Source organism: Gouania willdenowi, chromosome 5, assembly GCF_900634775.1.
Source record: "Gouania willdenowi chromosome 5, fGouWil2.1, whole genome shotgun sequence".
Lineage (NCBI taxonomy): Eukaryota > Metazoa > Chordata > Actinopteri > Blenniiformes > Gobiesocidae > Gouania > Gouania willdenowi.
This window is the reverse complement of record NC_041048.1, coordinates 25,985,055-26,040,662: the sequence shown is the minus strand read 5'-3', so window position 1 is coordinate 26,040,662 and position 55,608 is coordinate 25,985,055. Positions and strand designations below refer to the sequence as shown.

The 55,608-nt window shown below is 38.3% G+C and overlaps 3 protein-coding genes across 4 annotated transcripts; 1 reads left to right on the top strand and 2 right to left on the bottom strand.

Annotated features, from left to right (window-relative positions):
• Positions 1-21,347: 21,347 nt before the first annotated feature.
• On the bottom strand, positions 21,348-28,619 carry LOC114463774 (uncharacterized). Its single transcript, XM_028447560.1, has 4 exons — positions 28,527-28,619; positions 23,766-24,053; positions 22,348-22,453; positions 21,348-22,248 (listed from the first exon to the last, which is right to left on the bottom strand). Exons 2-4 carry the CDS (start codon positions 24,031-24,033, stop codon positions 21,945-21,947), a joined length of 678 nt encoding a protein of 225 aa, XP_028303361.1. The 5' UTR covers positions 24,034-24,053; positions 28,527-28,619; the 3' UTR covers positions 21,348-21,944.
• Positions 28,614-49,311, top strand: stx18 (syntaxin 18). Its single transcript, XM_028447559.1, has 11 exons — positions 28,614-28,799; positions 43,844-43,911; positions 45,902-46,017; positions 47,197-47,274; positions 47,409-47,475; positions 47,568-47,671; positions 47,910-48,001; positions 48,224-48,282; positions 48,475-48,544; positions 48,618-48,698; positions 48,792-49,311. Exons 1-11 carry the CDS (start codon positions 28,647-28,649, stop codon positions 48,885-48,887), a joined length of 984 nt encoding a protein of 327 aa, XP_028303360.1. The 5' UTR covers positions 28,614-28,646; the 3' UTR covers positions 48,888-49,311.
• Positions 49,312-51,097: 1,786 nt separating this feature from the next.
• On the bottom strand, positions 51,098-54,997 carry LOC114464064 (neuronal vesicle trafficking-associated protein 1-like). 2 transcript variants are annotated; one of them, XM_028448113.1, is made up of 5 exons: positions 54,820-54,997; positions 54,396-54,549; positions 54,091-54,207; positions 52,642-52,752; positions 51,098-52,416 (listed from the first exon to the last, which is right to left on the bottom strand). In XM_028448113.1, exons 2-5 carry the CDS (start codon positions 54,522-54,524, stop codon positions 52,216-52,218), a joined length of 558 nt encoding a protein of 185 aa, XP_028303914.1. In that variant the 5' UTR covers positions 54,525-54,549; positions 54,820-54,997; the 3' UTR covers positions 51,098-52,215. The 2 variants fall into 2 exon arrangements, with proteins under 2 accessions (XP_028303914.1, XP_028303913.1); XM_028448112.1 differs by having other exon boundaries at positions 54,691-54,832.
• Positions 54,998-55,608: the final 611 nt, after the last annotated feature.

Sequence of the window (55,608 nt, the reverse complement as noted above, 5' to 3'; positions counted from 1 at the left end):
CTGCCACCTGCTGCCCCTCAAACCTCTGGACTCTAAATGATGACTTCATCCTAAACATGAACAGAACTCTGCTTTGACCACCTCTTAATTTCACAGTATTTTACTCCACTGTTTACCAGTCCAAAGGAGGAGCTGATATACCAGGGTTCCAGTATCCTTTTTATCAATGTCTGAATGCCATCCTCACAAAGGTCCTCTTGACAGGGGATGAGCTGTTATAATCCAGTGGCTGTCCCTCATTCCTAATTACTCTCAGAGATGGTAGATAATGGAGATGCTTTGAAGTGAAAATGGCCAGTAATGAGCGAGGTGAGAGGCAGGGGGAGAGACACAGGGAGGGTGGCAGATAGCATTGGTTTGTATGCATGTGGATTGGGTGTTTATGTTACTGATATGAGGGAGAAAGAGAAAAGTGTGTCGAGGAATGAGAAAGATTGTGTTTGGGTCCCTGTCTTCTCTTTCCCACTGTGCTCACAGGAGCAAAGAGAAGCCAGAGACGGGAGACTGAGACGAACACTCAGCAGGGGTTCATGACATCCATCTTGCTGCCTCCGAACCCCACCGCCCCACCCCACTTTCTCAAGCACAGCCTCCAGGAACCTGTCTCCCCCTGACGGCCTGTTGCACAGCTCCAATCTCTTATCTCTCATGCCTTACATTATAGCTCTCCTTCATCGTTTCATCTTTTAATGTTATCTAGCCATTTTAACTTCAGTACTGTAGTGTGGACTCTCTCCTTCTCTCTTTGTCTGGTAGACAAATTGACAGTGGCACCACTGATGGGTCTGGCCTCCAGCCATTCCCATAGAAGCAAAATTCCTGGGATTCTTTGCACTGTCTTGCATGCTTTCACTTGACGCCAAGGAGACTCAAGTGATTTACATACAAAGCGTTTCCCTTTTTACTGCACGCTCCTTTTGTCATGCACTTTGACACATTGCTTTGTTACTGTGGTAAAACTCAGTCATCTACCTTGTGCTGGGTCGACGGACCGTAAAGCTTCACACTCTAAGTTTCAAATAAAAGCAATAGATTCATGGAGGATTTTTAATATGGGTATGTTAAAAAATACACACAAATGTATGATTTTGGAAAGTGGCAAATATACAATTCCATCTGTCCATCTATTCTCACTAATATTCTACAAGGTCATGCATACCTGAGCCTATTCCAGCTTCTTTGAGCTGAAAAGAAGGGTACCTTACACCCTAAATAAGTCACCAGTCAGCCGCAGGTTAACAATGACGGACAATTGTAGGACAATACGATCAATTTAGAAACACCAATGAGCTTTTTGCATTATTTACATGTTTTATGTTCATGCAAAAGTTCATACACTCTAACTATTTCAGACTATGGGGCGGGTTCACTAAAGGTTTAGGGGTAATGAAACGTGTGCAAATGTCACTCCACGCGCTAAGGGATCCAAACCCCAGGGAATCAGGACTGCGTGTGTTCAGCGTGTCACAATGTACCCACAATCCAATTAGTGCTTTTCCCGAGTCTGATGAATATGTAAAGTAGGCGGATCTCATAAGGGGCACAAAAAATGGGAGGAGGAAATGCAAGTAAATGAATGCAGTGGGTGCAATGCAATTTATAAAATCTGGAACTGTTTGCGTTGATTATTTCTGCACTGAAAATAGTACGACCCACATTCAGGTGCAAACACACACACAGAGATCATTGCTGCACTGAATGTTGACACAAAACACAGCGGAGATGAAAAAAGGCTCCAGTTAACCTTTCTAGTATAAGAAAATAATTTAAATAAAACAACTGTCACCATTAAAGGAGCATATAGGGCAGGATTATATTCTTTTTTTTTTAATGCTAATGGATGATAAAGCTCTCTAAACAAAAGAGAATGAGTCCACACATATTTCTAGCTATTGCCTTGAAAAGATTCTGTAATACATTTTGTACCGCTGCTACAGGTCTGAACAGCAGTACAGTTAATTCTGCTCATGGTGACGTCAAATGACGCTGGTACGCGTTTTCAACGGTTTGGAGAGGCGACCCAATAATCGGGAAATAAAAAAGAATGAGAAGAAGACGGCTTGGAGACTGAAAAAAGACAAGCACAGTGGACTAAACTATTGTTTGGTTCCACAGATGCATGCAGAAGCATGTGCACAGGTCTTCCAGTAAACAGTCACATGAACGGGAGTGAATAAATAACCGTGTCACAGTTAGAGTGTGGATTGAGCCGCATTTTCTTGTCCGAGTCCAACTCGTTAGTGAAAACCTCATTTTTTTTCCTCAAAGAAATGACATATGTACGTTTGTAAGTACATTTTATTTATACAACAATTTTCATAGATAGAAATCACAAAGTGCTTTACAAAACAGAATAAACAGTGATTTGCAAAGATACAATACAAGACGGTTCTTCAAAATAAGGAAAAAGAAAATACTACGTTAAAAACAAGTTAATAAAAGAGGTTAATTAAAAGCTTGTCTGTATAAGAGTGTGTTTAGCTGCATTTTAAAGAAGTCAGTTGTTAATGCAGTGTAGAGCCAGCGGCAGAGAGTTGTTTAATTTTACCTGCTGTGCTAGCGCTATTACTGCTAAGTGCGTCAAAGACACGGCATTGCTTAGTATGCTGAGTATAGTACCCAACCATCAGTTCATATCTATCAGAACTCCACCCATCAGGTGCCGTCGGGTCCCGTTAGGGTTCGGATCGGGTGTCCATCCTCTATCCATAGTATCAGCTGTGCTCCAGTGATAAACAAGCATTTGATGTGCGTTCCCGCGTTAGCTTGGTTGATGGCTGCAGTTACACTAACCACTGTGGTGTTACTATAGAGTCTGATTTCTAGATCCTGCCTATGCTCCTTTAACAGCCAGTGAAAGAAAATGCAGAGTACAGTGTGTGAGGGAGAAAAACAGCTTGATTGTGGCTCCATGCACATCGTCTCTGCTGTGCTGAGAGTCGCTGTGTGCGGAGAAATGGGTCTTTAAAAATGCCAGTCGCCGCAATACTTGGATGCCACTATGCTATGTGAATGATTCACCTTCTTGGGTTATCACTACGTCAGTAGCTGCATTTTCATTACCCTTGGACATGCACGGTACGTGTAAACAGAAGAGAATACCAGGACATTTCTTAGCATTATACTTTAAAATAATTACTGCCACATTAGACATGAAACAACAAAGGAATACAGAGTATTATAAGGAAGTTTGGAAGTTTTTGGTCTTTCTGCAGCGAAATCTCGTGGGATGAGATTTAACTTGAGTTACGAGGCTCCAGCCCAAAACAACGTTCAATAGAAACACGTTCAAAGCACAATTATACTTTGTCGACATTTCAAAATATTGCTTTTATTTTGCAAAAATCTATAATGGGAACCCAGCTACAGTTTGTCAAACATGGCAACCTTCACAGGCATGTCTTTAAAGTGCCTTTTTATAACATATGTCAACACTTCTCATTCCTACTAGGTTACAGATAAAAGTCTTTCAGTTGGCGCTGTCTTTGTCATTTTGGTTGAATATCCCTTTAAAATAACAACTTTTCTACTGAATTTAATCTAACTCATATAAATCTGAAAGAACCATGGCACAGCCTTGTCTTTTATCCCGTTGCAGCCCTGAGTTTGAACTCAGCACACTGTACACTTTATCAGCCAGTGACACGAACTGTCCTTGGTCCACAAAAGCCCCACAAAAACCACTCGACTGATGAAACAGCTTGTTAACTGTAAGCTAGCTTTATCAGGCCCCATCAGCCATTGTGGCACTCCCGTTAGCTTTTGTCTTGGTCCCAAACTCTCAGTGCTTCAGCTATTGCCTGCCTTTTCAAAGGGAGGGCCTCTCTTCTTGACAAAGACCAGAACCAGTGGGGCCCTTCTGAATGACAATACTTTGAAGAATCAGTTGGTATTTACTGCTGGAGCAGTAGAGTATATTAGACGAAGTGACTAGTTGTATTTGCTAATTGGATGGAAAGCAGTGAGCTGTTTATACAATGCAGGGGAATCAGTGGTCAGAGGATAAATAGGATAAAAAAGGGAAAATGGTGAATAGTCTTGATTTATACAGGGGAAATAAGGGATAAAATAAATTCATGGTTTGTTGGATAATGTACTAACTTATAGATGCTTGAATTCCTATGTGCTGGATGATCTTCTAATCTTTATTAATGATCAATTCAATAGTGCAACAACAATATTTACATTTCAAAATGAGCACTACAATAGTGCATGATCAAAAGCAAGCTTATTAAAAGACAAATTCATGGTAGAGTAGCGTTCCTCAGGGGTTTGGGCAGACTTGTTGCTCATTAATAATAATTGCATTTTATAAAATCTTATGTCATGGAATGGTAGGAAGTCAAATCTTTTGGAGTCAATTGGCTCAAGTCCGAGTTAAGTCATGAGTGATCAGAGGATAAATAAGATTAAAAAAAAGTGAAAAGCTAAATAGTCTTGATTTATACAGGGGGAAAAGGGGATTAAATAAATACTAAATTGCAGATATTTGCATCTCTATGTGCTGAATGATCTTTTAATCTTTATCAATGATTAATTCAAAAGTGCAACAACTATATTTACTTTTCAAAATGACCTCCACAGTAGTGAATGATCAAAAGAAGGCTTATTAATAAAGAAATTCATTATATTGTGAGGTTCTGTTTGGAGAATATCTGAACCACTGGTTCTCTAATTGTGGGCATGTGTCTACGGTTTGTACAAACAGCAAGACATGTCCAAAATATTAAATCACAATGTTCTCCTTACTAGTAGAAGAAGAGAAGCAGTAGGAGTAAGATAACTGAAGTGGAAACAGTGAGTCAAAGGTTTATTTTGCCAGAGGGGCAGGGCACTTGTCATACCTGTTGCGTGGTGTTAGCAACTATGGCAAGCATATGTATGTTTGTGTCATGAAGCATGGATGGCCATGTTTTGCTGATATAGGAACCCTGAAACAAACAGGCGTCATCAACCTTTGTCCTGGAGAAAGCAACAAATTTCTGACATACAACCGAGAAGGAAAGTGAAGGACAGAGAGAGAAAAAGCCTGTTCTCTTGAGTGGTCATGGTGGAAACCAGTATTCACAGTAAATTTCCGGCCTCTATGCCATGCCTAAGTCGCCTTGATTATTTTCTGGTTCAGGGGTTGCCGCATTTCAAAGCCTCCTCTCTGCTCATGTCTGTGATTCAGTCTTGTGGAGCTTATTTTTCAGAAAAGAATTGCGCTGAAATTAAAAGTGACTATCTGCCACAGAGAGCCCTCAGTCTTCCCTGTGAGGTGTGGTCGTGTGGAGCAGCCATTTGGCTGTTTAAGCCTGCAGCACTGAGTAGACTGATGTTTCTGTAATGTAGGTTACTTTTCTATGAAGTCTGACACCAACAAGCTGCTCAGGTCACTTGCTGCAGAAGTAAAGACTTTGTGCACCATGAAGTTGCTTCACTAGAAATATAAAAATGGCATAGGCTCAGAAACATTTACTTTAGTTATGGCACAATTCATAAATTAAAATTATGAATCACATTATTGAAATACATGTAAGAGTAATGAATTTAGCTTCATTTAACACTGGTATTGCTCATATTGGTGTTTTTATGTTTATGATAAACTTGCAATGTCTTCTGATGGTGGAGTAAAATACTTAAAATACACTTAAAAAGTGTTAGAATCAATGTTTTTCGGTTTTCACTGAGGTTGTAGCTTTATAGCGCCACTTTACCATTTCTTTATGGAACCGATTCAACTCTCCTCTATAATTCAGTGCTCTTGTCATAATTAACATTGCCGTCAGAGGTCACAAAATCTAAGCTACAACTCAATGTTATTCAGAACTTTGAAAATCCTCATTCCTGTGAAAAAGAAGAAAATGGGAGCATTTAAACTATGGTCCAAGTATTTGGTTCCTTGCTATTGCTGAAGATGTCCCTTTTACCTTCTCTCCCCAAATAAAACTTTAAAGAGTTGATCAAATCCAAGGCTGAATCATTGTAATTACATGTAATTAAGTGTTTGGCGCATACATCCATTTCCACATCAGACACTGCGTGTACTTTTCACATCCCTTTGTTCTTGTCCTTAGTCACTGACTGACCTTCTCCGATTGCAGTCTTTCGTGAATGGCCATGACATGAGACAGAGGGAGGTTGGCGAGGTGGGTGCTGCGTGCTACGTTGTCACAAGATGAGTTGCTCTCCATCACTTCCATATGGTTCCAGTGGTCTGTTTGGCTCCTTTCTTCTTTATCCCCTTGTCTGTTTTTGCCTATTTTCAAAGTCCTTACGCATATCCTAGGCTGGGAGGGAGCCCAGGGTTATGAACGGGTAAAACCACTGAAACACAAATTAGTTCATGTTTCATTTCAGTGTCTCTGAGGACTTTGGTTTGTGGGAATCTGTGTAGTAGACGTTCCTGCTTCTATTGTTGTTGGGTTTGTACTTCAAGAACAAAAACAACCCCTATACTGCCTTACTGTTGACGTTTACATGGGAGCTTTAATTCCTCTTTAACCTGACCTGGTAAACCCTTAACTTCTAATGCTAATTTAATTCCGAATTATACTTAAATCTGAATTAGGTGGCTGGTTTATTCCGATTTTAATTATGAATTAGATCATTCCTCTATCTTGATTCCCCTTTAAGTTAATTTCGGTCATTCTGCGCATGCGCAATGACGCGTTAGTGACGACATGCTGATGGCCGTCCGGACTCGAGCTGAGATTATTTATTTAATAAGAGCCTTAGAACATATGGATATAATGGAAAGATTGGATGGACGGAAGCATCAACATGCGGACTTTCACACGGACACACACGGACCTCGGTCCTTGGTAAATGGAACAAGCTTCCCCAGCTGGCACTAGGACCAGTGTTTGGGAGTAACAGATTCCATATAACGGCGTTACGTAATCACATTACAAAATATGAATAACTGTAATCCGTTACAGTTACAGTTTAAATGGTTCGTAATCGGATTACAGGTACATTGTTAAAATCAATGGATTACACAAAGTTACTTCTCAGTTTTGCGGGTTTATTCTCTCCCAACATGTCAATGTGATGCTTTTCCCAGAAGCCCCAATGTAAATATGAAAAAAAAAACTATTTGCGTTGGTCATGGGCAGTGGGAGGAGGAGCTGGAGCCAGAACCAGCGTCATGTACTGAGTGCGCATCGTACTGAGATTGTATAAGTGCATACATGCAAATGCGCATATTTTTACAATTTTTGCTAAAAAAAAAAAAATAATTAATTTTTGTTTATTTTTGTTTTCAAAGTGAAAAGACACTTGTTTTATTTGTTTATTGGATTATGTTAGGGTTAGGGTTATAATCTCAGTACGGAGGTAAACTCAGTACGTGACAATGGTAAGAAAGCGTTTATTGTGTTATCTTTGCGGATATTTCAACAGGGCAACCGTCAGCACACAGCTAGCATGTTAACGTTAGTTTATCTACTATGTTTGGTCATGATGTTATGATGTCAGAGCAGAGAACAATTTATCTATGGAGGAAATAACTCAGCTAACTAAATAGATGGCAGTGTGTGTGTGTGTGAGACACTGTGTGTGTTCGCCCTCTCATGTGCGCGGGTGAAAAGGTGTATTTAATTGCAGGTGTTTTTAACATGATGTTTTACAACCTGCTATTGATTCCATGGCTGCTCCATTTGTATGATGACATAATCAAAGCTTTATTTTGTATTTAGTAACAAATCACACACTTTTCTTATTCTACATTTCACTGTTCAATTAAAATGTGTTGCCTGAACATGTTATTATTGAGAGCTGAACAGTAATTCTGATCACTGATTCATTCATTGTTGTTTTTTTTTTCTATAGTTGCCATTTTAATGCAGTTGTTGATCACACTGATTATTGATCAATATAATTTCTTCTGCCTGTTGGACTGTTTATTGTCCAAATATTTGTAAGTTTTAAACTAAAGAAATGCTTGAAAATGGCACACATTGATTCCAGAGCTCATTAGTTTATTTTTTGTTTGATTTGCTTCCTTTGATTCATCCTGAGGACACACTTTGATGTTCAGTTGATGTTGGGTTCAGCTGCTCGTCTCTCACAGTGTGAACATCCCACTAATAATTAAACTAATAACTAGTTATACAGAGAATGTTTTCAGATAAATATGAAATACATATTAATTTTTAAAGATGATGTTTTGACCTTGTAGATTATTTTAGTTTAAATTGAACTGTGGTAGAAAAACCTTGTGTAATAGACTAGTCACTAGTCGATACAGAAACATCAGTGTAGTCGACAAGGATTATAGTCAGATAGCAACATTCATAATCTCTGTCTGTTTATTAATGTGCAGTTACAGATACAGCAGTCTACTGTCTACAGTTAGCGATAGTCTACTGTCTACAGTTAGCGATAGTCTACTGTCTACAGTTAGCGATAGTCTACAGTCTACAGTTAGCGCTAGTCTACTGTCTACAGTTAGCGCTAGGCTACTGTCTTTTTCCTTTACATACAAAGTCCACCATGATGTGGTAACATAGTTTGCTGAATAGACGAGTAGATTTCACACATTACATTTAAAACAGATGATTAAGGCGGTAACAACGAATCAATAAAAATGAACTATTAACTCATGCAGTGCCATTGACGTAATATTGCGTCATTTACGGTTTTTCACTAAGATTACTAAAAGACAACCTGGCGGAGGTCCCTCATCAATGTCTAAGATGTAATGTGATGTAGAAACCAACTGTGCCCTGAAGGTGGCATGTGAGATTAGCCACTGATGCTACCATTAGCTAAGGAGGAAGAAGCAGGGACGAGGTAGATAATGGCGCTACGGAGTGATATTGTGAAGTATCCAGCAGCTCACAGCATCACATACTAACACAGAACATGTGTGGACCTGAAAATACGGTAAGCAAAACTGTGAGCCAGATAGCAAAATAATATGTGACACGTAGGTGGCAGCAGCGCACCTTTAGATGAGAGATCACCCGTGATGGGCAGAGCTCAGAGGAAAAGGAAAGAAGTTTACAAGACAGAAAATGGCGCTACGAGAGTTGATGCTGAAGTTCCCACTTGCTCACAGCAGCGCACACTCGACCAGAGCATGTGTGGAACTAAGTGGACTATTGAGACTGTGGCGATGGTGAGAGAAAAGATCAAGCATTGAGAATCGGCATGTCCGGGAGGAGGAAGAAGTTTCGTGTGGGGAGACTGACGGGGGGAGAGACTTGGAGGACGTCCAAAATACAGTAAGCAAACCATACAACTCTGACTCAGATAGCAAAATAATAATAATTTTGCCATCAAAAGCTTGGTCTCAGTGTCGTTTTTGTAGTTCTATAGAAGTAAACTAATGTTGCGGTGTCCCTAAAGCAAAAAAGAAATTGCTTCAAAGTCACAAACACATTTTTTCAGAAAAAGCCGTTTTTCTCGGCTTTTTTTCACAAACTGGCGATTTGTGTGAATCTTGCCTCAATTGAACTGCCGATTACAGAAAACAGAAACAAGCTCGAAACAAAAAAAAAATTTCTCTTGAAATTAGAATTTTGTCTTTCAGAATCTGGTGTCAGATTTCAGATTGTCATAGTACAAAATATTCTGTGGGACTTTAAAATCAGCCAAAATGCTCAAAAACGGCTGGCACTGAGGGGGGTAGAAATTCTGAAACTGGCTGGCACTGAAAGAGTTAAAAGCGTTGGCAACAAATTTCATCATTGATTCTTTGCTGTTTGCTTCACCTGCAGAGATTTGTGTGTGCTCTCACAAGTGTTTGTGTGCGCGCTTGCGTGAGAGACACTTATTTCAGTTTAATCAGCTTAAGCAGGGTTGAAATGTGCTTCATAGATAAACTGTATGTTTAAAAAAATAACTCTGATTAATTCATTCATTCACTGACCGGTTAATTGATTAGGAAAATATTTGTTATTTGCAGCTCTACATATGATTATTCTGAGTATGTGTTATTATTACTGTGAAGTGTAATATCACCATCAGCACCTATATAGAAGATGTATTTACAAAAGTTTTTTTTTTTTTCATTGACGGCTGCATTCCTACACTTAAAAAATCTAATTTAATGTGGAAGTAATCCAAGTATTCAGATTACGGTACTTAGATTGAGTAGTGTAAGGGATTACGTTACAAATGACATTTTTGGGCATGTAATCTGTAATCTGTAACTGATTACATTTTGAAAGTAACGTTCCCAACACTGACTAGCAGTGTTGGGAACATTACTATAAAAAAGTTATTTGTTATAGTTACTGACTACTTGTTCCAAAAAGTAACTGAGTTAATATTTGAATTACTTTATAATAAAAGTAACTCATTACCAAGGAAAGTAACTATTTGCGTTACTGTTAAAAAAAAAAGTTGCCATATGTCAAAGAATTCAGATTTTTTAGATGCATGTGTCATTATGAGGTGCTTCATTAAATTTGAGTTGCTTACAACGGATGTCGACAAAGTCTTCACTCCTCGATATAATCTACACTTCACATGTACGTTCTTAACTTTGACCACAATTAATTTAAAGTAGTGTTTGTATCGTCACCTTAAAAATGACAACTTTTCATCGAACTGCTCCACACTCACCATCTCTGCTGCTTCATCAAATCTGTAGTGTGTGTGTGTGTGTGTGTGTGTGCTGGCACGTCGCTTTAGCCAATCATACCTTGTTTTTAACCCGCCTCCTCTTGCTGGCACATGTGTAAAAACACTGGCTCTGATTGGCTACCATGAAACATGATGCCGCCTTGGCCAATCATAATCGCTCACCTAGTTTTTAACCCACCTCCTCACTACAAATGAGTAAGAAGCTGGGGATGCTTTCGGATCACAGTTTATTTAATCAATACATGTAACACACAGCATTTAACGTTCAGTAACGATAACGGCGTAAAAATTAATTAGTTTGATTACCCCGTTACTGAAAAACAAACGCCGTTACCTAACGCCGCTATTTTAAACGCCGTTATTCCAAACACTGCTGACTAGGAACTGGAGACGGAGTAAATACGTCTCTGTATTGCATTCACAGGCTGTAATATTACCAAATTTATCATTGCAAGGGTTGTTAGAGCTACTATCTTTAACAGGGAGCAATTATTTATTCCTGGTTATTGTTTTCCGGAGTTTAACTGGGTTTTATTTACCTGTGATTAGTTCTTATCTCCCTTCCGCTCCGTGGACCAAAGTGTGTTATTGTCGAGCTGTTGCTTCAAAACTAGAATCAAAATAAAGGTGAAAACAGTTCACGTGTGGTATTCTGTGTTACAGCCGACAATAAAAAGTCTGTTGTGTGTTTCTCCCGAGAGACGTTGTGCGTCACGGTCGGTGTCCAATCAGAGATTTCCCAACCCCCAGACCTAAAGCGGAATTGAATAAAGCCGAATAAACCGGTTTTCCATGTAAACCTCAATTCGACTATTTCCATGTTAAACACGAAGCAGAACACTTTAATTCAGAATGGTTTAATTCTAATTAAAAAAAAAAAAAAAAAACATTTTGTCACCAGGGCAAGACACACTGGAAGACCTTTGCAGCAGGTAAACAGCTATAAACAGCAAAGGCCTTCGAACTTCAGAGCACATTACCTTTATGCTGACAATGTTAAACACTTCCATAATATTACACATTTTGGTGGAGCACTCGCTGACCTGTGCTAACACCCATAATTCCATGAGTCAAACTTCACATTATAGCAGCTGTCCAGTGAGGTAAGGCAATGGGTCGAGTGTTACACTCCTGTAAATGCATCTATTGAGTTACTTTGCTTCTCGTGTATCATTGTGTCAGTGTGAATGTGAGTATCTGTGTCAGCTTTAAAGAGAGCAGAAAATGTGCAAGTCCCTTTTGAGTGAATGAGCTCAGCAATCAACAGAGTACGACTGTCCATCACAATAACAACAAACTGCCTTAATCTATTCTGATATGTTCCACTTGCTGATGTAAGCTTTATTTTTTCAATATTCATGACGTATTAGCTGACCAAAGTATTAACAAATAAAGCGAGCTGATTTGGTCTGCTTCAGGTAGAAATTCCGAAATATGCTCATTAATCTTATATTAAACAGATGCTACGTGTTTTATGTGGTTCAAAAGCTTAATTCAAGGTAATACACATTTTCCCCAGAGCAAACCTTGAAGCAACCAGACACATGTAGGAACATAACTACTTTGAAAAGGACTTAAAATGTCTGTTACTTTCATTGAGACAGCCTGGCGTTCAAATTGAAATGAGTAGCATTACTCAGGGTTCACTGAAGAGGTAATTATTTGAGCCAATAAGAAGTAAAGAGATAATTGCATACACGCAACTTTTCGGTGAATGAGGTAAAAGCTTTATTTTGATCCTAAGACATTGTGACTGCAGTCTAGTCCCTCCCCTCTTGATTACATGGACTCCGACTGAAAAGCAAGTTAAGATTGGAAACGTCAGGTTGCCATTTTCCTATGATTGGCTGATGAAAGATATCATTTGGGCCTGCCAAAACAGCAACTTCAAAAGCTCCCAATGCCATATTAGGCTGGAATGTGAAAGCTGTCCAGGCAAAAAATGATCCAATTTTCTACTGGCTTTAATTACAAAGAGGATCGCCTTTCACTGGTGGGGCACTTTCTGTCCATCTCTGAAGACCTTTGTGGAAACTGATCGAGTCAGGCATAACCAGAAAGTCTAAACGTAGAGTGTCTTTGTGTGGGTGTACGCCGATTATCTCATGTTTGAAACTCCTTTAACTGGCTCCTTTGTGCCAAACAAAAACCAAACTCAATTGTTGCCAATAGCCACTCCAGTTGCTTCCTCACATGAGTACAGATTTATCAATAAACATTTTGGCTTGTGCTAGAGTTTACTAGTAAAACTAAAGACTACAAGTGGATTAAATGCTAACTACAGATATTTACAGAGCTCCTTTTCCTTTCCCTCATCATGTCACAAAATAAAGCGTTTTGTCAATAACTGCTGCCCTTTCTTTTAAAAATCATTGTTACAGGGAATATTTTGTTGTTTGTACTATGTCCAACGTAAAGTCACAGTTTGATCCACTACAGAGTGAAACATGCTGTCATATGCGGAAGAGGATGGACCAGAAACTGTTCCCACACATATTTTAATGAGGCTCAGCTCAGGTCGCTTTTAACAATTTACATTTAAAACTGCGTATTATAAAAGCCAATAGTTCTGTTTCACTGCAAACATCCCTCTGTATTAAAGCAGGACGCTCTGCGGCAGGGTTATTTCCTCATATCTGCAGCGCATCAAACTATCATCAAATGATGATGATCAAGTAGAGAGATTTTAACTGTGACTCGGACAGAATGCGGCCAATCCTCAGTCACACTGCAATAATCTGATCAAATCAACCTGTTATTTTGTTTATCAATGAAGGCGTTTCAAATTAAAAGTAAACTTTATAATTTTCATGGATTTCAATGACATTTACAAGCGTTGGGAAAGCTCCAGGTTTCGTGATTTCTAGACAGCCCAAAAAAAAAATGACATCACCGCCTCCTTTCCTTCAGTCCGCCTTCATTCACACATACGTGCTTTTGGTCTACCTTACTGAATACGCGTAGAAGAGAAGCGCGTAACTGCAGGCTGGCAAAAAAAGAGCTTAAGTCCAGATGGGAGAATAAACCTGTGTAGTGTGATAGTATGCAAAAACATTGCATAATATATTCAAAATGACATACATAGAGTAAATAAATATATGATATTATCAAAACAATGTACAATATAGAAGGTGTAGCTGCAGATGTTTTTAAGGTTGAAATGGATTTCAACCATAAAAATGAGACATGCACACTTTTCTCCAGAGACATGAATTCAAAAAGGCTGCTTGATCAACCTTTCTTAAAACAATAACCCCGAATGTCCGCTGGATTTGTCTCTACTGAGTTACAGCTCCGATCCGGTTTTGCTCCGCTGTCATCTGGCCATCCGCTGCGGTTGCATTTTGAGTGCGACACGCCGCAGTCCGGTCTCGCCGACTGATGTCATGAGATCGAGTTCTTGCAACATTTACATAATCGAGCGAGAATGCGGTATGTGTTATAAACGCAACAACAAACAGATAAACAGGTAGTGTTCTTAACGAAGGAGTACAAGAAGGTTTGACTCTCTGTATTTGTCTTTTCACAATGGGTAAGTAGCCTGTTTATGTGTAAATGCTCTTAATTTATGGTTTCTGTTAGATTTTCTATCGGTTTACAGAGTGCTTTGTTGATAAAGTTTATCTTTTGTGATTGTTGTTAGGGTTTTGCTGACATTTTGCTGATGTAATTACAGGAAATATGATCTGAAGTGTTTTATTTTAAAAAGTAACCGGATGTTTTAATGTTGAGTATGTGCTTAACTTCCTGTTTTGCTATAATTGCTCTGTACTGAGCGTCGTGCTCCGGCATCCGCCAGAAATAGAAGTAGTGCGTATCTCTGCCAAAGGGCTCCGGACTGTCGGAGCTGGGAAGGAGCAGATACGCAGCGCACCGGACCCTGTGGAAATGAACACATAAACTAAAGTGAAACCTATCAGCTCCGCTGGCGTGGTGGAGACATAACGCAGTGGACGCGTTTCCAGTGAAAATTGGGCGTAACACACACACCCAAACAGTTACATAAATAAAACTACTGTTCATGTAATGACAACAGGAAATATGTCACTTGGGTGGTATTTTGATTGACATGCCATTATTAGGTAGAAGGGGACAATGAAGTATTCAGTACATTAAAAATTGTGCTTCTGTGAAACATTTATTTTCACTTATTTAACATCAGCTTGTTTAAAAACAAAAGGAATAAACCTATTTCCTCATTGCTATAACAGAAAGCACCTTCAAAAGTTTGATTAGCTTCATCGTATCCTCATATCTATCGTTTTGTTTCATAAACTAAGTAATATCTTAATTTGTTGCCAATACATATCATCCACTCCTGCCCTGCCTATCACACAAATAAATTAGACAATAAAGAAGAAACGCCACTCTAGCATTTTTTGGAAGATATCCAGAGGATTATTTGTAGGCCTGTCGGGTGTGGCAGTTAGGCTTCCACCTCAAAAGGCAAAAATCCCTCCCATGTAATTGCTTCTCGTCAGATCAAGCTGCCTGACATTCCTGTGTTGTCTTTCAAGTAAACGCCACCCAAAAAAAAAAAAAAGTTAGATATCAGCAAAGCGGTGGTATCTCTGAACGGGTTTGGGGATCGCGGTGTGTCGTTAGCTCTGGTTTTAGATCTCACTCTGCTTAAAAAAATACACTGATGGACCCTTTAGGCAAAACACAACAGGAGATCACAAGCCTTGTTATCCTTTGACATGCATTAAGGAAGCAAGGTGTTACACAAAACAGTGTTACTCACCTCCAATAAGTAATAGTCTTATCAGAGCTATGACCAGAGGAAGGACGCAGCTGCAAGCAGGCCACAGATAAGAGTCTTTAGAATAATTAAGCCAACGTCAAACAGCCGGTAGGTGAGTCTGGTGAAGATAAACTAGCCAGGACTGACAGGTCTGACAGGTCCAAACAAAGGGAAAGTGGTGATTAAGGGTTCGCTTTTCATGTTGTTAAGTGGAGTGGCCCGAGGACGCTCACAAACATGGCTCATCTGTCAGGGGCAGGAGGAATGGATACCATCACTTGTCCCATCCTGGGCAGGACAGTGTCCATGAGGGGATACAAGGAACCCATCAGCTGATAAAGTTTGAGTTTGATAGTGTTGTTTTGGTGTTTACACAATCTACTTTAAGTTTAAAAAATACTATTGTATTGACAACTTAGTCTTATTCTGTATTTGACTGAACTGAAGAGTAAAGATAAAAAGAAAGAAAATGAAGATCAAAAAGTGACGCTCACATCCATCACCCACAGAGGGCTCTTTGGTTTTTTTTAAACTCACATTCATCCACTAACACTATTCAATGAGCTTTTTTCTCAGTTACCTCCAGCAGTGCCAAGGCAAACATTTGGCTTTGAAAAAAGTCAAGCTGCAGAACATCAAACATTTAACGTTGCACTATTGTGTTTCCTGCTGCCACCTACTGGCATGGAGGAGCATTTCATCACTCTGCAGGACCTGAGCCAAATAATTGCTCATTTAAGAGTAATCACACATCTTTTGATTGACTTCCTAAAATTCTTCAGTTTTACACACCACATCCCATAATCTCTGCCATTGCACAGTGGTTAAGATAATCACTGTTTTGGGGTATTTGTTTGTGTGTTTTTGATGCTAGAAGGAATGTTGATCATGAGTGAGTGAATTTTCAAACCACTGTTCATGTCATTGAACACAAACAACAGGAGGCAGATTCCCTGCACTTGGTTGATGCTCATTTCAGTATTTGAAGGACTACAATTCCCCTTGACCTTTCTTTTTTATTGGATTATGGTAAGACAGTGATTGGATTTGTTGTTTATAACGCTAAACTTCATATTTTCAGATTGTTGGTAATGTTGTTCACCGTTAATTTTTGATCGTAACAAAGGGAAAAAGATCAAATGAGTTAAGACTTCTTGGCATCGGTTTAAAATTCAGCACAATAGAGAACCAAATCATTAAAAGCATCCAAGCTGATGTATGCTCTACCAAAAAAAAAAAAAAAATCGATTAAAAAGCAATTATAAAGATCAACAATGTGTGTTTGTATTTTTATCCTGTGGTAAATCAAAAGTCTGTGAATTTGAATGCTTGGTTAGGTTGTTATGGAATGAGGGAATTAGTGCCAAAATTTCTGCCTAAAACCTTGAAATCTAAACAGCTTTCTTTCCGCAGCCGAATCCTAAAAAATGCACAAGACGCTTGTTAATGCTGAGGTGGCTGAAAAGTAGAGACAGTCCCAGCGCTGAGCTGTAATGCCGTCTGGCACAACACTGACAAAGGAAATGAGCAAACCATGCAGCAAATAACAGACTTTTACTCAACACCATTGGCTCCACTACTTACATCTGGGTGCCAAACCCTGTCACTTATAAATAAACAGATTTATGAGAAATAATTTGCACAAATTGCTTCATTTCTCTACACAGCATCTCACTTTAGCAGTACTTACATTGGCAAGATTCAGTTCACTTTCTATTAATTTATACACCCATGTGGACGTCAAACATAATTCAGCTTCCAAATTTGCTCTTTAGAGCAAATAAAACAACAAACGGTCTGTAATTTGGCTGAAATAAATGGAAAGTGGAAAAAGAAAGAAATACTTCAATTAAGCATCCTACGTAGAGAAAAACACTTAAGAAGTGCAGACATTTGGCTACTGACAATCCACAAGAATGTCATTTTCAACACCTCCTTCATACAGGCGGCTGTGCCCACCTGCTTTCTTCAAGCATCGGGCTTCACCTCAATATAACACAGGGTAGGGGTTTATATCTGCAGATATAAACTGGGAATACAAACAAAATGTTTTAAACTCACAATTAAATTAATGAAACAAATCCTCCAGGTGAAACTATATAAATAATCAAACATTTAAGCTAAACTAGAATTTCTAATACTTTTACTAAGAACATACATGCTGCAACTTCCTCTCCCCCAGTGGCTCCATGGAGTGGTTGATCCCACTTTTGGTTCGCCCTCTATAAAGGTGCCATCTTGTGCAGTGGGAGAGTTACAAGCCACGGTGAGTTTCAACTTCAACAGCGCAAACGTTATCAAACTGCTAATCAAATTGGTTGCCCTCTACTTCATTAACTGTCAATAAATGTTTATAAAGCAAAAATGAGTGTGTGTAATGTTTATAAAAATGAATAAACTCAACCAAAGTGGAGAAATCAAATGGATCCACCACAATCTCTTTCCCCAAAGCTCCACAGTGACAACCTGAACAACCATCGGCCAGTGGCCCTCACCCTAATGGAAACTGGTCATGATTCAAATCAAGGACACCGTCAATGTCCCTGCTGACCCACATCAGTATGAGCACTATGGAGGATCCTCTGTGGTCCATGTTAACTCACACATCTTTAGAGCAAACACTGCTAAGTTGCCTATCCTCTTTGTGGACTCATCATTCTGTATTTAAGACCATAATACTGCGGACAATGGTCCACAAACTCTCCACACAGTCTACGATCCCCCCTCTGAAACTGGGTCCTGGATTTTCTGTCAGACAGTCCATTAGCCCGCTTCTGTTCATCCTGCTCACCCCAACAGCCAGGCTGTCATATTGTGAAGTTTTTGGATGACACCTCAGTAGTCGGATCACCAATAATAGTGGGTCTGGCTGCAGGAAGGAGGAGGAACACCTGGAGGGTTGGTGTAGAGCCCTAAACCACCCTGCGTATGAAGTCTTTATGCCCCTCCCGTCAGAAAAACATCTGCAGAGCATCATCATCATTGTTTGGTACCATACATAGATTTGTTTCTTTTTTTCTAGTTTATTTCTACATTTATTTATGTCCTTAAAGCTGATATCCGGATTTTCTGAGAAATCTAGTTTATGTATGATTCTTTTGAAATGCGAAAAAATAGTCTTTTACTATGGTCTACTGCCAGTGGTCATTCATATACATTAATGTATATAAGTCCCTCCTCCGTCCTATAGACCCCTATGCAAATGGTAATGATCGCCGAGTGCGCCCAGCCAATAGGCTTTGACTTTCTGTTTTTGAGACCTCAGAAGTCTGTTTTGTATACAGTATGTATATGTGCGAAAATGCATTTTAAACATTTTTAGATTATTTATATTGGAATGAAAAGGACTCTATGTGAAAATGAATGGGTTGTTAATCACAGCTTTGCACTATTATTCATGCTGCATCATTGCCCTAGCTACCACCCCTTTAAAACAGCGTAAATGCTTCTGCAGCTGTGGCAGGTAGTCTGAACTGTGGATATGACGTGGAGAGGAGACAGACAGCAGCATCATTCCTCAAGAAAGGAAAACCAGGCCAAAAACTCAAAGAAAGGGAGAGAAGGTGAAACGAGGAAAAGCAACTGCTTACTCAATTCTTCAGAGGTGAGCTTTAAAACACTCACATCTTTTTTACGCAATATTATATTTCAAAATGAAGTTTTTTTAAAAAATGATTTTGAAAACTAAATTTTGCAGCCACCAACTCTTAAGTAGGTGGCCCGAGTGTCCCTATGATTCTAATCATTCTATCTTTATCTTTTAACAACCTTTGTACACGTTTGCTTTGTGTGTGTTATAGTTATCATACCCAAAATATTTAATGTGGCGCACTTGTCACTTTTTTCACTAATCGTGGTTCCTCTGATTTGTAACACACACATGATCAAAAACTGATCCTACAAGAAGAAAAAAAATGTCTCTGGGGTCACCAGACATTTGTGATGCTTTTATTTTCATATGTAATCACCTTGTCTGTACCTCTATACAGTGCATACGGAAAGTATTCACAGCGCTTTGCTTTTCCCACATTTCATCATGTTACAGCTTTATTCCAAAAGGGATTCAATTCATTTTTTTCCTCAAAATTCTACACACAATACCCCATAATGACAACATGAAAAACATTTTTTTTGAATGTTTGCAAATTTATTAGAAATAAAGAATGAAAATACAACATGTACATAAGTATTCACAGCCTTTGCTCAGTACTTTGTTGTGGCACCTTTGGCAGCAATTACAGCCTCAAGTCTTTTGGAATATGAAGCCACAAGCTTGGCACATCTATCTGTGGCCACTTTGGCCCATTCTTCTTTACAGATCCTCTCAAGCTCCATCAAGTTGGATAGGGAGCATCGGTGCACAGCCATTTTCACATCCCTCCAGAGATGTTCAATGGGATTCAAGTCTAGGCTCTGGCTGGGCCACTCTAGGACATTCACAGAGTTGTCCTGAAGTCACTCCTTCGATATCTTGGCTGTGTGCTTAGGGTCATTGTCCTGTTGAAAGATAGATAGTCTGAGGTCAAGAGTGCTCTGTACCAGGTTTTCTTCCAGGATGTTTCTATACATTACTGCATTAATTTTTTCCCTCAATCTTGACTAGTCTACTGGTTCCTGCTGCTGAAAAACATCCCCACAGCATGATGCTGCCACCACCATGCTTCACTCTAGGGATGGTATTGGCCAGGTGATGAGCGGTGCCTGATGTCCTCCAAACATAACGCTTGGCATTCACGCCAAAGAGTTCAATCTTTTTCTCATCAGACCAGAGAATTTTGTTTCTCATCGTCTGAGAGTCTTTCAGGTGCCTTTTGGCAAACTCCAGACGGGCTGTCATGTGCCTTTTACTAAGGAGTGGCTTCCGTCTGGCCACTCTACCATACAGGCCTGATTGGTGGAATGCTGCAGTGATGGTCGTCCTGCTGGAAGGTTCTCCTCTCTCCACAGAGGAACCCTGGAGCTCTGTCAGAGTGACCACCGGGTTGTTAGTCACCTCCCTCACTAAAGCCCTTTTTCCCCGATCACTCAGTTTAGAGGGACGGCCAGCTAGGAAGAGTCCTGGTGGTTCCAAACTTCTTCCATTTACGGATGATGGAGGCTACTGTGCTCATTGGGACCTTTAAAGCAGCAGACATTTTTCTGTACCCTTCCCCAGACCTGTGCCTTGAGACAATCCCGTCTCGGAGGTCTACAGACAACAATGCTTGTTTTGTTATCTGACATACACTGTTAACTGTGGGACCTTATATAGACACGTGGGTGCCTTTCCAAATCATGTCCAATCAACTGACTTTACCACAGGTGGACTCCAATTAGGCTGTAGAAACATCTCAAGGATGAGCAGTGGAAACAGAATGCACCTCAGCTCAATTTTGAGCTTGATCTCAAAGGCTGTGAATACTTATGTACAAGTGATTTCTTCATTTTTAATTTTTAATAAATTTGCCAAAAATCTCAAACAAACGTTTTTAAGTCTTCATTATGGGGTATTATGTGTAGAATTTTGAGGGAAAAAAGTGAATTTAATCCCTTTTGGAATAAGGCTGTAACATGAATGTGAATACTTTCCGTATGCACTGTACATATCAAGTGATTTTACAAAGAATATGATTAGTCAAAGATTGTTTGTGTGTTTTTCTGTAGTTCAAATAACATATGATCAACAATTACAGTACTCGATACAATATAAACATGACAAAGTATTTGTTTGCAGGTGAGCCCTGAGTAAGCTGGATTGAGTCATGCATCCTGGGAGTACTGTAAACTTATTTATCAATAGATGTTTACAGAAGCTGATCAACTGTGCATGTGCATTGTATTTATATATTCATTTTAGTTTGTGTTAGTCTGAATTTGTCCTGGTTAACGTGTTAAGAGAAATAACTATAATAACTAGCTTGTGTCTGTAATAAAGCATTAAATATTTTTGATTGATTGCAGATAAAAAAAAAAGATAGTTCTGCGTAGTGAGCTATCTATACTAACCCACCAAAAAAATACAGCTCAAATATTTGTCTTCATTATATAAGAGGTTTCTTTTAATGAAAAGGCAAGAACTTCAAACAATCGCAGCTTCCTTTTTCCAAGGAAATATGACAAAGACTAAGCTAACAGAACATACGTAAATGATTGTAGAAGAAAAAACCTTTTCATCAAAACATCTAAAATAAGTACCTTTTTTTTTTTAGTTACTGCTGAGGAACAGCCATCTTTTTTCACAGCAGGGGGCTAAAACACTCATCATACAGAGTAAAATAAGATCTTTGAAAAACCTGACAACTTGAAATAAACATTGAAAACATGTCCTCCATTATTGGTCTACACAGCTCTGTGGTATGCCAGAGATGGAGATCCTGCTGTCGCTCTGCCTCGGCCTTGAAGACAGAATTGGCTGAGTCACTGAATAACAGGCTTTCAAAAAAGCACTGGAAACCATCCAACACTTCAATAAATCCACAGTCCAACATCAGGGTGAGTAGAATTCACAATGAGGGTATGGCAGTGCAGTAAAAACTGAGATAGTAATCAGTGACATCATAGATATTAAAAATATCACAGCTACAATATAGAGAAATCACATAAAGTATTTGGCCGACACTTGTTTAAGAACTGCAGTCTCGACTCAGGCCTTTTCACCCGACTCCTCCATTTGCTTTTTCATCATTTTTATCTTCAGTGTGTAATATTCCTCTTGGAGCTTGAGGACTGCCTCTTGTCTTCTAAGCACAGACATTTCTAAATCAACTCGCTCCTGCAGAGTTTTGAACTGAGCTGGCTGCTGAGGCGTGGTACACGAAGGGTCTAGATTTTCTTCGGATTCGTTGAACATCATAGGATGAGAAGAACCGAATAACACTGTGAGAGAAGTGGCTCGTTGTGCTTGAGGAACCACAGAGTGTATCGTGCTGTTTTCGTCTCCACCGTCCCTGGAAGAAAAAAACAAACAAAAAAAAGACAGTGTCACTATGTTCGATTGACTTCATATAATTTCAGAAACCATTGAATAACCTTGTTGTTGAACTTACTCTGATTTATTACACCAGGTGTCGTTCTGCAGCATGTCTGAGAGGTTCATCACTGAGATCACAATCTGTGTCACTGGACTAAACTTTTCAAGAGAAGGGGTTTCATCTGTGAGACAAAAGATAATAATAATAATAATAATAATAATAATAATAATAATAATAATAATAAACAGCAGTGATGCGGTCGCTGTATCGGACTGCTGTGGTGAAGAGGGAGCTGAGCCGGGGGGGAAAGCTCTCAATTTACCGATCAATCTACGTTCCTACCCTCACCTATGGTCATGAGATTTGGGTAATGACTGAAAGGACAAGATCACGGATACAGGCGGCCAAATGAGTTTCCTTCGCAGGGTGGCTGGGCGCACCCTTCGAGATAGGGTGAGAAGCTCAGTCACTCAGGAGGAGCTCGGAGTAGAGTCGCTGCTCCTTCACGTCGAAAGGAGCCAGCTGAGGTGGCTCGGGCATCTGTTTCGGATGCCTCCTGGTCGCCTCCCTCGGGAGGTGTTTCAGGCATGTCCTATTAGAAAGAGGCCTCGTGGAAGGCCCAGGACACCCTGGAGGGACTATGTCTTTGAGCTGGCCTGGTGTCGCCTCGGGGTCCCCCCAGAACGGCTGGAGGAGGTGTGCGTGGATCGGGAGGTCTGGGGATCTCTGCTGAGATTGCTGCCTCCGCGACCCGGCCCCGGATAAAGGTGGGAGATGATGGATGGATGGATAATAATAATAATTATTATTATTATTTTTAATTTAAATGCAAAATATAAAAAATGAAACTTATCAAACTATTTTTTTCAGTGTTTTCTTCAACAATTCATACCTACAATTAAGTGCGTCCCGATACGATATTGATATCGGTCCAATATCAGCCTGAAAACTAATATCGGTATCGGATTCAAATTTCCGATTTTTATTTATTTTATTCAATTGTAGAATACTGTAGATATTATGTTGAAGTTTAAAATGTATGTAACCAATTGGTTAATAACAAATGGGTCGTTTTTCTTATACTGTTGCTGACTATTGTTCTCTTTTTGGGTAACATCACTTGATCAAGTCAAAATCGCCCAGCCCTAGATGACAGATAATATTTTTTAGTGTATTTTACAGCTGATTTAAGACATGGGTCAAACTGACCTGTTATTATAAGAGATGCTAACAGAAAGCTAGCACAAGAGGAAGCTCATGTTTAACGGGGTTATTTAATAAAGGCTCAGTAATTGTGATTAATTAAATTTGAACTTCAGTAATTGAGAACTTCATTGCAATTGACTTTCAGTGGAAAAATAATCATTGTAATTTTAATTGTAATTGAAAAAAACGCTAGTCACTCATAATTGAATTGTAATTGAACACGAATAATTGAAGATGTAATTGTAACCCTGATGTGAACATATATTCACAAAATGTCTTATCATTACCTGATTCAAATTTCTGACGTTTGATCTCCTCCCTGGCTTTCGCCAGCAGGTTTTCCCACTTTTTGTTACAGTCGTAAACTGTGCGCTGTGTCTCCGGGAAGGTTTCATTCACAGTTTGGACAATCTCTTCCCAGGCTTGTTTCTTGCTGTACAACGACACGCCTGTGCTGCTCTTCCCTCGGATCACATCTTTCCTCTCTTTGAATAACGTGGCGAGAAGAAGGCACTCCTCATCCGTCCAGTTTGGCCTTCGCTTCCTGCTCGTCATCTCTGCAACAAGATCTTTGTCTATGAGGGCGAGACATATACAGGTTCATTATTTGATGTCAATCTAAGCTTCAACAAAACCTCCAAAGCTTTTCTTTTCCTTTACGTAAAGATCTTTGTAGCTTTGAACTTTAAAAGTTTGAACTTATGTCAACAGTGGGATTGGCCCGTGTGCAGGAAGTGGACATGGAGATTTTTTATAGACTGTAAGTCCATAAAAAATATATATTTGACATTGAATCAGAGTAGATAGGAGCAGTCAGTTTGCTTTTACCAGGTTATTATAGATTCAATGAGTTACATTCTAAACCCGAATGTTCAAAGTAATTAAACAAATTAAGTAGTTGATACTAAAAGTTATATAAAAAAAGTTCAACTAACTCAATTATGTCAAGTTGATGTAACATGTTCTTCCTTTGGAACTATATTTGTTTATAAGTAAGCATCACTTAAAAACACAACTTAAGTACAACCTAATAGAATTAAGTAATTACATGCTAAGTATGATAAAGTACTATTGTTTCAAATAGGGATTATTTAAACATAATTCATATAGCACTTTAATTTAACTGTTATCAAATAGTACAAGTAGCCAGTCATCCAACCTTGTAAGTTCTGGAAAATTTTAACTTTTAAGTTCATCAACTTAAAAAAAATTGAGGCAATCAACTGCCTCAATTTTTTTAAGTTCTGGCAACTTATTCGGGTTTACAGTGTAGGAATTATGATCTAAGAAAAAAAGATGTACTTGTCAAAGTAACATTCACATAGTTACACAATCATTATATTAAATTCACTCAAACTGTAAAGCGCTTTTTACTACATGAGTAATTAAATGCTTGATACTGATCACTTCATTTAACTATTTATGCTAACACCATGATGACTAGAGGTCGACCGATATGGGATTTTCAAAAGCCGATACCGATTTAAAAAAAAAAAAATCATGGCCGATATCTAAAGCCAATTTTGGAAGCCTTTTTTTTTTTTAAAAAAGCACATTGATTATGAAAGATAATTGAAACACTCATATAATATAAATGTATATATCATAAATTTAATTAAATACACCAATAGAACTCATAACATTTGTTGAAATTTAAATATACTCGTACTAAGTAAAACAAAAAGTACAGGACAGGTAAGTAGCAGTAAAGCATGACAACAATATATAATGTGAAAGAAGTGGGTTTAAACTAAATACCTGTTTTAGGGATGACCATTCACTCCTTCCCTCTGTTCACAGCCACCACCATTATATCTAAGCTTCACATTTGTCACCATATGCACAACTACAACATCACATCTCACTCTCACTTTAAAATAATATACTCTTCCCCACCCTTTTCATTTCCTACCTTGAGTCTCTCCTCCCTGTTCCCTTCCCCCTCACTTAGGTGTAACACTGCCCTCTCTGTTTATATCCTCCCTATATAAAGTGTTTGTTAAACTTCCTTAGAAATGGCTGGTGATGGTCAAACAAAAAAACAAAACAAAAAAATATATATATATATGTAGTATTTTTTTTTTCTTTCTTTTGCCGATGGCTGATCTTGAAAAAAGTCCATATATCGGCCATATGTCGACATCTAATGATGAGAGCAGCTGTGTTAGGTGCCGGCCCTCCATCCAAAGAAGGTTGGGAACTGGAGAGTCGCTGGTTCAAGTCCCGGTGCAGACCAAAAACACGGAAGTTGTTCTGGTAGCCAGGGCACTTCTCTAGCACTGCAGAGGTGCCGTTGCATGAGCAAGGCACTGAACCCCAACACTGCTCTGGTGCGCTCCCTTCATAGTAAAAGCAGCCCCACTCTGACGTCTCTCCATTAATGCATGTCCACAGGTCCTGTTTGTGCATGTGTGTGATTCAGGCCAATAAGCATGTCCTTAAAATAACAGTAAGTGTAAAAACCCAAATTTCCCCCAGGGGATTAGTGAAGTATTTCAAATTCAAAATAAAAAAGACACTTAGGCTGGTTCAAACTGACTGAGCCAATTACATGACAACCTCCTCCAATTCCTGATAATAACAACAGAATATGTTTGTTAACTTTTTTATATGACAAATACGAGATGATGACAATGTCAAACTAGGGTGAGAACAATAACATCACCTAAAAATATTTTTGCTTTCGTTCACATGAGAAGTAAATGGTTGCACCCTTTATTTCCAGGTTAGACCAGGAAATAACAGCTGCTGAGCTGTGAGCCAAACCCGCGGGCTGCAACCCGGAAGAGGGACAATGGATACTTGGTATGGGCCAAAGAAAACAGATTAATAATAATGAAAAAAGAAACAGTTCATACTGAGATATCCATTTTCACAGAATTCCTAGCTGCAGTTATAACTTTGAAATAATTAACACAGAAACAAGTTTAATGTTTTGATGTTGATAGCGTGTGTGCATTGTTTTTGTTCATGATCTTAAACTCAAAATAAAATGTTTTACAAAAAATCATTTTATGTAGACAACGCTATATCTTAATATGTACTGAGGGGTATTCCATAAAGCGTGTTGTGTTCAAACTCTGAGTATGTTCAGGCTCAAATGAGGGAAACTCTGAGTATCCCATTCCAAAAAGCGAGGTATGTTCTTCTCTGAGCATGTTACCATGGCAACATTGTCCGTGAACTAAACCTGGTCGCTGGCAGGTTTTATCAAAGAAACCCTGGGTTTCTACCTGGCTCCGCCCACCTGAACACCGTTTCTTAACACTTTAATAAACTTTAACACTTTTCTCTGAAAAACATTAGTAACATCACACACCACAGATGTGTTCACATCATTACTAATGTTGTGTTGCTTTACGTTTTTTTTTTTTTTTTTTTTGTGATAACGGTAGTTTTCTTTCTAACACTGTAGATGTAGATCATTAAGTGAAAGTCACTGAGAGGTTGATCTGCATTAAAACATTTACTGACGTTTGTAGTAAAGTTCTCTGGATAAAAACCTGTGGATAATATAAAGGAGGAGATGATCATTTAAATAAATCAACTTTTAAGGCTCGATTGTCGTTTTATATTATTATATAGTTAAGTCTGTAGATCACACATCTTTGAAGGTATGATGGCGCAGTGAAGTGTGACGCTGCTCTTGAAAGCGATGGGTTGTGGGTTTGCGTCCCGCTTCAGTGTTTTTTTTATGACATTTTTTAGGATGTTAAGATGACTCTGGCGACAATATTACATTAAGAATCAATATAAATGATGTGATATGAAGCAGCAGCCACTGTCTTTATATCCAGTGTAACAGGAGGGCTCTCTATGTAGCCATCCTATGCTGCTGACACGTCTCCTCAGACACACTTTATTCATATTATTCACCGCTCGTCACGTCACTGAAGCAATAAAGTGATGAAGTGATCAAAAAGTGTGACTAACTACGGGTGATTTAAGCCACTATAGTCACTGAAGACTGAACGCACCTTTAGAACAGGCTCATATGCATCAAACAACGGCTTATTTCACCCATCAGGGTGAATATATCACTATCTTCCGTTTGGTTGTCATGGCAGTTTGAGTATTCTTTGATCCATTGATGATGGCTTTTTATCGCGCGCGTGCACGTAAGTAACCCAAGGTTTACATACTCAGGGTTGATTAACCCACTTCATACCAGCTTTAATGGAATCCGATACCCAGAGTTTCCTATCGCGGGGTATGTTGACCCAGAGTTTATGGATAGACTCAGAGTTTGTTAACCCGCCTTTATGGAATACCCCTCTGATACTAATCTGTGATATTAGATCATAATGACTTACTTTGAGCAAAGAAAAACACAAGGACTGCAGTTTTAGAGAGGCCCTGGGGCAAGCTTCCATGGTCCAAGGTGGTCCATGATCCCTGTGCAACTGGTTTAAATCCATAATAGTGCCTTAATTCTATTCCTGCTTTTTATATAGATAAAAATTAGAGGACAACACACACTCCTTAATACACCTCACCCAGTGAAAGAAGAGGACAAAACAATTCAACAAATGTAACATATGTCTGTATACTGCTTGTGGTGTTTTGTTTTAAATGTTAGAATACTACAAATAACAAATATAGAGCATCATGATGGGATTAATTAGTGATAACACACATTTTAAAGAATCGATCATTTTGTAAATAAATGGAATGAAACAGTATTTAATGTCTCATGAACTGATTTATTTCTGTGGTTTTTATCATTTCTGGTCATCATCATATCTCTCTCTCTCTCTCTCAATACATACACAAAGCTCCATATTATGCACACACAGTCACCTCATGACTAGATGTAAAACATAGTTAGTATTCATGCATATTATTACAAAGCAGATTAATATCCGTTTCCTAGGATCGTCCGACTTAAAGATTCCCTTTGGACATTTTACACAACATTTAAGAGATTTCTTGTCGTCATTTAGCTTTTGGCATGAATTATGTAAACGTACGCTGCAGCCACACTGATTTGTCGTGGTAACTGGTGGTATTAAGCACACAGAAGTGTCTTGTAAATCGTGAATACTTACCAAGAATGCTATAAGTGAAATGTTAAGGCTTTCTTCTCCGTCTCAGGGAAACTCTGTAGCGTCGCATGTGGGTGACGTAGGCAGCTGGTGACGTGTCGGTTTGTTTACAGCTGCGCAGACATGGCGGCGGACATCACCCTACTTTTTAAAGCCAGCGTCAAGACCGTGAAGACCAGGAACAAGGCTATAGGAATCGGCTTTGACTCGACTAAGGAGGATATCTTAAAGAGGGGCAGAAAGAAGAGCGGCTTCTCTCAGAAGGCGAAAGAAGTGGTGAGTGTTTGCCCAAAGCTAACTACTGCTAACAGCGCTAGCACTGTGATAACAAGCTAACCACACTATGATACAAGGTAATATTGAACTTTATTTTATTTTAGTCGCACGTCACAGCAACTAAAGGTCCAAACTGAAACTAGGGTCGTGTTTATGCGCTTATCTGCCTCAGAACGGACCACGAATAGACATTTTAATTTAGGATGCATAGTGTTAGTAGTTACTGCCTTTATCTGTATCATTATACCGTGTCTAGGCAGTAACTGCATTTTTTTTTTTTTTTTTTTAAATCACCAGAAATGTGCTTTTACCTGTGTGAAACTCCCAGTCTGCTCCTTTTATGCAGAGTTGTTTCCGAGCATGTGTGTGTCCTTCGTTCTGCTTGTTGCGAGTGTCTGTGACTCTCTGTTTGTTTTATATTTGCTCAGGATTCAGAAAAGTACTCACAGAAATAAGACAAAAAAAAAACACACAGGTTTTAAATATTTATTGTATTACTAGTTTCTAAAATTTCATCCGGAAACGATGAAAGATCTTGGATTATAGGGTTCAAGGATTTATTATTTTTCATTTGAAAATGTATAGAATATGTTAAGGTTTTGTTTATTCAGAGAAATTTTACCTCCTGACATGTTTTGACTGTCAGCTGCCAGTCTTCCTCAGAGAAACATGTCAGAAGATAACATTTCCTGAAAAACCTTGTCTCAATAAACAAAACCTTAACATATATTTAAAAAAAAAAAAAAAAAGAAGACAAAATTAACTTACTGGAATTATGTACAGAATTAGATTTTTTACCTCAGTCCCCTGTTAAGCTCTTCATAGTAAATAAATAAAATTGGAAAACACATGAAAAGGATTCCCATGTTGAGAGTTTGAAAATTATATTGCAAATATTTAAAGCTGAATAAACTTTAGGGATACACAATATTGGATTTTTGGCCGAAATCCAATATGCCGATATTTCACAACTCTTTTGGCCGATACTGATAATTAAAAAAAAATAAACTGATAAAGTAACCCGGCTGCACAAAAGAGGACCAGAGGTAACACGTGACCACACAGCACGCACTGTGTTGACGGAAGTAAAAATGGAGGCATCTCGTCTCTGCATATATTTATTAATTGTAACCTCACTCTCTTTCCACTGTCTACTTTTTATTTCATCCACAGCCAGCATTTTGCTTTTTTCCCCCCTCTGCTCTTCCTGGGATGCAGAATTGTGACATTTATTGCATTTTCATAATGTAAAGGTCGGATAAATGTGACATGGTCATTCAGACAGCAGGTGCAAATCAAAATATCAGAGGTATCGGATTAAGGACCATAAATGAAAGTGGCCTGGGTTGGATTTGAAATAAATTAGAATTGTGCTGTTCGAATTGTCTTTAACAAATCATATACTGTGGGCAAAAAAATATTGCATTTGGGCCGCATTTGGCTACAGCCTGAATCATGCGTGCGTAATAAGTCATTCTTAATAATAACCTACTTACAGTATATAATTTACAGTGTTTTTTAATATGCTTTCACATATTTTAAAAGTCCAGAGACTAAAAAGAAAAATGACAACAACAAAAATAGACCTAATAAAACCTAAGAATGAACATTATTGACATATGGTAGGACGACGAGTGCCTCAATTAAATAAATAAATACACCCTTCATTAATTAATCAAATGTGTCAATAATTAATTAAATCCCTTTTACATTTGATTTTCCTTCCGAAAAGTTTTAAGTATGAATATTTCACTATTTAATTATTTATTTCATAGTCTGGTGTTGCAGCATTTCATAAATTAATTTTATCCTTCAAACTCACTCGTCAAAGTCTGTGGGGGCGGGGTTAACATCAATCCAGCCAAATCTATTGCTTTGATCTTCACTCTTTCCAACCATGGTGGCTGCGACAATGGAGGATGTGCATGAACTTTCCAGCGAGTTGGTGAGAGAGATTTTTAGGCCTCGCTGAGAATGTAGAAACAGGAATATAGTACAAAACCAACGTACAGATTGTATAGCGCTACTCAGTGTATCAGAATAATGTTTACTAGCTCTGCCTCAATCCATTGTCAGGGATCGATTTAGCTTGACTTGATGTGCAGGTAACCAATCAAATGTTGGGAAACCTTCCCCATAGACTTTGACAAGCTAGTTTGACAGATAAAATTAATTCATGAAGTGCTTCAACACCAGACTATGAAATCAATAAATAAATAGTGTCTGGGTGTACCGTGGGATTTTGTGACAACCATACATTATTATTTAGGGCCCTATAAAATCCACGTTAACGGAATCATGGAATTCACTGTTGAACGTGGAAATGGACAGAATCGGCATGAGATGCCGTCACCGTGAAGCAAGGAACGGTTTTTTATGGGAAAATGTTTTTGGGGACCGCTCATTAGGTGCACCGCCTGCCCCCTCCCATCCTGGCCACATTAAACACCGCTTACAGCGTCTAAACTGCCAAAAAACTGCGCAAATCATCACTGACTCTTAAAATACAGAGCCACCAGTGCCCGTTTAACTTTTCTGTTTCTGTGAAACTCAGAGAGTTTGAACAACATCTCATCAGAGCTACAGAAGATCTGTGGATTAAGTTCTGTTGTTGTGGACTAGACCACAGATACCAGTGATTGTAGAATCTGAAACATCGTAGGTTAACGATAACTTCTGATACTGTAAAATATTCTGACCCCTAGTGGTGAAATAACTGATGCATCCTTTGTTTTTGTTTAATCATTATGGTCTGGAATGATGTCATCAGGATCATTTAAATTAGGTTAATTAAAATGAAGTTCATCACAACTTAATTTAATCAGTAAGCCTGATCAGTTTCAGTAAACCATTGATCCTTGAGGGGAATTTGCAGTTGGGTGACGTTAATGGTGTTCTCATACATCTTTATATGACATAAATAATTATAAATGAGCAGTCAGAATAATCCATGTCACTACAACTTACTGTATATCTACCTTTTAATTGTATCTTACTTTATTTTATTTTTTTACATACATTTTTGTTTAATTATGGGTTTTTCATTTATTAATATTTATTTTTGTTTCCTCACAGGAGTTAAAAACTCACATTTTATGAAAAAATTGATTAATATTCCTAAATAAACAGAATTTAAAAAATTTAATGCGAAAAACGTTGAATTTGGGAATTTTTTAAAATTAATTACTAATTTCATAATAGAGGCAAACTCTATACCTATTTTGTTTTATATATATATTTTGTTCATAAATATTTCATGAGTAATATAGTTGTCTTTGTCACATTTTATTTGGCATTAGTAAATGCATATTTACAGATATTGTACATGATATGAGTGATAACATAAAATAGCCTTTATAACACTGTTATAACACTGTTATAAAGGCTATTTTACACAATAGATGTGCCTTCAGATTTTTACTTGTCCTTTGGTGTGCCTTGGGCGTAAAAGGTTTGGGAACCACTGTTCTAATGGTTTGGAGTTGTAGTCGTATTGATGACAAGAAATATTGACTGATCTTTTATTGTCATGGTGATGAAGTGAATTCAGCTTTTCATTGACCTGATGCTTAAAAGCTGGCACAAAAGATAAAGTACGTCATTTTATATGTTGTTAAAGACCTTGCAAAAATGAACTGGTTTTATTCTGTCATTCAAGAGTTTGCCTGTGTCCCATCAAATGCATTAGAATAAAGATCATTGGTGGCTTACAGCCTTCACTCCTCATCACAATGATTGCTTTTACAGCCAGACGTCCTTGGCCTGACGTTAACATTTGACACACTAATTCTTCAAAAGCACCTTGAAGAGGCACTTTACATTTCCCTGGAGGAGTACACTTTAAGTTGTACCTGATAACATGGAGCAGTTCTCCACTACCAGGTTTTTGTTATGCTCTGCTACATTGACTTTAGAAGAGGTGGTTTAATAAAACTGCTGATGCTGATTTAAGAGAAACCCAAACCTGCCCTGTGGAGCCTGCCCTCTGCTCTCTCTCCCCTGCACTGCCGATATGATCTCCGACCATCCCGAGGAAGCAGCTTTTGTTGGTTTTGAAAGTGTGGGTTTGGAATGTCCTGACCGCTTACAGTTATGTTGTGGTTTTCATCCCACTTCTACCTCACTTCTGCTCTCCATTTTCCTCTCTACACAGCCTCACAGAGGCGTTTTTTATTTGCACGGGTCGCCTTTTCAAATGTTTGATTCTATCTTCGTGCAGCAATAACATTTTCTTTCAGCTTTCAAATAATTTCTGAAGAAAGCTGATCCTCCCAAGAGACAGTGATAAAAGGTGGAAGATCAAAACATAGAAAATATTAAATTAGGTCCCCAGTAACAATGTTGACGGCCGGCACCTAATGCACAACAGATGTGTGTGCGCTTCAAGACGTGCATAACTCTCCCACTGTCTCCCCCCTCCAGGTTCCCATTGAAACTTTACAAAAATAGAACGCACACATCAAAGTTGACAAATACACTGTGGTCCAGTAAGATTTGATTCAGTCTGAAAAAAGTCCTGTGAGAAAGGAAACGTAGCTTCTTTCAAGGCGACGCAAGAAAAAAGAAAAAAAAAAGACAGGGTTAGGTTGCTTTATAAGAGTTCTAGTGTTTGGTCAGGGGAGTCTTTTACCTCATGGGTTTGGTTTAGTCCGCTGTGATCTCCATTTCACTGCTCACCTCGTCACTCTCCGCAGCATGTTGCCCTTCTCCAGTTTAAATGGAGGAGGTCATTCCAAAATTGTTAAATTGGGTGAAGAAAATAGTGCTCGGCTCCCCACTGCGCATTTGGTACTGCTATTCCAAAATTGGCTTCTTCCCACAGTGTTTCCTTCAAAAGGAACCAAAGTACTGCCATTAGCCAGCTCTTAAAAACTATGTGGTGTGTTTGAAGCGTCTCTTACCTGTGGGAAAAAATCTCCCACTGGAAGAGTAGCCTCATGTGTCTCCCAAAACATTCAGTTTACATTTAACCTAATAAGTTATTTCATTTATTAAACATCTGAATGTGTTATTAAAGTTCTGTTTAAGATACTCTAGTCCAGTGGTTCCCAAACTTTTCACAGTTCCGTACCCCTTCAGATTTTTAACCTGAAGCCATGTACCCCCTACTCCTACACACTTAAATGTCATATACAATGTAGCCCTACATTGCAATTTGTCCCTGAATTTTACCTATCCTGTTGATGAATAATATAAATAAAAAATAATAATATTTAAACAATATTCAGAATTATCCTTTGTTTGCTTTATTAATTTAATTAATTAATTTTCATTAGCCGTGGACGATGGAATGAGTGACAGTCAGTCACAGGTGTAAATCAATCAATGACATTCACTTTAGTCTATGTGAGAGCTGTTTTTAATTTCTATTCATGTACCCCTGATTACACTTTATGTACCACTGGGTGTTCCCATACCTCACTTTGCGAACCTAGACTCTAGCCTAAACCAAATCAATTTAAACAAAATTCAACTGTGGACATGGAAATGAAGAACTTTAAAACACAACCCATATTTAAAAGTTTGAAACCAACTTAATAATCAATTTGTTGTTGGGTTTTTTGTGTGACTTTATTGGTATGGGAAAACATGCAACTTATTAGGATTTAATTATATTGCTGATAGCTCTCAATCACATTTTTTTCTCCCTTTGTTGGGCCCCAACTCTCCCAACCGAGATGAACTGCTATTATACCGTACACTTTACCAGCTCAGTGATCTAAACTCTTGACAACCTCTCATTAAAATTGGACATCTTAACTTAAAGTGGATCTCTATGTATGACTCAGCTTTTGGGCCCCTGTTGCTCATGGGGCTGTATGAATTTACATAGTCTGCATATAGGCAGACACAGCACTAAATTGGTGGAAAAAGTAATTTCCACTAATTATAAATATGGCTACTGTCTGATACATTTCTGAACCTGTAATTCTCTGTTTTTAAGTATTTATTTGTGTAGAGTAGATGTGTTTCTGGTTCCATAATGTCACTACATGTAGTGTACAGTCCAGCATGCCTGTGAAGCTGTCTAAGCCATTTCGATACCAAGTGTTTTGCAGGGATCACTTCAGGCTGAATGGGGATGTTAAATAGACTCTTTACCAGTTGTCCTAATCTGTGCAGTGTTTTCCCATGAAAGCTAGGGAAATTGAATTTAGTGGCATCTGCAGACATGCTGCAGCACAACCCTGATTTTGTTTCCCTGTTGCCCAACCAAAAGCTTTTGGATGCCTCATGAAAGTGATCATTAAAGTCAACATTGAATCAAGAGCTGTACTTCAGATACTCTGAGGCGTCATTTGTTCAAGCGAAACAAGAACCGTTTCCAGCCCAATTGATGATGGCTCTATAATACAGCAGCTGCAGACCATTTAATTAATACGTCATAAGACATTATTATTAAATGTATATTTCGTTTTTGAAACTTAGTCATTGAAATCTCGAAAAATACATGTGACAGCAGGCTGCATATTTTGCCAATAACACTCAATATATTCTGAAGCAACAAACTGCTGATGATTTGATCTCCTTTAAAAACAAATGGGTGCACATAAAAAGTGATTTGAGCCTTTTGTAATTTATTATAGTGATGTAACACATGGTGCATTCATTTGGGATTGTTTTTTTCTGTTGATAAAATGTCAGAATGAAAAGGAAGTTGTTGGTGCTGAAACACATTATTTTGGCCTCTCAGCTGTGGTTTTCTTTCACTCACGGAATGCAAAAGGTTTGTCTGACATTGCGGTATACAGCTAATAAGGAGTTGTTTTGTCTTGACTTTTCCCTGCTTCTACAAGCCTCTCAGCTTCTGAATATAAAGTGTTTCTGATCAAGATTGATCTTCTTAGATCAGTGATTCCCAAACTTTTTCCGTTGCGCCCATTTCCCCACCCCCATTGCAAAAAATATTGAAAGCTGTACAAATTGTGATTATTCTGCTTCAAACCTGTGCAGTCACATAATTTAGAATGGTAATAATAAAGTTTTATTTTTTAATTAATTAATTTATTTTTATTTTTTGTTTTTACTTCATGCTCATTGTTAAACAAAGCTGTGCTCACGCCCCCCCCCACCCCCACCCCAAGATCTTTTTTTGTATTATTATTTGTATTAATTTGATTACTGTGAGTAGGTCTTCTTTTTCAAAGGCACAAAACAATTTGTCATATTTATTTGAAAAGCAAAATAAAGAATCATATTTAATCCTGGCTCTCGTCACAGTAAATACCTTAATTTGATCAGTCTTTATATTTTCCACATCCCCCTAAAAATCACTGTAAATGTAATTTCACTCATAACATTGATTTTACAAAAATGCAGTGATGCATTCAAATGTTTTTGTGATTTTCATATTTTAATTTTACATAAAGGTACAGTAGATACATTGACTAATATGTATAAATGTAATGAATATGTTGAACACATTATCTTACATTTTATTTTTATGAAAGTATTGAACACGTTTCCTCTATTTTTATAAAAAGAACAAAATAACTAAAAACTTGCCTTTTGGATTGAAACTAGTTGAGGATTGAATTATTGTCTTTTTCTCTCAACAGTCAAGTATCTGCTTTTGATGGGAGTTGTAAGTGTCTTCAAGATGATCATGTTCAGAAATATTATATGAACATAAAATCAAAGAAATAATAGCTAAATATTTTGAATACCAAGTACATTTTTCTGTTGAGTTCCATGACTCTAGATATTCAGCATGACCTTTATTTTGTAACTACTTCCTTAATTGACTCAGTTAGTGTCAATGAGGATGTTTGCTGATCAATTCATATGTAATACATAATTTATCCCTACAATTTCACTCTCAGTAATCAAATACTATGAAGATTATGATGAGGAATTCCTGCACATAATTGATATTTAGACATTGCGGTAAAAGGCTGCAAAACAATTTTTCTTCATCCAACTGTTCAGTGTTATCTAACGTGCTGTCCTGTTTACCTTCTCGTCTAGTGGCTCAGCATCTTCAGCAGGTGGTGTTAGCTTTGGTCTCGGAAAAAGGCCTGCAGCTCCTTAGCAATCAACGTTAGCATTTCAACATTAAAAACAAAGGCTTAGTTAACATGTTGTTTCCAGTTGTAACTGTTTTCTCTCTTAAAAGTTCATGCTTCACACACATCATGTTTTTATTGCAGCTCTGTTTTACCGCTACACACATTGGAGTGTATCGTCTTATTTACACTTTGAAGAGCCTGCTAATAAATGTATTTAGCATGTCCTGTAATAACAGTATTCTATAGTTATGGATGGGCTGTCCCTCAAAGCTAAAATGACTCCATGCCAGTAAAGTAAACACTTAAGAAAGGACAGTTGTTAACTTGATGTTCTTGTTCTTCAGACTTTGAAAACAATGAGTTTAAAAGATGTTTTCCAAGTAGTAGTGCAAGAACATTCTCAAAGTGTCATTGCCAGATTAATTCCAATCTGTGTTTAGGTTTAACTGTCGACGTGGTTGGTTGTTGTTGTGTTTCTGCTTTGTTTATGGTTTTGTTGAGCTGTCTCCTTATTTTCCTGCTCGTCTTCCACGCACATTTCTTTTGTTTTCATTCATGTTTTTTGTTTGTTCAATTGGTGGTTGAGCTGTGTTGTCTGTTAAATGCGATGAACCCAGTCTTTGCATCTGTTTTGTATGAAAGTGATTGTATGTGACTGTCTTAAAACGTATAAGGAAGGAGTTTCCACAAAGTGAACTGGGTAAATGTCAGCCAGTTCAGTGTTTTTCTTTGCACTCTTTGTTTCTTAAAGTAACTTTTGTAGATGTTCCTCTGTAATGTTATTTTGATTCTGGTTTTCCTTATACAAAGACTTCAAATACCCATCTTCAGTTGATGTTCCCTAATCATGCTTGATTAAACTTCATGATCAAACCTGAGCAAACACCCGCAGGATATCGGAGAGCTGCTTCCCAAATCTTCGAAACCAAACAAACAATCAAGTCCAATATGCAACTTCTTGATACGACTTTAACACATAACAAAAAGCTCAAAGGCAGCGTTCATGAATAGCCCTAAAAGGTTTGTTTGATTGCTTTGTGTTTGTTTACAGAGCTGACTGAAGCATTCAAACTGTGAATAGGCAGGAGAAGACTAACGTGAGCCAATTAAAGAAGCAGACATAAACATGATAATAAAGTCAAGATGTGGTGCAGTCTTCTCAACTACAGCATCCTCTCTGCATCATGCTCTCCTTTCAAACACAGCATTGCATGGCGTCAGTGCAGATAGCCCACGGTCAGGACACGTACCCACTTAAACCAAAGCAGGGCAGTCTTCATTAAATTCTGCCAGGTAACTGAATTTAACAAAACAATGGGCCGTCCAAGCTCTGTACAAAATCTGCTAGCTAAGCCTTTTCTCTTTTCTTCCTCATAATAATCCCTCCTGATGGTTTGTTTGGGCTCAGTCAGAGCTGGAGGGAAGCTGGGGGAAGGAGAAAGTGAGGAGGTAATGTGGGGGTCTTTGATGATGACGAGATTAGGCACAGCCCGGCAGACTGTCTCCTTCTGCCTTCACTGTGAGCCCTCACGTGCGTACACCAATAGCTGTGCGTGCACACACACACACACACACACACACACATCCACTCACATTTTTATACACACATATTTGCCCCACCACCCCCTTCATTGTTGAGGAATTACTTGCTCTTTAAGGTCTTAAGTTACAAGAGCAATTGATCCTTCTGACCCCCTGCAAACCCTTAAGGTTGTGCTGGGAATCTGAGCCCCAATGTATACACAGGAGACAGCTCAACCCCCCCAAGCAGCCGTCCTGACACTCGCAACACACGTAAACACACACTCACATGCCACAAAATCAGCACATTTAAACTCTGTGGTTTTAGCACTGCCTGCTGGCCAAAAGGGTTCTGTACCACTAGCACATGTTGCTATACAAATACTCTACACTGAGTAGTCCACACAAAGCTTAAAGCCAATAGCTAATTGTAAACAGAAAAACAGTTTATTGCAAAGAATAAATTAGTCATGTCATGTACAAGTTAGTATTTTCCAGCATGTCGGGGGCCAAGAAGAGCTTGACTGAAACTTTTCTCCTCTGTGGCTTTTCTTGCTCGTAAATAACCATTTCACTACTGGAGCTGGTTTGCTTGAATAAATCAATGGTAGCATGTTTATTCACAACAATGTAACCACCTAAAGATGTGACTTCTGCAGAACAAGAATGATTTGGTTGAAGTGAGAAAAAACAGCAGTCAACAGGAGCACACAGTATTACAATAAACACAACACCATATACTTGTACTGTAAAAGACAAACCAGTATTACTGAAATGACTTCTCTAATCAGAAACAATAACATCTCTATATTTACACCAATCCACTTACATCACCTTTATGAAAGACCAAAATCACACATTTTACCCTATCAATCAAAATACACTCTTCTCGTGCTTTTAACTGTTGTTTTTAATTGCTGTGTTCTCGTCTTAACAATTTTTTTCATTAACAATTTTTTCAACAAAATCTATTTTATACCAATAGCTTTTAACTGTAATTCTATTCTATCTACGTTCAATGAAATAAACATAAAGCATTTTACCACTTTCTCTGGTGCTTAATGAAAACAACCATCTTTAACCTACAATACATGTGCAAAATCGAGACTTCCTGTACTGATATAGCACCATTTTTATGCTGTTAAACTGACACTTAGCTTAGCATTTCAATTTACACACAAACACCTACTCTGGCCACAAACTCATGCTCTAACAGAAGGTATAATCATCTCTCAGTAGTTAATTTATATGAATGTGAACTTTAACAGAGATTAAAACGTTTTCTGGTTCATTACCGCGAACGCCATGGATTGTGACGTGGCGAGTTACCTCTAAACACTCGTAAACATATACATTCACTCCTTAGCTTGACATTTTTTACACTTATGGTCTCTTACTATTGTTGGTTATTACTTATATATTGGTTTAGAAACAGCTTACCTGTAAAAACAGAAACAATCAGCAGTCAACAGGAGCGCACTCTGTAACCTCTTAAGCCTGATATATGGTTCCGCATCAAATCTACGCCGTAGACGCACGTAGCACTCTATGTAGACGTAGACCCCCTCCACGTAACCCGACTTGCACCTCCCAAAAATCCTGACTACATGTTGAGGCGATGTGAAAGATGAGCGCTGTGGTTGGTCCTTTCCAAACCTCATCCCCGGTCACTGCCTTTTCCAGTCAACACCGCCATGTTTCAACTTTTTGTGTAGGGATACGAGCGTTGTTTCTACAGTGGATTGAGTCAAAGAGAGAACTGAGATGGACTAAAAGTGCCAGAGTTTTATTATTTCCTTTCATGGCTGCAGCACGTGAAGCAGCACCAAACGGAGTCAGTCACATACAAAAGGTGTGGGTTTACTGTTATTATCACTACGCTGCCTCGTCTCTGTACCTACAGTGTTTGTGTGTGTGTTTCATTAACAGTAAACAATGATGACAGACATGCTGTGAATGAGCCAAAGGAGCAGACATGACATTATGTTTTACAGAGTTTTACACCGCTGCCCCACTCCCAACTCGCCGCTTCCCGGAGCGCTGGACCAGGTTGCGTCGCTGCTCTCTTTCCGCTCTACGGTGGGGTTGAGGCCCCCTCACCCCCAGCGTGACTGTCGACTGGAGCAGTCGACAGTGTGCTCGATACACTTTTATACTTTTTTTACGTGTGTGCATATGTTTATATTGAAAAATAAAGTACATGTTTTAAAATCGTTGCTTTAAAGGTCCAGTATGATGCTTTATTTCACCCATCTACAGTTGTTCTAAGAACCCCAACAACATAGTATTTGAGGTTTTTTTTCCCAAACTCGCCTGTTTTCTGGAGTCTTAGCCTCTGAAAAGCCACTTTGAGAGCAATTCTTAAAACGGGCTGAGTTGCGGCCTACTTATGCATATTCATGAATAGGCGTGTCTATCGACTCTGACTCCACACACAACAGCAATCACTAGCGATTATCTTTTGCTATGCACACACTCTTGTTACTGTTTTCAGCCAAAAAACTGCACATTACAGTAAAACACATGACTATTTAAGCAGCTATTGTGATTTTGAGTCAGAAAAGTGTGTGCGCATTGCTGCAGCAGCAGCAGCTCCAGCTCCTCCTTTCTACACACAAACACAGCCAGACTCATCTTTCCGCTTACCGCTCTCCGGCGTCCGTCGCCGTGTAAAAGTTGAAAGCTGGCCAATTCCACATCCGAGTCTGTTGTTAGCGCTATGAGCCACGAATCTGTAAACGTCCCTATAATTTCCTCCTCAGTTCACAAGCAATGTCGGGTCTCTGCATAGGCTGGTGTAGCATTAGCACGGAGTGCTAACAGCTAATGTGTGTGAACAATGACCGTGGCTCCAAGCAGTGACTCCAACACCATTTTTTACATATATGGCAATAAAGTATATTCTATATTAAACCGCAGTGTTTGTTTTAGCTGTTGGATAGTTGGAGAGGGAGGAGCTCACATTCTAGGAGCTATGTTTTATGTCCATGGTAGGAGGAGAGAGGATTGTCAGGTAACGTCACCTGCCGTCGCCTGCCAGGTAAAATCCAACTCGCCCGTTTTAAGCTAACTTTTTACAAAATGTGGAATAACAACGGAGGGAGGAAACAAAACTTTTTCAACTTTGGCCCTCTGAATGAGGCTAAAGGGATGTATATCACTGTAACAAAACCATAATAAAGGGATTTTTTTTCATCATACCACCCCTTTAATGTTTGTGTCCTATGAAACATACATGGTTAGGTACAGTAGGTAATCCATCAATAAATTACATTTTAAAATGCTTAAAAAACATAAAATATTGTTTTCTGTGACCCGAAGATAAACAAGGGCTTTTTAATGCTCATTTGTAACAAAGCCACAACCCCCTAGTGGAATGGCGGCCAATTGCATGGCGATGCGTTTCCTCAACGCAGAACTACAGTTGGCCAACCTCTGCGTCACGTTGACTGTGTAGGTTCTGACACAGAATCATATATCAGGCTTTACTCTGCCGCATCATGTTCTGACTTCTTTTGCGGTCGTCAGCTACTGATGTGCCCTGAGTGCCCTCTTCTGGCGAAACCTATATTTCCTTTTATTATAGCAGATTAGACCACAACACTATGCTTACTGCTAGAAAGTGTCCTTAGGCATAAAAATAAAATGGGGGGTGACTATGTTCACTTGTTAAACTTAACCATAATTCCACATACAGCTCATTGTTTGTCATGCAGATTGATTTTGTTCATATCTATTCTAAATTTTAATTCTGCTACTTTTACACTCTTACCATAACAGGACCTTTTTTTCTTACAGAGCACTGATCAATATGCAGATATTAAGCATAAAGTGTTTGTAAAACATCTGGAAAAATATAGCCCACAACTTAGATGTTGAAGTTGTGTCTTTGTATAAAGCCTTTCTTACAACTAATTCAAATTTTTAAGATGAGTATCAAAAAGTATATATATATATATACATACATACATTATTTTAGTCAACTACAGTTCTATAAATGAAATCAATAAAAGCAATACATTATGGATATTGTAACTTGTTTAACAGGCCCAAAGTTGGTCACAGGTTTTGTCCTGCTCTTAAAAGCTATACCTTTTATTTTGAAAGGGATTTATATATGCTGCTCAGTGCAATATATTCACATACCTCATTGCACTTTTATTATTTTTTTTCTTCAAATCCAAATTTACTTAGAATATTTATTGCTTTAAAGAATAGCTGATGATGCTGGAGAACATAAAATACGTTATTTTGTTTTTGTTGCCACACTACAATAATTTGTATTATGACATGTTAAAACATCTTTAGTTTTCTATTAAACAACGGCACATTTGAGACTTAAAAAATATTTTCTCTTTTCTGGTCCTGGTTTGTGGTGAAGTAATAATTGTGGGTTAAAGTGTGTAAACAAAATCATTATTTAAGGTCAATAAACCACCGGTGTCTAATTGACAGGCTAAGCATTTTATAAACTTAAACAAAGTATCATGTTCAATGTAACAAATATTATCTCCTGAGTGTGACCCTAAATGATTGTATGATCTTAAGCATAAAGCTGCTTTAAAAGAGCTGATGAAGAGAGCTCGTTCAGGTTGTACTGACACGGACCTGAATGTTCACAGTTGGTGTTACTCTTTACAACTCTGGCAATTTAATAATTGAGGTCATTAGAGGGCGAAGGCTGAAGGCTGATGACGGCATAATATAAATAAATAGTGCTGTGGCTGCTGTCGCGGTCAAACTCACTGTCTCTTTTCAGTCCTGGTGTTGTCTATGTTTTGCCTTCTTGATCCAGTCCAACAAAGCTCTCTCTGTGTGTGTGTGTGTGTGTGTGTGTGTGTGTGTGTGTGTGTGTGTGTGTGTGTGTGTGTGTGTGTGTGTGTGTGTGTGTGTGTGTGTGTGTGTGTGTGTGTGTGTGTGTGTGTGTGTGTGTGTGTGTGTGTGTGTGTGTGTGTGTGTGCGCGTGTGTGTGTGCGTGTGCGCGTGCGTGTGTGTGCGTGCGTGTGTGTGTGTGTGTTGGACAGGGGAGCACTTTAAATTTAACCAAATTATTACCAAATATTTGATCATTGGACCGCGTTTTTTTTTTTTTTTTTAGTCTTCACATGTGCACACAAACACACTCACACATCCGATATATTTGAGCTTTTTTGCGGTTGATGAATAGTAACCAAATATGAATTGATAGCTAATTTGTGATTTTTAACTCTCTGTACTTTTTTCAGCAGCCAATGGCTTTCCTTATGAAGGCTGTTTGACAGGCAAATTGCTAGTTATATTTGTATAAGTCCAGCCATTGATGAAATGTCATATGTAAATGTTGAGAAAGACTGACTTAAAAACCTTAAATTACAGTTTTCATTTGGCAAAACAGTAATAGAAAATAGTTTCCTGATAGAACCTCAAGGGCACATTTCATGGAGAAAGTAAAACATGGCTCATAAGATTTTTTTTCCATGGTTCAGTGATGTGAAGGATATGGAGTCTAGTAATGTGTCTTTTCATTTTATCTAGATCACCAACATCACCAAGCTCAAAGACTTTCTGCTGCTGCACAGGAAAGATTATGTGAGCGCCGGAAGGTAAGCCTCCTCCAGGACTCACGGTAATCCAGCTCAATCAGCACCAGAAGCCTTCCAAGGCTGCAGGGAAAGATGACGGCGAGACAGACACTTTGATTCTGACAGAATTCAGAGGAGGCCAGTGGTCCTGGTTATTGGAGGAGGCTTTGAAACGGTCATTGTCTGTGTGTGTACGTGTGTTTGTGTGTGTGTACTGCAGGGACTGGCTGCTGGCAGAAGGTCAGCAGCGTGTAGGGTGGTCTTTAGCAGCAGACTCCAGTCTAATTGTCTGGAATAATTGAGCTGCAACCAAGTAGCAAAGAAATGACACCCAGGGAATGATCCAGACCTTCCTCTCTACAAAGGCCTTGTGAATTCTGTAGGTGTGGGTTTGTAGGGTAATGCCAGATTTATTTGTAAATGTGCATCATTGGGCATTTCCCTAAACATCAACACATTTAGAGTTGGAGAAAGTCCAGTGTTGACTGTGTGCATCCATTAGCTGTCTATGGTAGAGTTTGAATTGACCTTTGAATAAGTCTGGTTTACATCCATTCTAATTTTTAAAGGGGACATATTATGAAAAATCTACTTTTACAGTGTTTTTTAACACATAAGAGGTAACTTGAGTGTCCACCGGCACACAAAATGTGAAATAAATTTATCCAGTCCTTTGTTTGTGGTCTTTGTAAGTCTGACAACACAGAGAAAAGTGCTGTTTCAAATTTTCTGAGTTTGTGACGTCACAAGCTGAACTCCGCTGGTGACAGGATCACTTCTCCGGCCAAACGTTTACAGCACTTATCATAGACAGCGACGCTTTTACAGTTTAAATGATCAACTTACGGAGTCACTAAAGGGTGAGTTCACCCAGAATGTAGGCTTAATCAAGAAGTTAACCACATTAATTTTTTCCCCGGTAAGTTGAGGAAGTGTACTCCAGAACTCCAAACAGCTGTTTTATACAGGGTATTAAACCTCTTTTGTTGCTTGATTCATGTTATGTTTTGACCAAACCCCAGTACAGATATGTCATTTAGACCACAGGGAACTGTTTTAAAAGGTGAAAAATTGGTATAATATGTCCCCTTTAATCAATCACATTTTTACTTTCCCTTCAAAATAAAAGCCCAGTTCTCAATTTAGTTGATCATCTTTGTTTTTTTTAAATTTATTTATTTAGCACACATTAAAAAACAACATTTATGCTACACCGAGGGAACGAAGGCCAAAGGGCTTGTATAAGAGCTCCACTTCTTTCAATAAACACAAACAATTTAAAACAAAAGCTAACAAACAAACACGTATAAAATCATGAGTCAAAACGCACAATTAAACTGATATTTGAGGAAAACGAATATATAAACAAAAGTTAATATCAAAAGACAAATGAAAATATGAATTGAAGATCATAAAAGAAATACCAACTTAAAACATATATACATATACGTACTTACATACACGTGAATATAAACATACATATTACACGTGGATTGTAATCATGGTGGCATAGAGTAAAGTGAGAGATGATGTAATGTAGGATGACTTATCAAAGGATGAGATGTTTTAACAGACTTAAAGAGTGAGTAGGAGGATAGGTTCAATCTCTTAAAATAATAACTGAATGCTGATGTCCGCTTTAGTCATTTGGCATTTTTGGTTTTCACTGGTCCTGATCCTGGTTTTAGGACCTGTCTTCTTTTTATGACTGTTTTTGATCTCTTTGCTCAAGTTTCTTTGAAGTTTTTATTTACAGTGATATGTTTGAATTGGGATCAGTCCGAAACCGTTTCCATTTTGAGGATTTGTGTTTGACAGTTAATTAGTGGAGACCTCGGGGTTGTCTGAGAACGGTTTGGAGAGAGAATTGGTTGAAGCTGCAGATGTGCAATCAGGGCTCCATTTGGAAGGAAGGTGGATCCAGACCTGTGTCTCTGTCAGAAGACAAATTTAATCAGTCCTTTTCATGGTGAGGATTAATCCTTATTCTGAAAGTTGTGTCCTTTCACAGCCTTATTTCATCAGAGCTCAGCCGCATGACGGACAATGAGCGAGACCAGATTGACCAGGATGCTCAAATCTTCATGAGAACATGCGCTGAGGCCATCAAGCAGCTACGCAATGAGGGTTAGTCATTTTAGAACTCAAATCAGTATGTCTGCATAATGTTCATATATCACATTTAGCAACTTTTTATTCAAAATAGTAGTCATACTAAATATTACCAGCAACTCACAAAACAACAACAAATACACACAAATAACAGAAAAATATACTGAATAATAAAAGGATGAGACAAACAACAACAAACTACACAAAATGACAACCACAACACACACACAGAGAGAAAAATGCTTACTATTATAAGCAAAAAGACACGTTAAATGAGAGAAGAATACACAAGATCCCTACAATATACACACAAACATATAACAGAGGAACGTACAAAACGACATAAGAAACAACCAAACGACAACAAAAATACACACACTGAGAATGAATAGTTTAAATAATACCAACACACAAAATAAGAGAAAAATATACTGAATAATAAAAAGATCATACAAACTACACAAAGTGACACCAAAAACACACACACTAAGAGAGAAAAATACTTACTATTACAAGCAACACCCAAAATAACACAAAAGACACATTAAATGAGAGAAAAAAACACAAGATCCTTACAAAATACACAACATAACAGAGAAACATACAAAACGACATAAGAAGCAACCAAACGACACCAAAAACACACACTGAGAAAGAATAATTTAAATAATACCAACAAAACACAAATTGACGGCAAAAACACACAAACTAAGATAAAAAATATACTGAATAATAAAAAGAACAAACAACAACAAAAAATACACAAAATGACACAAAAACACAAAATGATGATAGAAATGATCTTCATTAAAACATGAAGTGACATTAGAAAGGTCAGTCAGGGAAATTACTGTAATTATAAAATCTATGGAAATAAATGTATTCTGGTGGCACTAAATGCTATTTCATTCCACTTATTTACAAAATGAGATTCCTTAAAATGTGTATTATCATTCATTCCATCATTATGCTCTATAGTTTGTTTTTTTTTTTCACAGAATTCTGAGAAAGGGGTTTTTTAAATTAAAAAGTAAGAGAAAGGGGTACTTGAGCAAAAAGAACCACTGTGTCGGCGATGCTGGCTGCAGCATCACTGATACATTTTGGTATATTCAGCTTTTTCTACTGTCAATGACAATGGCCTGGTTAAATAAGACAGAATGTGTTGTTTGTTCTGTTCTTTTATCACCACAGTGGAGAAACAGGTGATGTCAGCTCAGGTAAAGGAGCACAGGGGAGCAGTGCTTGACCTCATTGAAGTGTATCTTAAAGGTAAGGTTGAGACAGAATTGAAACCAAACTATATCAGTGTCGTCTTTGGACTCATTTGTTGTTTGAAGCACTGTTCACATGTTGGAACATTATAAGCTGCAGAACCACGTGCTGTGTATCTTTATGTTTTTCAGGAGTGTGTAAGCTGTACTCAGAACAGAGAGCCATCAGAGTCAAAAGAATGGTAGACAAGAAGAGACTGTGAGTTAATGTGAATCCTTATTACAAATTGAACTCCTGATTCTAAATCTGAGGTCAGTTTGGTCACTTGATCCCATGATCTGTGGTTTTAGTTCAAGGCTGGCTCCAGAGCACCACGGTCGAATGGATAAGCAGGTGAACCTGGGGCTGACTGGCTCACAGGAGAAGGTTGTCAAGGAGGAAAGCTCTGGTACCGGTAAGTGTTAGCATTCTCTGAGATTCAGAGGGGAATTTAATCATCAATAATAAAATATACAATATTAAACCAAAGAGCTACTTTCCTATCATCCATACGTTTGTAAGAAGAATCATTTGGTTATAAATGATCTATGCCGATCAGCCAACTAATGAATAACCTAGTGTTTTTCTCTGTTAGAAAAATACCAGTTGTTTGCTTGTGAAAACATGTCATTTTATTTGTTTCCCTTGTGCAGAGAAGAATGTGTCTGAGGTTCCAGTTCAGCCTGTAAGCCTGTGGGAGGAGGGCCGGGAGGAGGACGAGCTCTCTCCAGAGGAGATCCAGATGGTAAAACACCTATTATTCAAAAGTCCAGTTTACACACATCCATCTCACTGACTCTCATGTGAGTTTTGTATCGCAGTTCTTTGATCATTTCGAGGTTTCATGATAGAAAAATCCAAGTTCTGTCTGATAGGGTTATGATGTCGAAGAAATGTAGCTGACTTACATTGTTAGAAACATTTAAGTTATAAAGAAATCAACCATGAAAGTGTTGTTTCTGTCTAGTTTGAGCAGGAAAACCAAAGACTGATCAGTGAGATGAACAGTCTGGTGGATGAAGTGAGGTAAGCATCATCTTTATACATTATTAATATTGAATGTTTATTATAGAATTATTCATTTTGTGCTATCTGCATAGCAAAAAGGAAAATTGCTGAAGATCAAATGTATATCGGTGCACGCTGGTTCTAAATGAGGCAATAAAATCAGGCCGCTGTTCGTACAAGCCTTAACTGATATTTTCGTTCCATTTCCAGGCAAATTGAAGGAAAAGTTGTAGAGATATCGAGGCTTCAAGAGATCTTTTCTGAGAAAGTCCTCCAACAAGTGAGCACTCCTTTAGTTTCATGTATTTGCTTGATATGGAGAAGTTGAACTCATTATCACTCTTTGGTTAAAGGAAACTGAGATTGACAGCATTCATCAACTTGTTGTTGGTGCAACAGAAAACGTGAAGGAAGGCAACGAGGACATTCGAGAGGTAATTCTTACTTAATGTAGTGATATTAGTGATCCTCTTTGGTGGATAATGATGAATTTGATCAATAAAGTGTGTTTTGTTTCTTTGAAAAAGGCCATTAAAAACAACGCTGGCTTCAGAGTGTGGATCCTCTTCTTCCTGGTCATGTGCTCTTTCTCGCTCCTTTTCCTCGACTGGTATGACAGTTAACTAGAGTGCTGCAGTGGACTGTAGGAACAGGAAACGGCCTGATATTTGGACATTACGGTTGTGTCATTGAAAATGGATCGACAACACAGTGGGTTGAATGTACAGGCTTTGCTGGAGCTGATGGATCAACTGTTCTTCTTGAAGACGGCTTGTTTTACCTCACACTTTATGTGAAGCCGTGTCCACTGCTTTCAGGATTGCTCTTGAGTTTTAATGCACTTCACTGAAAACAAGCCTTGTACTGAACACTGTGTCTTGTAGATTTGTCAATTGGACTGTGAACAGTCAGATGGATGGACTTTCCCTACCATTACATGGGAGATACTGGTGCGATTGGCAGCAGCTATTTTGATGTAACTTGAACTAAAAACAAGTTTCTGTTGATGCTCAAAACATTGGAAGTAAAGTGCTGCTCACTAAAGAATGGCTTCATCCCGTCACTGCATACAATCTGTTTTCTGTAGGATGACTGAGAGCCTCATTTCTATCTACAATATTGACTATTGCGTAGGAATGTGCGATATTTTATCGTTTATGATTTATCGTCAAAAATATTCTCACTGGTAAGAATATGTCATCCCACGATATAAACGATAAATTCCCATGTCGGAAATTACCGAGGGCCACGGGCCATTTGTCCCTCAATTTAGCCAAGAATTTCCATATAAACCTTGTTCCACAGGCCAAAACTGCCCCTCTATGTTGTCAACTTATTATTCTATGGAGCAGAACGCTGTTTACGGGAGCTCCGCAGTGAAGCCTCCGCGGCTGCGGTGTGCACCACTCCTCAGGCCCTCAGCTCTCACACCCACAGACGGCGGTGCTCGTCACGGTTACCTGAAGCTCCCGAGATGCGATACATCACCGACCGCTACTTGATTAATACCAGACAATCATCCAACAAAGTGAACCAATCCAAGTTCCTCCGTCAGATCCTCCCAAAGTTCCACAAACACGGGGACAGAGATGAACCTGTAGCAACGATTATGAACTGGAAACTCAACTAAAGCTAACTATGCTAAGCTAACACACCGACACACAGACTGGGCTAAGAGGTAATGCTAACCACTCAATATAAGGAATAGGCCAAATAAAAAGAACACGTCTTACTGTCATAAAACCACAGATTTGTTTATGGTCAGATTTAACACTTTTATGAAAGGATAAAAGCTAAACATGTCACACGTTGTGTGAAATAAATGTCAGCATAATAATATCACTATTCATCCGTCCAAACTTGTGAAATGCAATATTTTTTAATTATATTTCACATGTTCACAGACAAAGCTGGTCCCATTAGACTAATGTAACTATTGAGATTATTACACCAAAATATACTGAATGATTAAATCAGCTTGGTCTGGTTTAATTATAGGAAATCAGAGAGATATTTATCAATTATAACTTTATGTAACTCATAAGATAAATGAAACAACATTCAGCAACAGTAAAAACACTAATGAACTTATTTGTCCTTTTCATGTGCTTTTTTTTTAGAAAATAATTTCATTTTAAGTGAGGAAATAAATTAATTTCGTACATTAACACTAATAGAGTGATCCGCATGCACTGATTTTTAATGTGTTGATGTATTTGTGTTTGTAAGTTGAGAATTGTTTTATTTATTTATAGTTTTTTATTAATCGTGATGTTTATAGTTATTGTGATAAATACCAGAAATTATCGAGATCATTTTTTTAGTCCATATCGCCCATCCCTACTATTGCGAGCCACCACTCACATTATAGTAAAAAAAAAAAAAAATAATAATAATCAGTAGTTGGTGTTGCTGTGATGGACTAGTGACTTGGCTGTGGCGTATCCTGCTTGATCCAGCTGGAATAAGCACCATCATGCTGCCATCAGGAAGAAAATAAGCGGGCGTAAGAGAAATCCATTGGAAAGGACTTTGGATTTAGTAAGTGCCTTAAATGTTTCCTTAGAATTAAAAAGAATCAGGGGTGCTGAAACTAGTAGATGTGTATTTGTCCTGAGGAAGCAATAGCTCAAAAATATTGACTTTCAAAATGTAGTCATCTTCCATACCACTTTATCCCCTACAAGCCATTGAGGTTATTGTCACAATTTGGGCAGTTGTTACACCTAGAAAGACAAACAATTCAATGCTGCAACTGATTCAGACTTTGTCTAAAACTGAAATATTCTTCTTTTTTTTTTTTACGTGCACAGCAAGCACAATTAAACTGGTAGATGTTGAAATGTGGGCACTTTATTTCAGTTTTCGTTTCACATTTTCATGTAGCAAATGCACTTCAATGGCAACTGTCACATTGTTTGAAAAAAACTAGATAATCTACGGCAGCTTGAAAGACAAGCACAGGAGGAAAAAAAGCAACAGGACAAGCAACTACACTCAGATTGTTTCACTACATCATTTAAAATCTAGAGTCGGCGATAGCTGCCAAAAACTGTCAGAGGTGACGTTAATTAGTGCAAAGCATTGCACAATACAGTGTCTTCACAAGCAATGCAATAACATTCATTACAGTAGCATACAGGTTTGGCATTAGAGTGTAAATAAGTTGTCAAAGAAAAGCAGATAGTGTTTGCAAAGAGTGCAAGTGAATGGTAACAATCAGTCATGTCTGTTTAAAACTCAATTGATCAAATACCAATGATCCAGCAACACTCACTGCACAGCGCTGTATCAGTGAACCCAAACCACTTCCCCTTTTTCCCCTCAAGCTTTAATCTTCTGAGTGACTTGACAATAAATCAATCTGACACTGATGAGTTCAGTGACACTATACATCCGAGTGTCTAAAAAACATGACAAAATTGCCACTTGGTTTAACCCGGGGAGGGACTGCGTGTAGGAAATGTTTGAGAGTTAGAACAAACTGTTTTTACAGTTGTGGATACATGTGGATTAAACCAAGTGATGCAGATCCAAAATGGTTCACAGTCATTTCACAATCTGGGTACTAAAGTGTTACATATGTGTTTATGTACAAAGACGGTCAGTGTGTGTCAGTGTTTGTGTTCCTGTGGCTTTTTCTACACATTTGCCATTGTGTTTTAAAGTGTAAATAAATAACAACATATGCTATTCAAACAAACCAAGAACCAAGCCAACCATAAGCCTCGCTTTGCTGAAAACATGCACAAAGTTTCCACAGATTGCTACAGCACACATCAGCGCCAACCATACTACACCCACAGTGCAGTGTAGCACCTCAGGCAAGAGAAAGATGGGTTTTTCCCCCAACACACAGAAAGCCTCAGGACTCTGAGGTTTGCTTGAATGGCACGACCATATTATTTATTATTCTGCTGCAAAGGAGGCCGCCTCCTGTTCCCAGGTAGGTTAGACTAGCTTCTGAGCTGTCTCCGTCTCCTGCTGGGTGACTTTCTCCTCTGACATGATGGTCATCCATGGTGATACTGACCGAGTGATGGTCTGCTTGGCAATGTTGTAGTGGTTGATTAGGGTGAAGAGACGGCCACGGCCTCCTGGGCCTGTAGGGGGGTAGTTTGCATACAACCCCACTGGCATACAGCGACCTTGCTGCTCAAGGAGAAAGAGTGTAAAACCAAACACACGCTAATTAGCTTACCAAACACTTAATGGGTGTGTGAGAAGTTCAGGTTAACAAAAAGGACAAATACATTATACAGTATTCTCTCCAGAGAGTCAGATAGTTTTCCTCTCTGGATTTTGGACAACAAGAATTTTGCCCAAAAAAATTTCTTAACTACACCGTTAAGTGACTTTATTGGTTGCTGGTGTTACCGTGTAAATGAAGCTGTCTGGGCAAGGCTGCTCATACTGGTACACCTTGTAGACCACCAGGAACACCACACACACCAGGAAAGCCAGTGCACAGATCACCAGCAAGGTCACCTGAAAGACACACATTATATTGTTTGTTTTATTGGAGTGGCTATCTGCCTATTGTTGTGTACATCCTTTTTTCAACCAATAAGCTCGCTACCTGATAAATCCCACCCACCATTAATAGGGAGTGATCAATATAATAGAACTATCCATGTTTTAAAAAACAGGAAGGAGTTGCACACACGTTGAAATACATTCACAGCTGGTCAAGGCTTTGAGTTGATTTGCCAATAAGAATCCAATGGCTTGTGTGTCCATCTGTACTGCCTGGCTCTCTCCTCCACAGGGAGTTATGTAACAAAGACTGGCAAATTACAGATGAGAAGAAGTCTAGAACAACTTGTTCTCATTATTATAAAATAAAGGACTTCTTAGAAATGGACAAAGCATTTTTTTTACAAGCTACTTTATAGAAAGGTCAAGCTTATTGAGTTCAGATTTAATAGAGATTGTAAGCTTTTGTTAAAGATCTGACAATTTGTATGGTTCAACAGTGTGTCTACATGAAAGAAACAAATCTCCCTTTATTGTGTCAGCTTGAATCGTGCTGTTGCACAGCAGAGTTGACAGAGAAACATGCTCAAAGCAAAAAAGGAGTGCTTTGGATGTAAGGCCCTGCTTGCAGCATTTTCAAGCACCACTGAGGAGATTCCAGCTGTGTGATGTGACTCTGTGTTAGGAAAGCCTTACAAACCTCTGGGAATATCTGTGGGTTTCAGCTGTGATGAACACATTACAGCTATCTTTGCAAGCAGGACAGTCGCTAAGTAACCGCATCACCTCTATCCGGCTACCCTGAGATTCTCACAGGCTTATTCAGGGCTGAAGTCAGGAACACTTTCAACAGGTCACCAGTCCAGAGTACCTATACAACACGGTGGATTTTAATTCCAAATAACCTGATTCATCATTTTTTTTATACAATTTTGAAAACCATAGTACCATCAAGGGAAATATGCATACTAAGGAATAACATTAGAACATTATTCTCCCTAAAGTAAGATCCATGTCTATATTTAATCTTTTTTTTACCTATTCTGACCAATCAAACCACATTAGGATGCAATGTTACATAGAGCTAAGAAAGATGAAGCTGTTTGGAGGCAGTTACCATGGCAGCAGCTGAATTAATATTCATATAAGGGCGGGGGTAAGTAAACCACGAATTTCCTGACAATATGAAAATTACAAGATGGGATGGAGGCCTATGAAGAACCACACACAGCTTGATTTGGGACATTTCTGTCTGCTATCTGCTTTTTGCATGTGTTGCACTCAGTATGAAGGCTGTCAGCAATGAGGTAATGGGTGAACCACAGAGGATGGATGGGAATAGATTCTCACTTTGAGTCGCTCGGATACACCTTCAATGATGCTTATGGAGAATTCTGCGATTTTGGGTGATTTGAGCTTTCCCTTTTTACTCTCAGCATCATAATCCCCCTTTGTCTTCACCACCACCTACAGGAACACACACACACACACACACACACACACACACACACACACACACACACACATGTTGCAGGTATAAGAAGGAAGCAACATTTCTTGTATTATAAATGAATAATTGTATGGTATGAAAATATGTAGATATAGAAACAAAGGTACATTCAACATAATGTGAATTTGTTTTTTGTGTTATTTACCTTATCTGGTGGTGGGAACTGCAGCTGGCTGGCATCTAACGGTGTGATCAGAGGGATGGTGTCAAAACCATCTTCACAAACCACCTTCCCGTTGTTTTTCTCGCTGAAATTGTTTCCCAGTTTCACCATTTTCTCTGCGTAAGGAGGTTTCCACCTGAGGAGGTAAATATCCTTCGGTTATATTTGGCAGCCTACCGTGATGGCCGAGTAAGGATCATTTGTGTGTTTAACTGGTCTGGACTGGTAAATAAACTGCTGTGATAAAATAATACTGACACCGATAACAAAGGACAACCTGGGAGTCACAAAGGATCCACCATAAAAGCGCCGACGCGTCACCGGGGAAACAGGATCCATCGTTTAATGAAACGCGCACAAACAGAAAAATCCGTATTGAACTCGTTTTTTCTTTTTTCCTTCTTACCTTTAAAGTCGTGCTGCAGTGATTCCTCTCCTTCCTCCTTTTGGTGGTTTTTCAGCTGTGACGCAGCCGATTTGTAAAGAGCTGCTGCACAATATGGCCAGCTGCCTGTATCTGGATACTGGTCCGCAAGTGATGTAACGTCCTCACCGCATCCATCCATCCATCCATCCAGCCATCCAGCCATTAAGCGAAACACGTGACCAGCTAAAATTCAGAAAAACAATAGATTTTATTTTATTTATTTTTTATTACTTTCAACCAACTTATTCAGTCAGGGCAGATTTATATAAAGACTAATGGAAATGTACAGAAATACGTTTGACTTATAAAGACAACATGTACAACCATTTAACATCTAAAGACCTATGCGATTAAATAATGTATGGGAAGCCGAATGTAAAAACATATATTTTTTTAAATGTTCAACATATTTTGAACATTTAGCTCACTTTCTCTAAATCTAAATATAAAAGCAAATTTAATATTAAATAAATCTAAATGTTAAATCTAAATCTAAATACTAAATGTAAATCTAAATGTTAAATAAATATCTAAATCTGAATGTTATAGTTTTTTATCTAAATCTAAATATTAAATGAAAATCTAAATGTTAAATGTAAATCTAAATGTATATCTAAATCTAAATATTAAATGCAAATCTAAATATTAAATAAATCTAAATGTTAAATCTAAATCTAAATACTAAATGTAAATCTAAATGTTAAATAAATATCTAAATCTGAATGTTAGATTTTAAACTCTATTCTAGATTTTACAGGAAGCCAATGC

Coding starts and splice junctions, on each gene's coding strand:
- LOC114464064 (XM_028448112.1), bottom strand. CDS start 54,752: ATGGATCCTGTTTCCCCGGTGACGCGTCGGCGCTTTTATGGTGGATCC. Junction 52,753..54,090: donor GTGTATCCGAGCGACTCAAA/GTGAGAATCTAT, acceptor TGTGTCTTTCAG/GTGACCTTGCTGGTGATCTG. Junction 52,417..52,641: donor CAGACAGCTTCATTTACACG/GTAACACCAGCA, acceptor CTCCTTGAGCAG/CAAGGTCGCTGTATGCCAGT.
- stx18 (XM_028447559.1), top strand. CDS start 28,647: ATGGCGGCGGACATCACCCTACTTTTTAAAGCCAGCGTCAAGACCGTG. Junction 28,800..43,843: donor CTCAGAAGGCGAAAGAAGTG/GTGAGTGTTTGC, acceptor CATTTTATCTAG/ATCACCAACATCACCAAGCT. Junction 48,283..48,474: donor AGTCTGGTGGATGAAGTGAG/GTAAGCATCATC, acceptor TTCCATTTCCAG/GCAAATTGAAGGAAAAGTTG.
- LOC114463774 (XM_028447560.1), bottom strand. CDS start 24,033: ATGACGAGCAGGAAGCGAAGGCCAAACTGGACGGATGAGGAGTGCCTT. Junction 22,454..23,765: donor ACGTCAGAAATTTGAATCAG/GTAATGATAAGA, acceptor TTTGTCTCACAG/ATGAAACCCCTTCTCTTGAA. Junction 22,249..22,347: donor ACCTGGTGTAATAAATCAGA/GTAAGTTCAACA, acceptor TTTTTCTTCCAG/GGACGGTGGAGACGAAAACA.